Here is a 64844-nt window from a genome sequence, read left to right on the forward strand (position 1 = left end):
GCAGTGTGTCTCTGGCTCACCGCAGAATTTGAGCCAATGCACTTCTCAGGGATCAAATCAAAGCCAGGCTCTGGGTTTGGGGAGGTCAATAATTTACTGGCCTCTGGAACAAGACTGGGCCACCGAGCGAAATGATTCCCCATTCCCACCCTCTGCCACTCCCAACCCACTTTTTTTGCCACAGGGAGATCAAATTTGTCCTCTGCCATTACAGAGCTAACCCTACCAGGCTGCTCAGCTCGTGAGGCTCTTGAGGGGAGACCAAAGTGAAGTCTTGATGCACGTCCCTCCCCGCCCCTCCCTGCCCCTGTGTCCGCTCACATGGTGGAGTTTGGATACTGCACCCAGCCCACCTCCTTGTACGCGGCAGTCACGTGGGTGTAGATGAGGCTCTTCATCTTGGTCCAGGCTCTCTGCACCTCTGGGGTGAAGTCGTTGGCATATTCTTCAGCGATGACCTCCAGCATGACACCGGTGAAGAACTGGGGGAGAGGGAGACAGGAAAGGTTTCTTAGATTCTCCGGGAAACAAGGGGAGGTGGTCAGGGGCCACTGGGGCAGCCCCTTTTCCAAAGCAACACTGTGGCTGAGTTCAGGGGGCTTCTGCCATCTTGCTGAGCAGGTCCATAGGGATACTTTACTCTGCTTTGCATTACCCCCAGCCATTGCTCTGAGAGATTGACAGACGCTCATTAGGCTCCAGGAGATGTAAAGCCGTGTTATTAGCCCCACTGTACCGAGGGGAAACTGAACCCCAGGCAGGTTGTGAGCTACATTGTCTTGAGCCCGCTCATTTTAGGGGCCCCACTTTTTGGGTTCCCAACTAGAGACCAAGGCAGATCTTTCCAAAGAGCTCTGCACGGCAGGTATGGAGCTGGTTGGAAAATCAGGTCACAAGCGTCACGGTGGGAGTTGCTGGGTACTAGGCACTTTGAAATCTGTCCTATAGTGTCTGCTTTTCAGAGGTGTTAACCGCCCACAGCTCCCACTGCCTTCCTGAGTCAGCGCTACTGAAAATCAGTACTGAGGCCCCAGGTATCTCGCGCTGCCCGCCCACAGGTGCCCAGAAGGAGGGGCCACTTTTGAGAAGTTTGGCCTAAGTGTCTTGCCTGAGGTCACGCCACAAGTCGGCCAGGGACAGAACCCCGGTGTCCTGTCTCCCACACCTCTGCTCTAACGGCACAGCTGCGGAGCTCTGGACAGGTGCACTCTCTAGGCGCTCGGCAACTTCCTCTCCTTTCTGCTTCTCCAGGTGCGGCAGAGGAGAACGTTGGCCGGCTGCCCACGGACACAGTAGGAGTTGCCTGCCCTGAGTCGCCTCATCTTTGCTCTGCAGTGCTGCTTTCTGACACGCTTGGCCGTGCAGGGGCAGAGCGGCTTTCCCCTACTTCCCAGGGTCTTTATCCCATTCCCCCACTGGAGCGCTAGCAATTGGTAGTGGGAGGAAATCCTTTACCTCCATCAGAAGCTGTGGGAGAAGGAGTTCCCTGCGTCTTCCTTGTGGGGGAAAGGCAGGCTTCCATGGGCTGGGGCAGCTCGGTACCCCACTGCCATGGCAAATAAAACAGCTGTAGGTGACCTGGTCCAGAGCTAGCCCCTTGTCTGCTTTCTCTCTTCCACAATCCACCCCTCCCAGTTTCACAATGAAAACCCAACGTCTCTTCCACTGATGGGTTCTGATGCCCATGGCTGGGGGAGGTGGCCCATGGCGGCGAAGCTCCCAGGGCTGTAGGCCACAGCCCTTTTCAATCCGACCTCATGGGCTCAGAGGCGGGGGTTTTTCCCCTGAGGTTCATCTTAAAAACCATCCCGCGGACCCGTGCTGCCTGTGAGAGCAGAACTGGGTATTGGCGCCGTGTGGCACGGGGCGGGGGGATGGTGCCTGGAGGAAGCTGGAAAGCAATTCTCCCCCCATCTTGGCAAGAGCATGGCCGTTTTCTGCGAGCTGCATTTCAGCGGAGGATGCGGAGGTGCTCGGAGGCTGCACTGACACTAGCCAGCTGATTGCTCTGTCTGCTAACCCATTGGCCATTTCCATCTGAAGGCAGGTCAATTCCCAGCAAAGGAGATAACCCTCAAATGAGGATCCCAACTCTTTTCCCCTCTTCTTCATCTCATTGGCATGCAGCCCCATAGCCCCTTCCACTCACTTGACACACCCCCTGGCACTGTAACAGCCCTCCCCTGCACTCCCCCACCTCCAGAAGCACCAAAATAGGCCCCTACTTTTGGCAAGCACCTGCCTTACAATACAGTTTCTTGGGCATGGAGATGCTTCTGGGGTGCAGCCTGTGAAGTCCTCACCCCTTCTCTCGCTCTCTCGCTGCCTGTCAGTGCCACCTGCCCCTTGGCTACTAACGGGAGCGAAAGAAAACTCCCAGCTGAGTGAGTAAGGAGAGGAGGTGAGCAGGGAGGGAACTTGCTGACTTGTAGCACCGACTCCAGCCTCTCTTCCCAGTGCCAGCAGAGCACCTGGTATAGCACCCCCTTCAGGATACCCAGGAAGCTGACTACTCCTGATGTAAAAATCCATAGGACTGGCCAGCATCCTGGAGGCTAGAATAAACCAGTGCATCCCCACCATCTCTTGCCAGCACCCGTTTATCAGTGTGGGCCTTATGCCCTCCTTCCCTTTCCATCTAGTGTCCGAGACTTTCGCTCCAGTCCTTTACCTTGAAGTAGACAGGCTCCACTTTGTGCTTGAGGGCGTGGGCCTTGCCTACCAGGGCCAGAACAGACGAGACCTTTTCGGAGTCGTTGATGTTCTCCACTACGGTGTTAACAGCGCCCATGACCCGCCGGGCATGCTTGCGCAGCTGCGGGGTCCTCTCCATCTCCAGGGGGTCCTCCATGTGCTTGAACTGACTGAAGTACTGCTTGGCAGATGGGAATTTGACAAAAAACCTGCACAGTGCAGTTGGGAGAGAAGGAGAGGGAAAGAGAGAGAAGCCACGTGAATTTCAGTGAGAGTTGAAGTGGCCTAGGGCAGTGGTTCTCAACGGGGGGTACACATACCCCTGGGGGTATGCAGAGGTCTTCCAGGGGGCACATCAGCTCCTCTAGATATTTGCCTAGTTTTACAACAGGCTACATAAAGAACACTAGCAAAGTCAGTAAAAACTAAACTTCCATACAGACAATGCCTTGTTTATACTGCTCTATATACTATGCACTGAAATGTAAGTACAATATTTATATTCCCATTGATTTATTTTATAATTACATGGTAAAAATGAGAAAGTCAGCAATTTGTCAGTAATAGTGAGCTGTGACACTTTGGTATATTTATGTCTGATTTTATAAGCAAGTCATTTTTAAGTGAGGTGAAACTTGGGGGTACGCAAGACAAATAAGACTCCTGAAGGGGGTATGGTAGTCTGGAAAGGTTGAGAGCCCCTGACCATGGGGCTAGAGCAAAGCCCAATGAGGCAAGAGAGCTCGGATCTATTCCCAGTTGTGCCACATACTCTCTGTGTGACCTCCTGGCTTGCAATGGCGTGAGGTTTCGTTAGTCCTGAGCATCTGCATCTCCCAGTAATTCAGTGGGGGCAGGGGTGCGTGGCCCATCTGCCACCCATGTTCTGGGAGCTTTCCCAGCTATAACAGGGGCCTGTCAGTAAATACTCATCCGCCTAGCAGAGGTGCTGGGGGGCTGAATTTGTCATAGTCATTCTTACTGCTGTGGCTAATGGCCCCCTTGTGCTGGGCACTCGATGCACACAACGTGAAAGATTTTTCCTGCCCCACACAGCTTGCAATCTGATATTTGCAAAGCCCGTCTCCCGTCTGTACAAAGCCCCCAGCAGACAGGTTTTCCTTCCTCCAGAGCCCATTCAGTGGCAGCAGGTTTCCAATGGCTTTCATGAATGGAACAGCTGCACTCTGCCCCTGCACGTCCACACAAATTGAATAATTCTGCCCTTGGCCACCCCCGTGATTCCCCTGAGTTTTCACAGGGGGAATCAAGGGCAGCACTTGGCCCAGAGAATCCAGCTGGGCTTCACAATGAGAAATTAAATCAGTGCTCCCAACGTTCCTGCTGGGGGGCGGTGCTGAGCCCTAGGGCTTCTGGGTCTCCAATGTACCGATCCTAGGTTATTGTTTAATGCCGACAGACCCTGGTCGTCGGTGGGTGGGATCAAACATGGGGCCTCTGGAGCTTAGTGCATGAGCCTCTACCACGTGAGCTAAAAGCCAACTGGCTCTTAGCTAAGGCTGAAGAGCAGACTCATTTAACTCTCTCTAAGTGGATTTGGTGCCACTAGATGGGACAGAACACTACACCCAGAAGGTGTGTGGGTTACAGTTGCACCCTACAGGGATGTCTTCTTCATCCCCTGTTGGAGAGTGGAGTGGTTCTGGGGCCAACCCTCTTTCCTGGACCTCAGGAAAGGGGTACAGGAGACCCTCAAATCTGATGGGATTAAAGCCACGGGACAAATTAATCACAACTGAAATAAAAGGAGTTGTGGTTGAATTGGCCACCTGGAGCTAAAACCTCGACTCCCTCTCCATTCCCCAGTAGGAAAAGAGCTGGGGAGGGGGGAGTCCATGTGTCTTTGCTGTGGTTGTTTAAGAGTCTCACACACACTCCCCAAATTTGCTGAGGCTGCCCCAGCCCTGCACAGAAAGGGCAGCTTTGCTCTGTGCTGGGAACAGGTATCCTTTTGCCTGGGGCAGAACCCCCGGGGCATGGATCTGAAATGCTGTGAGTGAAAGGGAAGTTTTTGCTGAGCTCTGAGTCCACTTGCTGTGTGCACAGGGGGTCCCACTCCAAGCTGAGGAGGGGGCGAAGGCTCTGTTACGATAGGCTAGTGAACCCATACACCGCTTGGTAACAGAGGCAGAAGCCTGGGGCCGGAGGAGTGAGAGTGTGTGTGTGTGCAGGATCCTACATCCTAAAAATCTCTGCTGAGTTACTTAATCCCTGCATGAGAGGTGAGATTCTGCTGTCACTTGCAGCGGGGCACCTCCATCAGTCTGTAACTCCATTGATTTCAGTGAAATTGCTCCAGATTTACACGGGGGGGGGGGGGCGAGATCAGGATTCAGCCCATCCTCTCCACTCCGAACAGCCCAAGGTTTGAGCAGCTGGGCTCTCTCTGCGTCCTTATGTGTGTACATTAGACTGGCTGGGAGCCAGCGTAGGCTGCTCGGGAGCTGGTAGACTCAGCTCCCAGGGCTGTCCCCCGATGTCTTCTTTGTCCGCAGTTCCCGACAAACACCTCCCTCCCGCCATCTGCCTCCTCCCTCTTCCAGGTTGGTGCAACCCCTCGGAGGCACTGCACGGCCCCATGCCAATGCACACACTGCCTCCAGGGCCAGGTGGGTTCATCCTCTGTACCCGCCAGCCCGTGAGCAATTACAAATGAGAGCCTGCTCTTCGTAGTGCCGCCTCATTGTCCTCTCCCCCCACCCCTCCACTGGCTCCCGGAGGATCCGGGGGGCTGCCAAGAAAGCAGCGAATGGAACGTACATCGCTTCTGTTGCTTCCCTCAGGCATCTGGGATTCATCAGCGGGCCCAAAATAGGTTTCAATGTGTGAAGAGTGAGCAGCAGGGGGAAGGAGGGAAGGTGGGGGGGGAAGGCATCGGTTTGAAAATCAGAGAGGGAGCCGCGAACAAGCTCCTTGGATTATTTTTTAACCTCTCCTGGCAGAAGCTTAAAGCGGCTCCTCACGGCATGTCTGCTCCTTGCCAGAGGAAATCATTTTCCTGAACCCCAGGTCTCACCGTCCCGCCTCTTTTAGCCAATCTCCGTCCGTTCACAGCTGTCCGGGAGAGCCTGAGCCTGAGAAAGGGCTTTGAAGTGGAATACGCACGGTGCCAGGGCCCGGGAACTAGGCCTTGTGGTCCCGTGCATCCTTCTGACAGAGCATTAGGGAGATCTCTGAGTCTCATTCGGCCAGGGCAGCTCTGGCTGGGGAGAAGCAGCAGTCTGGGTTATTGTTATATATACATGGAAGCATCGCTATTAATGTTCCCCTTTTCCCTGAGTTCCCAGGATTCGGCCTAGAATGTCTCCCAGCAGGACAGACATTCCCCCTCCATAGCAATAGGGTTTCATTTGTTATCCTTGCTTCACCCTGAGCCCTGGTTTCTAAGCCTGGATACCTGCTGGCTCTATTATTCTGAAGTTCTTTCTCTTCCCCCATTCTCTCTTCCTTCCCCTGACCATGCTGTCACAGGAGATAAGAGAGGCTACAGCACTCAGCATAAAAAACGGAGCCAACAGGAAAGGATCAGTCCCAATGTCAATATCTAGAAGTCCTTCTCTGTGACCAAGCTGGTCTTCTCCATGCCCACGTTAGCAGATCTCTCCTCCTCGTGGGGCCAGGGGCACTTTGGCCAGTGTGAGTGCTAATGGCACCATCCTCTCGAGGATCCCGGGTGTTGGAGTCTCACCCATCATGGCAAGCTGTAATATCAGAGGATCGGCCTTTCTCCCATGCAGCCCAGCTAACAAAGAGATCTGGTCCCCTCAGCAGCGACCACCTCTGTACAGGGCTGAATGAGGGGAATTCAGGCTCGGAGAAGGGGCAGTGGGGAGCAGCAGCCGGAAGAATAGCTGACCTGGCACATAAGATGAAAACCATCTATCCTGAAATGTGTGTCCAACTCAAAGCACATAAGTTCTGATTCTCCTCTCACTCATGCCAATATAAATCAAGAGGAACCCCCTTGGAAATTGGTGATGTTCTTAGGTACTTGGGAAGCATTACTTGCTCCGAATGCAAAAATAGTGTCTGGGAAAGAGGCTAAGGGGGTAGAAAGAAACCGCCACTATGTGTATCATGACTAGGAAATCAGAACGTCCCCTCTCTCAAAGTAAAGGATAGAAAAAGATCAGCCTAACCCCCCACTGTAGATGCAGCTAAGTGGATGGAAGAATTTTTCTGTTGACCTAGCTACTGCCTCTCAGAAAGCTGGATTACCTACATACACGGGAAAACCCCTTCCGTCAATGTAGGACGCATCTACAATACAGCGCCACAGCTGTGCTATTGTAGTGTAGACATGACCTATGTGACTCATACAGGAAGTCTGTGACAAGACAGGGAATTGAAGTCAGGTCTCCTGAATTGCAAGCTAGTACCCTGAGCACTGGACCAAAATTGTTTCTGGGTGAATAAAGCTGGGCATTCAAAACTGAAACTTTTGGCCTATATCCAGAAGAAAAACACTAGTGTTAAATTCAAGAAAGGCATACTAAATAAAAATTCACTTGAATCTCAAGAAACTTTTTAAAAAAGCAGTTCATCAGTAGTTGTTAATTAACTTAGAAGTTTAATTTATCATTTTGATAAAGGACAAACAAAAGCAGGGGGTGGAGGAAGAGAAAAAAATAACACATTCTGATGAATAGGGATTTTTTTTCTATCTGTTGCATCTTTTCCTGTAGTTCAAACATCTCAGTGTCTGGAATATTGTTTTCTGATTCATCCAAGATCATTACAAATATAATATTTACCATTGCATAAGCAAAATGGCGATTGATACAAAACAGAGGCCTGCATGCCGATTTCATTAAATTCCTTGTAAGTGATTCGATTCTGCGCCCCCTAATTTGTATTGCATGAGACACATCTGGACAAAATGGACAGGATGTCCTAAGTGTCATTTTTTTCCTTCTTCCCGTTTAACCATTTTAGGTACATGACCTTTATCAGCAGCAGAACTAAAGGAAATAATTAAAGTGCAAGATGGCTGCAGGCACTGGGAATTGGCTCTTTGTTCTCATTTGTTTGGAATCTGAAATATGTTGGCGGAGGAGTGAATTTTCTATAAAATATTTGATCGAGGAAAGTATTTAGAAGGTGATTCCCCTTCCAGTAATTGCAATACTCACTTGTTTAGCAGCGGGAGAGTTGTTTTCTGAAATTTCAGTTCTTCTAGGGAAAGGTGTATTTTCTTGAATCCATGAATTTGTTACAGCTCTGAGCTATGTTCTGATATCCCTACTCACACCGAGTAGAAGGTACTCAACAAGTAGCCCTGCTGTAATCAATGGGGCAACTTGCAGGGGAAGATAGTGGAGAAAGATATTGCCCATATGCTCAGGGTTTAGCTGATCGCCATATTTGGGGTCGGGAAGGAATTTTCCTCCAGGGCAGATTGGAAGAGGCCCTGGAGGTTTTTCGCCTTCCTCTGTAGCATGGGGCACGGGTCACTTGCTGGAGGATTCTCTGCTCCTTGAGGTCTTTAAACTACAATTTGAGGACTTCAATAGCACAGATATAGGTGTGAGGTTTTTTTTGTAGGAGTGGTGGGTGAAATTCTGTGGCCTGCGTTGTGCAGGAGGTCAGACTAGATGATCATAATGGTCCCTTCTGACCTAAATATCTATGAATCTATCTATGAAAAGGATGGTCCAGTGATTGCGGCGATAGCCCGGGACTTTGGTGAGCCCGGTTCAAGTCCCTTGCTTTGTCACAGACCTTGGGCAGGGGCTGGATTTACTAAGGTATTTAGGAACCTAGTGGGGCTTACAAAAAGTGCCTATGTAAGTCAACAGGAGTTAGTTGTAAATCCCCACTTTCTTCCTTAGTGAGGTGCCTAAATGCTTTGTAAATCTGGCTTTCTGAGCCTCAGGTTCCCAACGGTATACTAGGCATAATGTTGCTGTCCCTCCCAGGGGTGCTGCAAGGATGAATACATGAAAGACTGTGACGTGGTCAGACACTATGGTGATGGGCGCTTGCCTCACCTGCTACTCAATGGGAGCAGTTATCAGAGCCTGGCCCTTTAGGACAACCTAGCTGAGGTTGGACAATGTGGTGATCTTTAGTTCATATCTATCATTGACCTTAAAAAATGACCTACAAACGCCTGACTGTGAATTTGAACGAGTATCTGATTTATCCACATTCAGTTCAACAGCCTGCAAAACACACACCTGAAGAAGCAGCACGTGTCATTTTATTGCTCTGAAGTCCCAACCCAGCAGGCACATAAGTGTGGGAGAGGTCTCAGAGCGAGGGCAGAGGGTTGGAGTGTAGGGGGATGAGGGCTCTGGCCAGGGGTCCGGGCTCTGGGGTGGGACCTGGGATGAGGGATTTGGGGTGCAGGCTGCCCTGGGGCTGTGACAGGGACAGAGGACTCCCCCAGCCCTCTCTCCCTGCAGCAGCCCGGGGCTGGAGCAGGGCACCTCCCCCCACCGCGACAGGTCCATCTGGGGCTGGGGTCGGGGAGAGACACCTCTCCCCGCCGTGCAAGGTTCAGGGCTGGGGGAGAGCATCTCTTTTTGCCTCTCCCTGCCACGGCAGGTTTGGGGCTGGGGCCAGGGGAGAGGCACCTCTCCCTGGCCACAGCAGCTCCCGGGCTGGGGGGGAGCGTCTCTCCTCACCTCTCCCCGCCACAGCCCTGAGCACCTGCGCGGCCCTTGATAGGCTGCTGCATGGCTGCACAGCTTAGAGGGAACTTAGGACCCTGCCCCCACCCTCACACCCACCCATCCCCCTCAAGACCCTGCCCCTGAGCCACCTTTTCCCCTGAGGCCTTGCTCCCATGCCACTTCTTCCCCCCAAGACCCCACCCCCCCCTTCGTTCCTCTCCACCCCTCCCCCATTGCTGGCCCTTATTGCCAGTAAAAAGCAGGAGGACCCTGGCCCCTGCCCCCCCTTTCCCCCCCATTCTGGTGCCCCTGCTTCAGTTTCCCTATTTATAAAATGTGGATAATAGTGATCCCCTCCTCTGTAAAGTGCTTTGAGATCTACAGATAAAAAGAGCCCCGTAAGCACTGAGCATTAGAAGCCATTTGTTAAAGTTTCCTACAGGCCCCACAGTGTTTTCTCCATCGCTGCCCCTAGCAATCATACCAGACACACCAAAAAATCTGTTATCTACAGCCTGGCATTCATACCACAGAATTTGCTCCAAAGAGAAAATGTGGGATACTCATCTAAACACACTTAAAACTGCCTTCATTAAACAAGGACGTTCCACCAGAGAAGTAGATTGCATCATAGAAAGGACCATCCAGATACCCCAGGAGAACCTGCTTCAGTACAGGGAAAAAAGCCCACTGACGACACACTCTTAGTTGTCACCTATCATCACACATTGGAACCCATGTGGGGTATCATCAAACAGTTACAACCCCTATTTGATGGGGACCACATCCTGAAAGAAAGCTTTCCTGAACCCCTTCTTCTGCCCTTCAGACAGCCCCCCAACCTCACCAGGCTCTCATCAGATCAGGATCCACCAACTCAAAGCAGCACCAGACCCTGCCAGAACAACAGACTCAAACCTGCAGAAATCTCACTGCTACAATGATCAACACTCCCACAATACACCTTTCAAGATCCAGGGGTCCCACATATGCCTATCGCAACATGTGACATACCTCATCCAGGGCATCAAATGTCCCAATAACAACTCTGTGCGTGAAACCAGACAATCCCTACACTCAGAAAATTCACACAGAAAAATGATAAAAAACCAAAAACACTCTGTCCCCCATGGGCAAACCCTTTTCACAAAGGGATCACTCCATGTGATCTTGCAATACTCATCCTCAAAGGAAGCCTGCACAACACCTTCAAAAGATGAGCCAGGGGCTTAAATTCATAATGCTACTAGACACTAGAAACCATGGAGTGAACAGGGACACTGATTCCATGGCTCATTACAATGAGCTGTAACACATGCCTGCCTGCTAACCCTTAATGGCCCACTTCAGACCTCTTTTTGCTCACCTCATTTCAAGTGACTTCTGACAACATGTCACCTCTTTATGCTCATCTATCTGTCCCAACTTCTATTTAGCCCGGACACTGATTTCTTTCCCCACATCTGAAAAACTCTCTGTAGTTTAAAACTTGTACCTTCCACTGGGGGAAGTTGCTCCAATAAAAGATATTACCTTAGCTTCCTTGTGTCTTTCATATCCTGGGACCAGCACAGCTATACCAACACTGCAAATGACTTATAATTGTCTCACTCTTTATCGGGTGCTCTCCCCTGTTGTCTTATTCTTAGACTGTAATCTGTTTGGGGCAGGGACTCTCTCTTTGTTGCATGTGTGTACATTGCCTAGCTAAATGAGGGTGGGGTCCCAGGCATTACAACAGTTAATTAGTAGCGGGAATACATAATAAAATACAACAGATTTCCTTCAGGCTGTGCTCTTTGTGAAGATACGCACAGGCTATCTTGTTTGGCGGTGCAAATATTTTTAACCGCTCATCCCTAGACGTCAAGCCCAACAAAACACAGGCTGGATGAGTCATAACACCACGAGTAGTGACAGCTGTGGGAAGGGGATGTGCTACGAGGCCCACAGAGTTGCTCCAAGGACAAAGCGGCTGCAAAAGTTGAAGCTAAAAGCTAACTTACAGTTAGTATGCTGCTCACCGTGAGGTACCAAAACTTCTCCCTCTGCCTTGCCAGTCTCAGGACCCAGGAGCAGCACTAGTATCAAAGTCACCCTATTTTGTGGCGTGCTGAGAACCCTCTACTCCCATTGCAGAGGACTCTCGTCAGCACTGGGGATCAGGCCCAGCAAGGGGACAATTTTAAAGATCTCCTCTCCCCTCCTGGTCCATTCTGATTGCAGGGGTGAGAAAAGGCTACTCTCAAGGTCCAGGAGCAGCTACAAGAGTCTCCCTTGAATGCAGGTGCAAAGTTGTATCTGCACCAGGAGCACTCATATGGCCATCTTGAAAGCACTTTGTGAGTCATCCGATCAAGGAGCGGAAACAATACCATGTGACTTAGGAGATGGCACATAGAGTAAATTACTGAACAGTTTCTGCTCAAAGCAATAGTTCACCATCCTCAATGCTTCACCTTTATACAGGGCAGAAAATTAGTCTGGCCTGGTCAGAAACTGCTGCTGCTGGGAGTCTCAGAGTAAGATGCCTCTTTGGAGACTGGCTTCACCCCACTAAACGTGTGTGCACAGAGATCTCAGCAAAGGGCCTTGTCTTGCTGGCTGCTACCATGAGGCGCTGAGCACCCTTCGCCCATTCCAGACTTTGCAGAAACGCACCATATGAGGAGAGGGACACATAACTGAACACGAGAAAGGACAAATCCTCAGAGGGAAGGCGAGGATGTTGTCAGAGAAAGTGACCCAAAGTGACAATATTCAAACTAAGATCCACTGGATGGTCTCAGGTGCCAAAGTGGAGCTTGCCGTAGCTCCCAGCAATTCTTCACGAAGCAACCCTGGGACTAGTCTCCCAAGGGAAGAGGTTGGGTATTTAGAAATGGACCATGGAAAGCCTGATAAAATATTCTGCCCTGACTGGAGAGGGGAAGGGAGTAGCTGGGATGACCTCATAGGTCTTCCCTGTTTCAAACGTCTCCGCTTCTGTAAAAAGCAAAATCCAATGGGGTGGATTTTCCCCCTCCCTCCCGCTTTGTCTTTTCATGGTTTCTGCCGTTCCCCCAAGGGCAGCAAAATAAGGAACACCTAGCAACTGACGAACTGCTTCCGTCCCTTCCTCAGCATTACACCGCACGGTTGACCTTCGGCAGACAGCCGCCTGTCCTTAGTAATGTTGTTGTCTAGATTTCAGCAGCTCTGGCTTTCCTTGCTCAGCGGCTTTCTAAGAGGCTCGCCTCAAAGAGCAGAGGCCACTGCTGTGCTCTGAAGTAATTACCAGCCTCACAATGTGAACCCTGGTCATGTATAGTCTTTTCGCCACCACAGGCAGCTCATCCTGCTACACTGCATAATGGGCCTCAGCTTCACTCTGTCTTCATTAAAGCTGTGGGTATTGCCAGAGACCCAAACATCCCCTTGATGCATAAATCTAGCTTTCCACTCAGTGCTCTGCAAGCTCTTAATTCTGACAGTATCTATTTTGGTTTTCTTGGAGGCACATGGCTCCTGCAGTGTCTTCTTGCAAAAGCCATTATAGCAATTACTTCAGTTCCGGGCATAAGTGATCTGGCCTCACGCTAAGAAACCCATATTCCTGTTTCCAAAAGTCTCACTGGAGCTGTGGTTTCAGCTGGCGCTGTTTAATATTATTACTTGTACATTTCCCGTTGTTCAGTCCTCTCTCTCTCTGTGAACAGAGCTTGTCTGCGCTGGTTTTCACAAGCCATCGACTAGCACCGCCATGCTGCCAGTGACACAGAGCTACGGCAACACAGCTCTGCAAATCGTCCGGCCAAAGGGTTGTCTTACTGCCTTTCCTCTTCTCAGCTCCCAGCCAAGCAGCTGGCCTGCGGAGGTGCTCCCTGCCCTGGGAGGGAGCAAGCGAGACTCTGCAGGGAGCTTCTAGCCCTGTCTCCCCAGCCCAGCTCCAGTGAGAAGCTCCCCAACCCAGAGGAGCAGGTATCGCCCTCAGAAGGCCTGATCCAAAGCCCACTGGCAGCAAGGCTAATGGCCTTTGGATCAGGCCCTGAGAGATTTCGAGGAGGAAGAGCAGTGGGTGAGGACCCACCTAAGGTCAGACCTTTGGCACTGATTCCCCACAATTCTCAGACAGCCATAGGTGGGAATTGTCAGTGAAGGGTGATTGCGCAGGAGAGTGGGGGCAGTGATCTCTGGGCCCCAGCTGAGATGGGGAGAGGCAAGGATGTCAGGGTTTAGACTGAAAGTGGGGAGACATTTGAGAAATGCTAATAATGGGATAACAAATCGGGTGGGTGGGGGCTGCAGAAGGAAATGGAAATGAATGAAAGTTTCAGGAGAAAGCCAGCAAGGGCAGCCATGACATTAACATAGTTAATACTGTTACAAAGCAGAAAAATAGAGATGATTTTTTATGACAGAGGCCCCCACCAAACTCAGGACTCTGTTGTGCTAGGTGCTGTACAAAACAGCCCCTGCCCCAGAAGCTTACAGTCTAAATAGACAAGGTAGAAGTAGTATTCTTCCTATTGTAAGAGGGATTAAGGGACTTGACTGAGGTAGCATAGGGAATCTGTGGCACAGCCAGGTTTTTGACCCCAGATTTCTTCAGGCTTAGTCTAAGGCCTGATCCACAAGGCTCTCCCATTTCCCTAAAGAAATGGTAAATGAAAAATAGACAATGGTTTTAAAATCTAAAATGAAAGAAAAAATTGGCTTGAACAAAAGAAAAGGAGGAATAGTGTAGATAAGAGTTAAGCATAAAATTAAGTTATTAATGATTAGCTGTAAAGATGAAATAAAGAAATAACTAGGGTTCATATCTTACAATTGAAATCCATTGGGGCTGCCTGCAGGGTTGGGCCCTGCATGCATATCTGACATCACATCAAGTATTTTGCTTGTTTGCTGTCTCTTAATTACTGTTTGTCTGCTTGGTCTATTGAAATTGTAAGCTTTTGGAGGTAGGGACAGTCTCTTATTATGTGCACGTTCCCCTCCTCACACAGGGTTGGACCCTGATCCTGAATGGAGCCTTGGGCAGTACTGCAGTATAATATTAAATAATAATTATCCTAAACAGAATGTAGTCTCCATGCTGCAGAGTGTAAGCTGCTCATTGGAGTGGTCAGGAAGGAATCTTGCCATCTGTGATAATTTGGGGAGTTTTTCTGTACAATTTATGGATTCTGGCTGATACTGGGAAGTTGTTCTTATGAAACCTGCTGTCTCATGGACTGCCTCTATGTCTGTGTTTATCTGCTCTGGGCTGACAGGGCCTGTAGCATGAACATCCCAGACTAGATACAATGGACAATAGTTAACCGTAACCACTGTACTCTGACCTGTGAATAGATATGCTAAGGAGGTTTACTGGAGCAGGGAGAAGCCACTCCTCCTGTTTGTCAGTAGGAGGTTGGGGTTTGAATAGTCAAAATTATCAGCAGCAGGCCAAAAAAACCAGGTCTTGGTGGTGGGATGTATAAACTTGAAGGAAAAACTCACAGGAAGCTTTTGGGCAGAAGATGTGGGAAGAGACTGGCAGGCTTGTGTAGCGGGGGACCCAGTTTAGCTGCAGGGCCGAGCAAAGTCAAAGCAGGCTGAGTGGGTGGGGCTGAGGGCTCCATGGTTGAGAAGCCAGGCACTGCAGCAGAAGGGCACTGGCTGCCCCCGGAAGACTCTGACCCCCGCCCAAAGAATGCTCTGGGGTGGTGAGAAGACTGAGGCAGGGGCATGTGTGTAGGTTTTATGATTTTTGTTTAGATCTGTTTAGAGCATTGGTGCCTTAGAATCCTGCGCGGAGTCTGTCTGCGTGTTACATGTGACACCTATCGCGTGCCCCTTGCAGAGCTAACTGTGGACCCAAGACACCCACACAGGTGGAGTTCTGGGAGACGGTGTGTTTAAGCTACGGAGGGAAGAGTGGGGAGTGGGTGCTGGCCCAGGGGCAGTGCCTGGACTCTCTTCAGGCTCTGGAGGTTTAAAACATGTGGGATGCAGCAGCTGGTTCCCCCACACCTGTCTGGTGAGTACCCAAGGAGGGGCCTTTGACTAGTTCTGTGACAGCCCCTCGCTAGCATCGCATGGGACAGCCGGCTAGGTGCAGTGGGCAGGCAGGCAGCTCGCCTTTCTCTGAAGCATGCTGGAAGTCTGCTGTAGTCTCTGAGCAGCATGGGGAGCGTTGCCGATACATCCCCTTTGCAGTGCAGCAGACATACATCATGCCTGTCACTCGCTTTGTGTTAATGTTGGTGGCATGCGTGCGAGGCTCCCTGTATAACTCTCCTCTCACACGCTGCTAGGCGTTTTTAGACCTGAGGCAATTGCTCATGAGGTTGATCTTACATCCTGCTTGTGCCTCTTAAGAGTGCGTATGCTGTAGTTGCCAGATGATGGTAATGCGTGTGGCATGCATCCTTGCTCAGACTTGCATTTCTCAAGAGGCACACAACCCCTGCAAGGGACTGAGGTTTGTCCTTTGACGATCACGATTTTCTCTGAGTTCTTGACATCCCCAAACCACATCCGCTGCAATATATGCTTAGTGGGTGCCTCACACTTCGCATCAGGTCCCAGATCATCAGGAGCACACAAGTACTAGATATACTTCAGGACTTTTCAAACCCTCAAGGATGGGCAACATACCATAGACAGCTCCACAGCTCAGAAGTCCTGTCTGATACCTTGGTGCCCAAGGACCCTGGACAGTTACCCACATTCCAAGGCTGCATGTTTCAGCCAAGGTAGATGATTCAGCCTAGGAAGAGTGTCTTTTTCAGTCAACCTGTACTTTGAAGGTTGAGAGATGTATGCTGTTTAATCAACATTGCCCATTGCTACCAAATGTATGAAACACTTAGCTTCTGCCAAATCCACAAGGAATGTCCTTACCTTTCAGTGATTTTAATGAGCATTGTAGCTCAACAGACAGGAGCACTTTGTAGCCCACAGCAAAGACGTTACATGCATTTATAGACGCCGAGAACCACATTCTGCTCTTCGCAGTGACAGCCCAGCATCCCCATTAAACAGAGCACTTTAATGGAGCAGAGAAGGTGGCCCACGTACCCTGTTCTAAATGAGGGATTCTCGTGGGCTGGTACAAATCAGTTCACCTAAGGACGCGTCACATGCTGATCAATAGTTATCTTTAACATTTAATTTCTTAACTCTGCTGCTGCTGAATTGTCCTTTTGTGGCAAACGTGTGAGTCTGAGAAATAGTCCCTGGGGGGTTCTCACAATTGTTCTGGTTCATCAGAATGTCTCTTAAAGAAGGAGATTTGCAGGAGGGGAAACTTTCATAGACAGCAGATCAGAGTTAAAAGTAATCATTATAACAAAGGTCTCAAAGGGGATGGGGAAGGAAGAAGAGAAGCATCCAACTTTAAAATGTCCTGTGTTCTTCTTCCCCAGTGGGCACTTGTTTTGAAATGAAGCTGATCGGTTGACAGTTACATGTAATATGAATTATTTGGATGCGTAATCTCGGGGTGGCAGCTTAAAACAGAAATGTTACATGTGACTGTGAGGGTAGGGGTCTACCGGATAGGACACTGGGCTGGGAGTCAGGTGACCTGTGCTCCGCTCCCTGCTGGGCCACTGCCCTGTTGTGTGATATCGGGAACACGACTACACCTCTCTACAACTTTGTTTCCCCTCCCAATCTTATGTCTTGTCTACTTAGCTAGTAAACACATGAGGCAGGAAATGTCTCTTATTCTGTGTGTGTCCAGCGCCTAACACAATGGGGACCAGATCTCAATTGCAGCCTCTGCCTAGGTACTGCTGTAATACAAATAAATAAACCAGATTGATAATAAAAGTGGGGGTCACAACTTAATAGAAAGAGTGTCTCATAGAGGCCTTCCCTCAGTCACTTTCTCACAAACCACTTCTTTTCCCATTGGCCATCACTAAGACCTCCTCCCTTAGCATTCCACATTATGCAGACACCTTCCCTCCCATTGGCCATCAAATTGACCTCCCGTCTCCTGTTTGCCACCGTATAACATCCTCAAAGTAGTCGCACACAAGGAAAAATGGCAGCTAAAAACACACTTAAGTATCTTCCAGAGCTGGTCAGCAGAGGAAAAGGAGGCCACTGGTAGCATGAGGCCAGCAGGTGTTCCACAAGCCACACTGTGCAAAGCGCTGGCGTAGTGAGACTCCCTGCTGCTGACTAACATCCACAGTGATCGTTTATGGGTGAACTGGGGCATTCGAGGTAAAACCGTACCATGTTTGTGTTTTGCTGTTTTCTGGCCTCTCCTGTTCTGAAGGGCCTTTCCCAAAGCTCAGACGAAAGATCCACTTCTTGTACACACTACTTAAACCAGGAGAAAACAACCACTTAACCTTTCTCGTGTTTTCATAAGCTTCCTTACCATGTCCGCTCATTAGTAAAGCTGCTTGGTGTTTAAACCCCAGACACCTAATAATGCGAACAAGTCTAACACTCATTGAGTGCTTTTCATGCTCAACGCCCTTTACAAGTGGGGGTGGGGAGGGCAAACCCTGATGGACTGGCTCAGACAGAACGCCTATTGAAAACAATGGGACCTGATTCTCCATGTGTACTAACTCCACTTTACACTGCTCTGGTTTGTGTGACAGAGCGGGGGTAGGAGAGAGAAGGGTGTGTAAACAGGGAGGAAGATGTTCCGAGGTTGAGAAGTTAAAACTAGAGCTGTGAACATGTGGGAGAAGTCTCCCTGCAAGGTCAGAGACGAGGCATTGAACTATGGAAAGTTAGTGAAGAAATGCCAGGGCCTTACACACACAACTACTACCTGGTTCAGTACCTCTTGCAATGGTTTTGACAGCTCTGTTGCTGGGTGTAACTGTCAAATTGGATGCGATCTTTGATTTACTCTTTTGCTGCACGGAGCTAATGAAAGAATCTGAGTTTTTCACCAAAGCGTTTGAAGGGGCATCCAGCGGGCTCCAGCCTTTGAGCCTTAGCCCTGCGAGCATGGAGCACCTGCGTGTGTATCTTCTACATGCATGGTGATGGCACATATGAACTGCATGTGGCATAGGTTTGAGTGTGTGTGTGTTCTATGTGAACTGAGTGCCTGTGTTTGCATTCCTTGTGATTGTTACATGCACTGAATGCGTGTGTTTGCATTCCTTGTGTGTGTTTCCATGAGAAGCGCATTGGTGTAGGATTTCCAAGGTCCCTAAGGGAGTTAGGCCTCCAGACGCATTCACTTGCAATGGAAGCGGGCACCTTATTTTCTTTGGTGTCTTTAAAACTCCCAGCCTAGCTGCACTGTGGTGGGTACTGCCTGTGTGCGTGTATTGTGAGGATATGTGTCATGTGCATGTGTTTCACTTTGCAAGGTTTCAGTTTGAATTATTAATAACCCTTAACAATATAGACCGATGCTTTACAGAAATAAGAATAAATTGTGATCTACAAATACACCATCAATGGAAACATCTACTAAGCAGGGCAAAATCTGTGCAGTTACATTGAGGCTTTTCATCTATAGCTCTGAGTGCTTTACAAAGAAAGGATATCAGCCAACCTATTTTACAGATGGGAAGACTGAGGCAGAGAGAGGGGACGTGATTGATCTACTGGGGCCACCCTACTTCCCCATACAGCTGTGAGCAATCCCACTAAAGTTCAGGTACTGGGATCTGTGGAACTGGTTGCCCCAATAAGGTGCTATTTAGTGCTGTCCCTGGGGTGCTGGAACAAGTTTTATAGTGGGGGTGCTAAGAGACATTGACCCAAACTGTAAACCCTGTCTATGATGGAAACCACTTCAAGCCAGGCAGTGTGGCAGCACCCCCAGCAACCCTAGTTCCAGCATCTATGGTTGTCCAAGGCACAGCTGGGTCCTAAGTTAGATTCCGCTCGTGCTCTGTTAAAAGTTAAGCATATGGTTAGATAATAATAATATTAAATGCAGAGACCTCTGGTTTCTCAGGGGAGGATGGTGCGTGAGATGAAGATATTGTGATTCCTCAGGCAGGAGGTTCCCCAGCAAAGGAAACTATCAATTATTTAAATACTTTTATCCACACAACTTTTATTCCCACAGTCTAGGGATAACTTAGCCAAATGGCATTATTATTGTTATATTCCAGTAGTGCCTGGGGACTTTCCTGGGGAAGGAAGATTCAGAGAGGAAAGACAGTCCAGTGATTAGGCCACCAGACTAGGACACAAGAGTCCCGTTCCTTGCTCCGCCACAGACTTCCTGTGTGTCCAGGGGCAAGTCACTTACCCTCTCTGTGCCTCGGGTCAAGAGGAATAACTGCCCTGCCCTACCTTGCAGGGATGTTGGGAGGGTAGATTCACTAAAGATTGTGAGGTGCTCAGCTACTACGAGGGTGCAGACTAGCTGAGTACCAGATGTGATGTTAGGCACTGCACACGTGCACAGTAAGAGAGAGCCCCTGCTCTGAAGAACTTACAGTCTAAAGAGACAAGACACAATGAGTGGGAGGGGAAACTGAGACACGGGGGTGACTTGCTCATGGCCACACAGCAGGCCAGCGCAGAGCCACAAACACATGCCCAATCTCTTGAGTTGCCACTGACCCACTGTCTCGTACCAGGGTGCTCTGTTCCATTCTCTCCCAGTACCTGAACAAGCCTGTGTACCAGCCCCTGCACCAGGCGGTTATGATCCAGGGAAAGTTTCTTTCATTTAAAGACGAGTAGGGTTTATATCCTGAAGCATGAGGTTTTTGTTTAAGTCTGACCATTATAAAATACAGGGTACGGGCAGGAGATAGGAGCAGACAGCGTGTGCTGGAATCAAAGGGACATAGACCAAGGAGGAGAGAGAGGAGGGAACTGTTCCTTGAAACAGGGCTGGATTTAGTGGTGCCTTAGCTGCGGTTTTGGCCCCTCTCTTCCAGATCAGCAGGACTTTTGTGCAAATGCGGTGCTCCAGAAAATACCCTGGCTCCCAGGAACCTCGTTGTCTTTCAATGGGAAACTAACTCACCCACAATCTGCTACTGCATGGCAAAGGGGCAGCTGTCTGGTGGTGACTGATCAGAATGCCTGCACAGTGGCATGCACTGTGCATTTCCCTGTGGGCTGTTTGAGTCTGGTTGCTGATACAGCATGCAGTTTCACTGCACAATGCAGCTGTACATATTCCCATTGCCATGTGTTTGTGTATCTTGCCTCTGTTTGTATATGATACGTGCTTATCCTTGCTGGGTGATCTTGGATTTCCTGTCCTGTAGGCCCGCTCCTGCTCTTGTTGAAATCAGCAGCAAAGCTCCTATTGACTTCATTGGGCACAGGATCAGGCCCTATATTTATCAGTATTATTTATTTCCAGGGGTGCAACGTGCTAAGCTCTTTCCAAATGGAAAAAATAAGGCACCCTGCCCTGCCTGCCCTGGCCAGCTCACAATCTACAGGCAGAGAACTGAATGGAAAGGGCAGGGGGAAAGGGTACAACATATACACAGGCATGTCAAGAAATGCATAAATACATACAGATAAACTTTAAATAGGCTATGAAGATGATTCCTGAGTTACTCCTCAAACCTGACATTGACAGGCAACAAGTATAGTTGCTCATTTGTGCAGGTTTGCTCTGACTTAGTGGTTCGAGCTTGTGGTTAAGAGACCTGAGTCAGCCTATTTTCCTTACTTCTGCCACCAACTCGCTGGATGACCTTGTGCAAGTCACGTTGCGCCTCGGTTTCATGATGACACTACCCCTCCTTTGCAACTCCCTTTGAGACCTGCAGGTGAAAGGGGCTGTATCACTGCAAAGCATATGATGCCTACAGGGGAGGGTTTTCTATACCCCAGTGTATACCGGTGGATTGTGGTTGCGGGTGATGGGCAGACGTGATTGTTTTCCCAGGCACACATAGCTCTAAGTGTGTCTGCATGCGGTCAGCAAACCGAACGAGAAAGTGACCTTTGTAGTTGCTGAGCTGCTGCATCATTTATAAGAAAGTAAAAGCAGCGTGTGAGTCCGTCTCCTTTTCCCTTCCTGTGCCTCCCCACAGCCTCTGCTCATGACCTAGTTCTCCTGGAGGGAGCTGTTGCTGATGCCAGCTGTGAAATGTAAAGGCATGCAGGAGCCAGCTGGGCAAGAGCTGTTCTCACAGGTACTGACAATTCAAACCAGGGCTGTCGTGTTTCTGCACTGCCCGCATGTCCCCAGAGAGCTCTGGCATGAACTTGGGGAGGATGGTGGGGAGCTATGCAGAGTGAATCCATTCCCAGCAAAGGAGGGTTTACATGCAATTTCAGAGCTTCTTGATCGGTCCTCACTATTCAGAGACAAGCCTGTGCTCTGCCGTTCCCCTGTGACCGGGGCTGCCTCTCTTCCCGCTCACTACTTGGCATTCACGGGGTGAGTGGCTTATGGCTGTGCTTCAGCACCCCTCCCTCCATGGTCTCAGTGGCAGAGGAGCAGTGAGTCACCTGCAGCGTGTCATGTCAGGGTGACAATGTGAGCTGCTGCTTTTGCACCAGGGGAAAGGATGGGTCACTTGTCTACTGCCTCATCCTTTCCTAAATGCCTCTTGCCTTCGCCTCTGCCTGCAGGACTCCTGGAGAGAAAAGCAATGATCTCAGCTGGAGTTTAAGAACGTACGAGCTGCCGTACTGGGTCAGACCAATGGTCCGTCTAGCCCAGCAGCCCGTCTCTGGCAGTGGCCTGTACTTGGGTAAATCCCAGGTGCTAAGCGTTAGCTAACAAATTCTTCCATCTCCACAGGAGTCCTCACTCCTGCCAGGGACTGGCGCTGGTTTTGCGAGGTGGTGCTTTCCTCTTGGCACAATGACAGGGAAATCCGAGAATGCAGTGGTCTTTAGAAACCACCCTGGAACAGAAACCACCCCAAGCTTTGAGGAAGTTCAGCTCCAGGTTGGAACTTTGCAGCCAGGGCCCCTCTGCCAGCTGTTTTCACACCCTCTCCTGTTCCCGTTTCTGTCTGGTTTTCGGTCTGTTGTGTAACACCCCAGACCACACATGCCAGATGGCCACTGCTTTTCCTGCTGGAATTGCTGCATCTACTTGGGAAATAACTTTGTTTTAGCACCTCTACTCCAAGAGAGATGAGCTTGGCTCCCTGGTGCATGTCTGCTATTGGCTTCTCCTTGCACCATCTTCCACCATCCTGTTATGAAGGCTACAGCCCTTTCCTGCCCCCTCAACATGTACATGACACACATTGTGCACACATGCTGCCCAGCATCGATACCAGCCATTCACTGCTGTGTTCTGGCTCATCCCCATCCCATGCGTCACTTACACCCTCCCTGCAACCACCGATGGACCGGATCCGTTCTGTCTTCATGTGGTTCATATCAGACAGGAATCCAGGGTGTTTACCATGCTAAACTGTCCAGGATAGGCTGTCGGGTGCCACTTCTACCACTCGTCCACAGCTGCTCCCCTCCCCCGTACCAAAGAACTGACCCCCCCCATCCCGCATGCACACAACACCACCAGCAGTTTTCCTAGAGGCGGGGGCAGATGTCCAAGGAGACAGCCCTACATCAGGAACATGGCAAGAGCCTGCTTTCAGCAGAGATGTGCCCAAGCAATTGGGCTCAGATTACCCCAGCGCCATCTCTAACAATCAGAAAAGTGGCACTAAATATCCAGTCTGGATTCCCCCTGTGACTGGCACAGCTGGACGGGCTGCGCACTAGTGAGCAAGCAGGTGGCAGCTGCCAGTCATGTCGGGCACGAGCGTAGGCCAGCAGAGCACTCTTTTGGTGTTTCGTTGCACATTGGGAGGAAGAATGATCAGCCGCAGGGAGGCCCTAGGGAAATTCCCAGCAGCAGGTTTGAGGCCCCTCTTCGCAGATCAGATCATTGGCAATTCCACTTGCCCCTACTTGTGGCTCAGAAGACTAACAGAAAATGGACCTAACAGTATCCAGATCTCAGGTCCTGTTTGGATTTGCGTGGGGCCTAGTGTTTTGTGGGGCTGGTGCTTGGCCCATTTTAGAAAGGGGGAGGGAGAGGCAGCTGGATGATTTAGATCTGGAGGTGATCTTCCGCAAGGAGAGGGAACAGGAAAGGTTTGGTTTAGACTGACACTTGGAAATCCTGGAGTGAAATTCTGGCCCCATTGAAGTCAATGGCAAAACTCCAATTGACTTCAATGGAGCCAAGCTCTCTCCCCTGATGTTTACCTAAACTCGCTAAACCTCTTGAGTTTATGAACTCAGGCAGGAGATCTTCTGAGCAGTGACTAAACCTAAATATTTCCGTCACAAACCATGTCCAGCTCTACAAGTAGGGAGAGGTTCAGGGAGGGCTGTGGGATGGGGCCGTCTTTGTATTTTATCCAAACCGGTTCCCCGCACAGGAATGCTGTGAGGAAATCCTGTAGTAATTCCTATAAGTCAGACAAGAGGAAAGCCAAGAAGGGTCATCTGCACATCTGAGGCAGTTTCTGCTACCTCTGCCGCTCCCCCAAACTTAAAGGAAACGTTGTAATTCTTACTAGTGAGAAATGCACCAATCCAAGTGTTTCTCATAACACAGATCAGTCCCAAGACCACAACCTGCTAATCTCAAGGAACAACATTTGCAGCCAGATTTCAAGCACCCCAGCTTTCTCCGTCTGGGGTTTCATCCTGGACCATTGTAAGGGAAGGAGGGCGTTGGCCAAATATGCATCTGGATTCAGCTTTCTCTCAGCAATCATGGGGGGTTGGAGCTGGAGGCTGAAGTTCAGGTCCATCCTTAAATCAAACATTTTTGCTCAAATCAAGTGGCAACTGGTCATTGCTTCTATCTGCAGGGGGTTAGTCTACTCTAGATGACCTTCAGCCCCATCTAACCCTATGATTCTACAGCCCCAGCTTCCCCTCCCCAGCTCCTTCTACTGTTCTTCCGCACGCTCCTTTACACCTAAGGCCTGATTCCCATCCCACCTACACCAGAGGTGCACTTGGGTAACTCCACTGACTTCAGCAGCGCTATTCCTGATTTACACTGGTGTGAGCGAGATGAGACTCGGTCCCGGAGTCTGTGCTGCTCATCCGGGCGTACCCAGGGGGTTCAGAAGCACAAAACAAGATAAACATTCAATAACAGTTCAAGTTTCTTCGAAAGAAAACAAGTCCTTCTACTTTAGAATGAGAAACCCAGGTAGCAACCTGCCCCTTTCTTACCCCTGGACAGACACGCATCATTCCTTTTACCTGAAGGTCTGTGCAACACACAGTATGGTGCTGTAAGGTAGTTTCCGTATCCTAATCCCAATGCAATAATGCCTCATTCCTCCAATGCTCATTAGCTATTGCCACATGCCCCCCTCCTGCCTCCTTATGACCTTCGTACCAGCCTTAGCAGGCAACTTCAGCATTATCCTTTATACTGACACTGTCGTCCGACAAACAGATGGTGCTGTCAGAGACAGATCTGTTTTGGTTTCATCCTGGCTTGTAAGTTGCATTATTTCACCCAGGAACCTAGTACATATAATTCCATCAGCAGGGATGTGAGTAGAAACCACTGAGCAGAAAACTGTGTACAGCTATTTCCTCCTTCTACACCCTCCCCACCCCCACCAACACTGCACACAGGGTATAAGGTGACCTTTCCAACTGAAATACCGATTCCCACAAACTACATTATAAGGCTCCCCCCCCAATATGTTGAAATCAGAGAAGTGCTGCGAAATTGTCCATGATCAGAGCCAATAGGGACTGAGAATGGTTCCTGTCTATTTGTCACTCATTTCATTTCATTTTCTTTCTTTTTCTTTTTTTTTTGTTTGTTTCTTTTCTTTTAAAATACCTGATCAGTATGGAGACCCCAACATCCTCGCAGTTCGTGTACACTCTGCTCCAGGTCTCTTGAATCACCTTTCTCTCGGCATCTGACAGCTCTTCGCTCCTTTCCCATCTCTCAATCTCCATTTCTCCCTGGACTTTCTCCATGAAAAACAGCCGGCACAATCCTCCAGGAAGCCAGGAGGAGATAAAGAGAGATGTGTGGGTATGTGTATCCTCTGAGAAAAGAAAAAGGTGTTTGTTTGGTGGTGGTGTGGATGATATTGTCTCTGTCTATATCTGTGTGTCTATATATATATGTGTGTGTGTGTGTGTGTGTGTGATTAAAAATATATCCAAGAGGTATAATGCATGTGATTAGATTTCAAATCTTCTAGTGCTGTCCATAGCTGTAGTTTGCTTCAGCTCAGTGTGTGCATGTGTGACTCTGACTCTGATGGGAAACTGACTAAAAGTAAAATATTCAAAGGCATTGCAAGACCAGCCTCTTTACCAATGTGTGAACGTGAGCTCACTTTCTCTCCCTCTCTCTCCTCCTCTCTCTCTCTCTCGCTCCTTGAACAGGGAGAGATGAAAAAGAGGTTCTGTGGAACATCAGGATCGTCTGCTTAGGGGATTTTATGACTACAGGTCTTTTTTCAGCCCTTGTAAACAACTCTGAGGAAATGCAGCATCCAAAGTGAGCAGTTAAACTTATCCCAACAGCTGGCTTAGCCTTTTCTCTTTCTTCTCTCTCTTGCGTTACCTAATGGTGCAGGAGATTGTGTTTTGAAGGGAAAATCCCTGCTTGCTTCTGATTTCTACTCTGTGTGTTTGAGGCCGCGGGTGGAAGGCAAAGGAGAGAAATACCTGTTAAATCAAAGTTTAACTTCAACATGAGCTAAATTATTTTCTGTCCCAAGGGGATATTTTTAATGATAAGATTTTGCTTTGTCTTCCTTTCTCCAAACACAGTGGTAGAGGAAGGTGGGCTTAGGGCACGCTGGGAGAAAGTGTATTGGTGTATTATTATTAATTAGTGTTAATAATTTTGTAATGAAGATTGCATTGTTCAGATATTCCCACCCCACCTCTCGGGTAGGGAAGGAGACTGAATTAGAAGAGAAGAGAAATACTTGTGTTGTGGGTTTGGGTTTTTTTTTAACCAAATGACATTTCAAACTAATTGAAAATCAGGAATATTGTACCTGCAGCACAGACATTTGCATAGATAGAGAGAAAATCCTACAGGGACGTGTAATAATAGACAATACCCAGATGGGGATCGGAGACAGAGAAATAGACAGACTGAAAAAGTGTGTAAACATATCAGTCTCTCTCTCTCTTCTCCTTCATCTGTTTGCCTGTCTGTGTGTTCTCTTGCAGGGAGAGAGATTGATCAGACAGACTGACGGACAGGCCAATGCTATAGAGGGAGAGGCAGATGCAGCAAGCAGGCAGATAGACAGACCGAACCAGTATGAAAGACAGGCCCACCGGTGCTACATGAGGATAGCCACACAGTGCGGTCTGATTTGTTTTCTGAAGCCAGGTCCATGCTGAGCACAGCGGGCTGCTGGAGCACACGTGCACCACAAAGCAGAGAGCGTGTATCATGTGCCTGTAACGCAGCTGTGCACAGGGGACATTGCTGGAGCAAGCATGTACCCGTGGAGTGCACTCTGGGAGTTGCTATCACCTACATAACTTAGGAGCGAAGAGCAGAACCTGGGCTAGCAGTTAGCACTCCAGCCTGAATCCAGAGTGAAGTGTGCGGTGCTATCTGTTGATCCCCATTGGATCTGAGTACCTGACAATCTTCACTGCATCCCTCTGAGGGAGGAAAGTGCTATTATCCCCATTCTAAAGGCAGGGGACTGGGCACAGAGACCAAGTGGCTCATGCAAGGTCACACACAGGAAGTCTGGGGTAGCACTGGAAATAGAACTCATGGCTAGGGACTCCTAGACTAGCACTCTCACTACTGGCCCATCCTCCAGAGCAGCAGATGCCCTCTAAAGCAATTTGCCTTGGCTGTACTATGGTGCTTTGTTGTCACTGTATGTCTTTCTTTCCCCCTTTGTTGCACTGGCAGTTCCCTGTTGCTTCCAGTGGGGTTTCATGTTCTTCCTTTTCTCTTTTGGGTCCTGATTTCTGTCTCTGTTGCTGACCCCTGCCCCTCCCGCCAGGGCTTTTCTGATCAGCAACAGGGAGAAGAGTGCAGGGGACTGGACTAGATGACCTCTCGAGGTCCCTTCCAGTTCTATGATTTTATGCTTCTATAAGATAGAAGAATGGGTGTGGTGGAGCAACTTTTCCCCCATTTTGGTGAGACAAAGTGTTTTCTTTCGCCAATCAGAAGGAGACTATAGGGGCATTTTATTTGCCCAGGAAGAGAGACTCCCGACTGCACATGATCTATATTGCCAACCCAAAAAAATTAAAAAATCAGGCCGGCCTCCAAAAATCACGAGATTGGCTTTAAAATAACGAGATTTCTAAAAAGAAAGGCGTAAACTGTGGTGGGGTTGATTTGCCTTCTGGTTTTTGAGCTTTTGGGGTTTGCATTTTCAAGCTTTGCTCCACAGCTACGAGGGCTAGAAACGTACTTTTCTTTTTTCTTCCCCCCGCCCCCCTTTCTGGGAATCTGAGATTTTCACAAAATCACAAGACTCTGGGAGCTGGGGCCTTAACCAAAATGAATCATGACAAAATCATGAGTTGGCAACACTGCATAAAAAGGCTTCAGAATTCAGTAAATTCATAATTTCAGTAATTACATCTTCCCATTGAAAATATAGGAAATCATGACCGAATCAATTTCCAAATTAGAGAGAGAAATAAACATTAGGGCAACCTTCAACTTATTGAAAAATGAGAAATTGCACTTACTGAAAATATGAAAGTGCATGCAAATAATCTAGGATGAATGTATAGTCTATTTCACTGTTTCCGAAGTATAGTCAGTTACATTGTTGCCAACTTTTGATTTGATCATAAATCTGGCAATATTGGCTGTTTTACTTAAAGCCCCAGCTTCTGGAGGCAAGGATGTGAGAATCTTACCTTTCATTAAAAAAAAAAAAAGTGTCTAGCCCCGTTGGTTGAGAGAAAAGCTTAACAATGAGACCTGACAGCATTCAAAGGCTCAAAAATATTTTTAAGGTCCCATGATTTTTAAGCCAATCTCACTATTAGTATTAATTTATTCATTTGTATTACTGTGGAGCAGGACTCCTCCATTGTACTAGGCGTTGTATAAACACAGAACAAAAAGACAGATCCCTGCCCTTAAGAATTTACAATCTAAATCCCATTATTTGGGGGAATCCGACTTGTTTTTTGAGCATTTGGGGTTGGCAATACTGCAGTAACCACTTTTCAATGAGCAAATCTCTCACACAGCAACAGGACAGAGGACACATTTTTAAAAACAAGAGCATGTGATTGTAACACTGTAATAAGGATGGGACACACAGATGGGCTGGTAAGGGCCTGAACTTTATTGCCTGGCCCTGGTCACATGACATGAGTCAGGGGGACAACATGTTGTACCTCTTGCCACATGGCAGTGGTCATTTTCCATGGTTTCCATTGGCTACTGTTACAACAACAGGCGGGGCACTCCGGGCAGGTACAGGGCACTCCTGGCAGGTTCAGTACATGAATCACTTTTAATTCATTTTAAAAAATTGAGTTCAAAATGACACTGTCTCTTTAAAATCCTGGACCTTGGTCATGCTACCATCCAATCAGCATTTTCATTTAATTGTCACGTGTCATTGCAATATTGTTTTGCAAGGTAGGTAAAGTTAGTATTGTGTGTGAAATATACGTACAGCACGGTACAGTACTTTCAGGGCCTTATTCGACCCCTTATGAGCCCAATCCAGCTCCCAGTGTAGCCAATGGGAGTCTTTCAATTCACTTCATTAGGAGTTAGATCAGCTCACGTGGTATCATATATATATATATATATATATATATATTTGCAAAGTAGGTACCAAATGAGGGGAAGGGTGGTTCACCAGTTAGCATGCTAGCTGGAGACCTGGCTTCAGTTCCTGTCTCTGCCATTGACTCTCTGTGTGACCTTGGGAGAGTCACTTGGCTGCTCTGTGCCTCAGTTTCCCATCTGCAAAATGGGGAGAAGAGCACTGCCCTCCCTGATAGGGCTGCAGAGAGGATCAATACACTACAGATTGTGAGATGCTCTGAAACTGCGGTGAAGGGGGCTAAATAAAAGTACCTTAGATAGGCAGAGATGCTATTGAATGTGTGGGGCTCTGCCTACATTAGTGAAAAAGGTGTGTTTGGATAGCTAATGCCTGACAGGTCTATTTATTCATATAATTCCCTTCCTATTATTTAGTATTTATATGATGGTAGGACCCAGAGGCCCCCAGCAGGATTGGATCCCTTTGTGTTAGGTGCTGTACAAACCATGAAGTTCCTCGGTGGCCTCATATTTATCGTTATGGATTGTTGCTGTGCCTAGCACTGTACGAAACACAAGATACACAGTCTCTGCCTGAAGGGCCTACGGTCTAAACCGGGCAGAGTAGACAGCTCACGACAGGAAGCCCAGAGGAGGGAATGGCCAGTCATCTGTGGACTCTTTTCTTGTGGGCATTGTAGGAGAAGTGAGTGAGAGAGTGGTGACGTGGTGGGCTGGACTAGGGAAAGGGCTCTTTGGGGTGGGAAAAGGGCAGCCTGGAGAAAGACATGAGAATGACCTGGAATGAAACAAACAGGTGAGGCCTCCAGGCTGGCACCACTGGCAGAGCAAAGAAAGTTGGAGGTGATCTGATGGCAGGCGAGGCCAGAGGTGGGCCAGTCGGATGGAAGAGTTGTTCCAAATATGTGTGCTTGTATTTGTGTGAGGGTTTGAAACTACTTGTGGGGGAGGGGTCCCCTCTGTTTTCTTTGCAGGCATTTCACTTCCCTTCTTTGCTTTTCCTTGTTCCATTTATGTTTGGTCACTTTCCCTCCTGCATCATTTATCTTCCTATTTGCCTTGTCTCATTCACTCTCTCCTCTGAATTTTTTAGGCAGGCCCAGTCTCTCTCTCTCTCTCTCTGTCCGCCCGTGCCATTCTCCATTTCAGTTACTCTAGTCCCCTCTCCTCGGCAGCCCCTCTTTTCTGCCTCTCTGCTCGGTCTCCCATCTTCACATCCTGCCCCCCCCTGAACCAGAGCATGCTCTGCCAGCCGTTCCACCACAGCTGCCTCTGTAGTGTCCTGGAAATGACAGGATGCTGACCTGCCACCAGTCAGAGAGCCAAGAGAGCAGAGTCTTGTCAGTTTCAAGCTGCTTTGGAGGCAGACAGTGCTGGCTCCTTGCTTAGTTTCAGCACAGCCCTACAAGATCAAGTGCTTGCTAGGACATCCTTCATGTTCCCCGCCGCAGGAGGTGCTGAAGTGATGCTACCATGCATTGTCCATTGCTCCTCCCCAGCCCATGTTCCCTTTCCAATTCCCCAGCTTTAATGTTCTAGCCTCTCTCCCTTCCCTTTTCTGCCCCAGTTCCATTGCCTCTTCCACTGCCTTTGCTCTCCTGTGTTGCCTCTCCTGTTCCATGGATATGCTGGGAGAGATGTGACATTTACTCAGCTCCTGGTCTCAGAGGGGGAAGGAAGCTCAAACCAAGACCTCCTCCAACTCCCAAAAGCTTTGAGTCTGCCCATTAGATATTCCTGTGCATTGCTGCCCAGTTTGATTTAACTCTAGTTCTCAGTTTAACCTTCTAGTTTAACCTTTAATTCTAGTTCTCAGGATGAAGCACTTCTTTTGTGGATGCTGCAGTCCTGACTTTGAGTGCTGTCAAGGTTCCTTCCCCACTCTGAACTCTAGGGTACAGATGTAGGGACCTGCATGAAAAACCCCCTAAGCTTATTTTTACCAGCTTAGGTTAAAACTTCCCTAAGGTACAAACTATTTTACCTTTTCTCCCTGGACTTTATTGCTGCCACCGCCAAGTGTCTAACAAATATAACCGGGAAAGAGCCCACTTGGAAACGTCCTTCCCCCCAAAATCCCCCCAAGCCCTACACCCCCTTTCCTGGGGAAGGCTTGATAAAAATCCTCACCAATTTGCATAGGTGAACACAGACCCAAACCCTTGGATCTTAAGAACAATGAAAAGCAATCAGGTTCTTAAAAGAAGAATTTTAATTGAAGAGAAAGTAAAAGAATCACCTCTGTAAAATCAGGATGGTAAATACACCTTAGAGGGTAATCAGATTCAAAACATAGAGAATCCCTCTAGGCGAAACCTTAAGTCACAAAAAGACACAAAAACAGGAATATACATTCCATTCAGCACAGCTTATTTTATCAGCCATTTAAACAAACCAGAATCTAACACATATCTAACTAGATTGCTTATTAACCCTTTACAGGAGTTCTGACCCTGCATTCCTGCTCTGGTCCTGGCAAAAGCAACACACAGACAGACAGAACCCTTTGTTTCCCACCCCCTCCAGCTTTGAAAGTATCTTGTCTCCTCATTGGTCATTTTGGTCAGGTGCCAGCGAGGTTATCTTAGCTTCTTAACCCTTTACAGGTGAAAGGGTTTTTCCTCTGGCCAGGAGGGATTTAAAGGTGTTTACCCTTCCCTTTATATTTATGACAAGTGCCAGCCCTTGCTTTTCCCTTGTAACTTCTTGCAACTGGCTGTCATGTCTCAGGTCCGTGAATGGAGGTGTAGGGCCATTCTCCTGACTCACCCTGACAGCCAGAACAGGGGAGTCTCATTAGTTCCATTAAAGGTAGAGAGTCTCTTTGATGTGACAGAGAATTCAAGGGGTGGGGGACAACTGGTCGTGCAGGGAGAAATCCTACCAGCCCTCTCCGGAAAGAGTTTTGGGGCTCGTGTCTGTATGTACAGCCCTGTCTTAGGCCTGTGTTACTGTAATTAAGAATCAAGGCAATCCCCAGGAAAGGGGGTGTGTGTTTGAGGACTCTCCACTGTGTGCATGGTGTGTTCGGCATGCTGTGTGAATGCAACCCCATATCGGAATCAGCGTGCCTGAAGAGTGTTTTGGGAAGAGGGGGCACCCTTTTGTGTGTACAGGGGTAGGCTTTCTAATCCCAGGGCCCATCTCGGTCCTGCTGCCCACCCTAGACAGTGCTTGTATTCTCTGGAGGGAAAAAATGCTGCTCAGTGTCGCTGCTCTTTTTGCTCTGGGATCTTTCAGCTTGTCTCCTCTAACGCTGCTGAGGCTAAGCCCTCTGGCTGCTAGAACGGATTGCACGCATTATCCATGGTGCTGTGTAGTGCAATTTCTCTCTCTCTTGAATATAACCCTGCTGTTGATTGGGAAGGCCTGGGGTGAAAAGAAATTAACAAGACTTTAGGAAATGAGAGAGGCTTTAAGGAGCTCTCACCACAGCCAGGCACCCTGCGAGGGAGAGATTTTGCCTAAAGCCCATTTAAATGCTGTGGACTCATTGTAGGTTTCTTTCCTCCGTCATTACTGAGCACCAAGAGATTTGTGTGTAAACTGTAGCTTAAGTTGTGCCCTCGCTTACACTGAGCTCTGTGGGGATTCGAGGGTATAACCAAAGGCAGAATGTGCCTATGTGTATGTGTGTTGTCTCTGACACCGCAGCACAAGCTTGAGCTTCAAAGAAAAGGTTAAAGCAACATGCAAAAGCCAATGCAAGCCCTGCAGAGCCTGCCAAATGCTGTGACATTAGCTGCTTCGCTCTCCCTTTCTTTGCAGAGATAACCTCGCTCTGCTGCAGCACTCTGGTATCTTTCTGTGCTGGCTTCCTCCTCTGCTCATGCCCACCCTAGTTTGCTCTTCCTGCAGCTTCCTAGCTGCTGGGCCAGCTCTGCAGAGCCCTGTGTGTGCTACACCTGTGGAGCAGGGAGCAGAACCCTCATCAGAGGTTGTCCTGCAGGAGGCAGCCCTGCCCCAGGGAGCAGCATGAAGAGTACGGGAGAGCGTGGAACATACACAGGTTATGCTGTGGCTTTGACGGGCTCCTCAGCCTGGCTAAGAAATAGGTGCCAGGTGGGTATAAATGTGGAAGGAGGCCCAGAAATCCTTCTCCATCCCAGCCCACCGAACCACCCTCCTCAGCTCCTTGAGGTCCCACCTGAAGACTTGCTCCTTCTGTGAGGCCCGCAAAAAGTTAAACATTTTAACTGGAAACAAACATCCTACTCACCCCCGTCCTGGGGGCTTCCCAGAGCATCCTACTTCTGTCTCTGTCTTGGGTAGCAAACAGGGCCTATCTGGTGCAGAGCTGAGCACGCTGCTTGCCTAGCAATTAGAAGAACTCCTTTCTGGGTGTGATTAGTGCAGGAGGGTGGGGAAATCACACACACACACCGCCATCAGAGAGAAGCTCGAAGCCTTCAGGTATCTGAATCCGTTCAACAACTGCGGGGGAGGGTTACCTTCTTCTGAGGCATGTGGGTGCAGGTCACTTGCCAGGATTATCTGGGTCACTTAATCATTTCCCAGCCATTGCTCAGGATGTCAGTGCACCTCTCTCCTTCCCGTTCTCTGCATTTGGCCTCCTGTGGGCTGTAATACTGGGGTCTTGTTTTGGTTGCTGGGTATAGTGGGCAAGTGCTCGCTGGTGGTGGGTGGCCTGGGATTTGCAGGAGGTCGGATGAGATGATGTGACACTCCCTTCTGGCCTTGAACTCCAGGACTCTATGTTGCTATAGCCCCAGGAGTGTGAGAGCCTTGTGGTGGTGATGAAGGGGCCACAAGGAGGAGTGGCTGACATGGAGTGTGACGGGATCCCAACTAATTTATTCAGCCGTCCGACTAGGTAATTTAGATACTAAATACAGAGTTTGCCAACACAGGCCAACTTCATATGGGCTCCCCCATTCCTGGGGGCAGGGGAGTCCCATCCCCCACAACTGCCTGCACATGAAAGAGCCTGGCACAACAGAAGAGCCAGAAGGGCAAGAACTTTAGGGCTTGTCTACATGACATGGCAGCCCTGGTTTAACCTAAGGGATGAATTTAAACTGATGTAATTAGAGGAGTACAAATCTCTGGGTGAACATTCTTACTGTGGTTTAAACCAGGCCTTTTGAAATCTGACTATAGTCAATTGGGAACAGGTTTAAACAAAAGCCTCTGTTAAACTGAAATAGAAATGTCCACCCAGAGGTTTGCACCAGTTTAACTAAACTGCTTTAAAAACCAATGTGACTTTCCCATGTAGACAAGGCTTGTGGCGCTGTTGGATCAACTGGGGCAGGAAATTCCAGAGCCAGCGCCCCTCCAGTGAGAACACTCAGCTCCCAGGCCCAGATGTTTAAGTCAAGTGCCATTAGTAAGAGTGACCAGCCTTTCCCGCAGCTCTGGGGAGAGCGCAGATCTCACAGACGGCAGGGATCTTGACCATGTAGGGTTCTAGAAATCCATAGTGAAATCCTGAACGGGAAGCCAGTGCCGCTTCAGAGAATACCCCAAGAGGCAGCAGTCACGTCCTGAGTTAGCTGCAGCTTCTGGTCTTGAGGCAGGTCCTTGCAAGGATCCATCTGGGAGATGACAACGGCCACACGTCTGCATCACAGAGAAACAGTGCAGAGACGGGGGAGTAGCCCGAGGGCCCTGGGAAGCCGGTAATGTACTGTCACACCCAGCGCCAGACCAGCAGCATAGGTACAGCTGGGAAGGATGGAAGAGAGTGACTGGGGAAGTACAGGTTTCAGAGTAAAAGCCGTGTTAGTCTGTATCTGCAAAAAGAAAAGGAGTACTTGTGGAACCTTAGAGACTAACAAATTTATTAGAACATAAGCTTTCATGGGCTACAGCTCACTCCATCCGATGCCCACGAAAGCTTATGTTCTAATAAATTTGTTAGTCTCTAAGGTGCCACAAGTACTCCTGTTCTTTTTGGGGAAGTACAGTATCCTGCTGACCTCTTTAAGTGTGAGCATCTGGGGAGCTGGTGACTCTTAAATAAAAAAAAATATCCCCCCCTGGAATGAGCTGCCATCCGATATTACGGAGACTAACAGCTTAGCCAGCTTGTAAAAAAAGAGTATTCAAGCCTCTATGGAAAGTCTTGTGGAGAAAAGAAAATGGATGGGGGCCTGAGGCCCTGCCACACTCTGTGTTGAAGCAGGCATGGTGGACTGGTCCCTGGGTGATGGAGAGCCAGGGTAAGTGGTTGCTTGCCCTCCCTATAGCAGGAAGAGCCCTGGATGCCTCTGGATTTGTGGCAGGTTAGATTTTCATAGACAGGGCAGAGAAGCTGAGAGGGGAACCAGGTGTGTGTTATTGTGACTGGTGCAAAACTCACCCGTTGGGAGAACTGAAGTGAAACCACCAACTTCCCAGATGGAGATCTGGAGAACTGAAACTTTGTGGTTAAGCACAGCAGGTGAGAGTAGGGGGTAACCAAGAGGGTGCTTTAAAAACACTCCACATTAGATAGATAGATTAGATAAGGCCATGTGGGACAGGATTGTGACCCCAGGCTGTGCTGCTAACCCTCCTTGGGCCCTGATCAGCCTCCTATTTCTCCTTCCTCACCTCAGGCTCCAGGCTGCCATGCAAAGCCTTTCCCTCAAATGTCCTTCCGCAGTTACTACTACCCTGCTGCATTCGCTTAGGTCTATGCACCGTGTTGGCTGGGCACCCCGTACTTTGTGAGGCCAGGTAATCTGCCCCCTCCTGGAGTCCTAGTGGAACAATGAAGGGAAGGTTCTGAGCTGATCCAAGCGCCAATGTTCAAGAACCTGATCCAAATGTTACTACCTGACCCCACCACGAGTCCAGAGCGGTCATAAATGCAACCCTTGTCAGGGGCAGGCAGCTCAGCCGCAGCGACAGGGCTATTGGGAAACAAGCCAACACTTTCAACAGAATTCTCTTTGTTGAAACTTTACTTTGTGAAGCTGGTCTGCTCGTGGCAGGGGGAGCGCCGGAAAGCCAGCCTGCTTGGAGATTCCTGTCGTCTTGCATTTGGCGCCAGCGCATGAAGCAAACACTGTCAAGGAACCTAGGTCAGGTTCAAAGACAAGCTCCATTTCTTATTCAGATCACATTACCCAGGCTCCCCAGAAAGATTCATTGATTCAAATCTTAAAAGGAAAAGCCTTCAGAACCCATTAAGTCTGCCTTTCCCTTCCATCCCTGCTCTCGAGGTCTAGGGCAGGAAGCATTAACTAGGCTGCTTACATCACCTTGCTTTTGAACTGGGTCTCTCGCCATGTCAGTCAAGCTCATTTAGAACTGATAGGCTACATCCCAGGACAAGATGTGTCCTAAAGTGAGTTCACTGAGCTCTCTGGGCTGAGTCCGGCTGCGGAAAAGTGCTGTTTCGTCATTCCAAAGAATGGCCAGAAATCCCCTCTGTTCAATTAACACAGATCTTCAGCTGGTGGAAACTGGTGCAAATCCATGAGCTACGGTAATTTATACCAGCCGAAGATCAAGACCCGGTAACTGGGGAAGCTATTCCAGCCACAGTTCAGGTCCTGCACTGGATTCTTTGGGAGGTGCGACTTCTTGCTCACGACACTGAGAACCGTGAGCCCCTGTGTGACCCCTCTCATCCTCAGCAAGTGAGAGCTTTGATGCTGCTAAGATATGTCTCACTCCCTGACACACCTGTTCATCAGCCTGGCCAGCAAACTCTTCAGCACTCTGCTCAGCCAAGCCTTGCCTGGCAGGTAACAATGAGTGCATCCCAATCCCTGAGTACCCCAGAGACGTCTCTCTGCCGTGCCCAGTTCCTCTCACTGGACACTTGCAGAAGTTACTGAGTTTGCTGCCTCCAAAGAGACAGACACACACCAGTCTCTTTGGCTAGCTGAGGACTCACCCTCCAGTTTAATACACAGCCCTCAGATGGTTGTGTAATAAAACAAGGATATGTTTATTAACAAAGAACAGAGCTTTAAGTGATGCTAAGCAAGAATAAAAGAGACAGACAGGTTAGAAACTAAACAAAACCTGCTCTCTGGTGAGTAAAACTTAATTTCAGACAGTTAAAGTCTGAGTCTGAGCAAGTTTTTCACTTGTGTTAAATTTCCAGCAACTCTTGCCTCCCAGACCCAGAGGATCCAGTTTTCATAGGGGCAATGGTGCTGTGCCCTGTTGTCCCCTCAGAGAAGGATAACTAAAATGTCTCTGCCCCCCCTTATGTTACCCAAAGCCTTTAGGCTCTGTTTCGAAAGCCAGGAAGGTTTCCTGAGGTGCAGACTGTCTGCTGGTGTGATCACTAAGCAGTCTCCCTGCTTGTTTAGCTTGATGGCTTTGTTAACTTTATAGAATCATACACTTATATAGTTGTACGATTGGAAGGGACCTCGAGAGGTCATCTAGTCCAGTTCCCTGCACTCATGGCAGGACCAAGCATTATCTAGACCATCCCTGACAGGGGTTTTTCTAACCTGCTCTTAAAAATCTCCAATGATGGAGATTCCACAACCTCTCAGGGCAATTTATTCCAGTGCTTAACTACCCTGACAGTTAGGAAGTTTTTCCTAATATCCAACCTAAACTGCCTTGGCAGTAATTTAAGCCATTGCTTCTTGTCCTTTCCTCAGAGGTAAAGGAGAATAATTTTTCCCCTCTTCCTTGTAACAACCTTTTATGTACTTGAAAACTGTTATCATGTCCCCGCTCAGTCTTCTCTTCTCCAGACTAAACAAACCCAGTTTTTAAAATCTTCCCTCTTAGGTCATGTTTTCTAGATCTTTAATAATTTTTGTTGCTCTTCTTTGGACTTTCTCCAATTTGTCCACATTTTTCCTGACATGTGGCCCCCAGAACTGTGCGGTGCATGTAGATATGGACATGAAAGCCGTGGGGTAAAGGCACTGTATGTGCAGTGCATGTAGATGTGCTTTTGAAAGGGGAAGCGGTCATTCTGCTTTGTGTAAGCTGGACCTTTAAACCCAGAGGAGTCCCTTTGGCCGCTGTGAGCTGCCATCAGTTCAGGATGCAGAATGGGGCAGGTTGAGTCACTGTGGTCTGTCGGTCGGTCCGTCGATCTGTGGCTACTGCCAAAAAGGCGAGTGGTTTTCAGCCAGATAAGTAACATGCAGCAGTTATCTCAGTGTAAAATCCTGGTGCAGACAAGGTACCTGGAGTGTTTCCTGCGAGGTAGCCAGAGGAGGCAGTGCTATCCCTCTGCCCGTGGCTGACCTCACAACTTTTCCTTCTGGTGAAAACGACTGTGCTTGTCTGCACCAGGATTTTACAGTGGGACAGCTCACGTGTGAGTCGGCCTGTGGTTAAAGGCGCCTTCTTTTAGCAGTGAGAATAAAGCCTAAACATGTGTGTCCTGGACCCTGCCTTTGTCTTTCTCATGGAGACGTCTTTCTTGGTTGCTCTCCTGACCCTGAACTAAAAGTCACCTTGCCTAGGATATACATGGTTTGCATGGGAAAGTGAAATGGGATGGTGCATAAGCTAAGCACACTCTCAGAAGGCCAACAGTGGAAAAAAAGAATGAAGAGGTATGGGGAAGAGAGAAGACGTTGCTGCAGGTTTTCAGATGAGATTTGAAAAGGGACAAAGGACTGATGAGGAGACGGCTCCTTCGGAGGACAGGAGCTGCAGAGGGGAAGGCACCTGCATCACTTTCGAGCCTGCATGAGGGGACAGAGAAAAGAGGAGGGGAGTGGAGATGGACAAGGGTTAACAGATCGGCTGCAGGAGCAAATCCATGGGGAATTATATGTAGTCTGCAGCTTGTCAGATTAGCAGCGAGGGAGGGAGATGTGGGGAGAGGGCCGGCTATGGAGAGAGGGGTGAAACCAGGCTTCAGAGCCTTGTAAGCACGGGAATGGGGGGTGGCAAGGGATGGAAAAGGAGTCTGGAGCCATGTACCCAGAGAGAGGGAGAAAGCAGGGGTGGAGTACCTGCAGATGGCTGTGATGAGCACTGTAGGGCATTCAGACAGATCAGAAGGATAGGAGATAAGTAGGTAGAAGGCAGAAGGCAGCATATGGAAACCTTATGGCCAGAGACAGCAAGTCGGGGAGGGGAGGTCCATGTGATGGGGGAAGGGTGCATGCAGGACAGGATCACTACACAGAGGGGACACTTGCCTCCGGCCTAACATATCTGGGGTTGGCCCATTACATGAGAATGGGGTGAAAAGCCTAAACCAATTAAGAGCCAAAGGGTTCATGGCCCGGCTGCCCAGCCCCTTCCTACCCAAAGATCAGAGGAGTGTGTCCTCATTTGTTGCCCATTAATTACATCTGATCCTGCTCTAATCCCCTCTAAAACCGGTCATGAGAACCTGCAGGTGACTGAGTGACTGGGAAACAACCTGCTGGGCTCGCACGCTAGCCGTGGGAGCCGACGGGACCAGGCTGAGGGCAGCAGAGCTGCTCTGCCACGGCCCCCTCGGTAGTGCCAGGGATGTGGCCGGCCTCCTGCTTTCTGTGGTGATGGAGGAAGAGCCATGTGCACCACCCTCCTGGTCATCAGCACCCTGGCCATCCTGCTGCGGCGCCACTTCTTCAACAGGGTCGAACCGTACGTCCTTCCTCGCCTCTCTTTGCCTTGTGGTGGGCAGTGGGGAGGGGAGGGGGCACGGGAGCTGGTTCTTTCTAAGAAGCCCGGCTGCACCGGCACTATCTAGTGTGCTTGAAATGTATGGGTCTGCAGCCACAGGGGACAGTGGTTATTGCTACTGCTCAGCACCTGATCTAAGGTTATGGGTAGTTTCCATTTATTGTACCAGACACAGGGGGACTGCACCTCTCTGGCACCTGATACAGAGGTAGGCTTGATTTCACTTATATCAGTGACTCCACCAAGAGTCACACCGCTGTATAACTGGTGTGAGATCAGGATCAGGTCCCATACATGCCCTGGCAGATCCATGGCCTCTGTTATCCAACAAGCTTTTTCCTTCTCTGACTCTTATAATCCCATTTCGGGATCCTTGAATCTCTTTTATGGGCCTTGTTAGCACAACTTTGGGCTTGGTGGGGCAGGGCTGTGTTCTCGTCACTCCTGAACCCTTTTCAGACCTTAGGGAAATGTCTGCGGATCAAGAGTGTAAGGCTGTTTCCTTTCCGTAATGTGTATGCCCAATGCCATGACTCAGTGTATCTGATAACGCAGATGGTTTTGCATGGACATTAACCCGCATTTGCCCTTGTTTACTGTGATTGGGAAAGCTGCGACTAGCATTGCCGTGTATATAAATTCTGTGTCTCGGTTTGGAGAAATCTACACAGCCCGACTCTGTGTGTGCATTGGGAATGACATTCTTCTGCCGCTAATTACATACCAGCAGAACCGCATTTCCAAAGGAGCCTTCATCTGTGTTCTCCGTGTGTGGTCCAGAAGTGCTGAGTGTGCACCCTCAAAGCCCCCTGACGTTAACGAGAGCTGAGAGCTCTCAGGGATCTCACAGGAGCAAGCCCTGTGGAGTGCAGACCTGCAACCCTGCAGGTGCAAGATCCTGCTGCCAGTTTTAGTGCTGCTCTGTAACATTTTCTGGCAATATGTAAATGTCCCTTCTGTGCAGGGAGGGTTATGATTTAGGGCAGTCTCTACAAGGGGCTGAATTTGGCAATGAGCATTTAATAGCTAAGCCTGAGATGCTGCCACACTTTCTTACGTATTCATGAGTAGCCCCACTCAAGTAAATGTGAGGGTCACTATGTACTTCTCCGGACACATGCAGCAGGGGTTTGTTTTGTACAGCGGGACCTGCCTATGCAGCACTGAGCACGTGTAAAGCCTATTGATTTCAGTAATATTGCTATTTGTATTATAGTCACGTCTAGAGGCCCCACCTGCAATCGCTGTGTCAGGTGCTGTACAAACACACACTAAGAGACAGTCCCCACCCCAAAGAGTATGCCCAAGGTCACCCAGCAGCAGGTTTCTGAACTCACAGCAGACTGCCCTGTCTGCTGGACTCCATCGCCTCTCACAGAGGAGGGCTTAGTGGGTGGCTGAGGTTTTCAGCTCTCGGTCAGCACCTGCCCCAGTTTGGCTCAGATAGAAACAACTCAGCGCTAATGGCACCGTGCTCGCAGCGGAGAGGGATGAAAGCCCCCAAATGGCTTCGCTGCAATCTAGCAGGCCGAGCTGGAGTGGGGGAGCCTCTGCAGAGAGCGCAGCTGTTCTCTTCAAAGAGAGACTCAGCTTGAAGAGGTTTCTCTTGTAGACACTGAAATCTATTTACCGCCGGAGACTGGAGACATCTGAAAGCAGGTCGGTGAAATTGGCATTTAAAGAGCCAGCTTCCGTCAGGGCAGAGACGAGAAAGTGTCTGATTCTAAGCAGGGTCTGGATGGTCCAAGCTGCCTCCTGGACTGCCGGTAGCAGACACAGAATTAAAGACTAATTGGTTGCCCGAGAAAACATGTTATAAATAAAAGCCCACATGCTGGCTCTGTGCTATCCGGTCAGGAAGGGAAATGCCCTTGCACGGAGGGAGACAGGGCTGAGGAACTTGCACAGCTGACATTCTGCAGGCCCTCCACATGCTGAGTTGCAAAGGGCAGGACACTGCCTGGTAACAACAGCAGTGAAGCTGTGGCAGCATGGTACAGTGGCCACTTGAGTATGTACCCAGGGTCCCAAGCCAGCATGGCTACTCCTTGTAGCCAACTGCAGCGGCTTCACAGCTATTGTTACTCAAGCTAGTGTTCATCTAGCTCAGCAGTTTTCAAACTGTGGATCGGGACCCCAAAGTGGGTCGTGACCCCATTTTAGTGGAGTCACCAGGGCTGGCTTAGACTTCTGGGGCTCGGGGCCCAAGCCAAAGCCCGAGGGATTCAGTCCTGGGTGGCGGGGTCAGTTTCAGGCCCCCGGGCTGGGGCTGAAGCCCTTGGGCTTTGGTTTTGACCCCTTCCCCACCTGGGGCGGTGGGACTTGGGTGGGCTCAGGCTTTGGTCCCCGCTCTTGGGGTCATGTAGTAATTTTGGTTGTCAGAAGGGGGTCGCAGTGCAATAAAGTTTGAGAACCCCAGATCTAGCTAGATCACAGCTAGCTGGGACATGTCTACACGTGCAGCAATCACACCTCCCAGTTGCACTGTAGATGGTTGTCAAAGGGTGTGTTCCACCATGGTGATGTCACTACAGTAGCCTGTAGGTTTGAGTGTCAACCGCCCTGATACTCTGCTTGGAGAACTCCCACTCTCGGCACAAGTATTCTTTGTGGGTAGCCAGAACACAGCTCGTTTCACAGCCCAGGGGGACAAAGCAAAGAGAGAGTCTGGCTTGCAGTTATAATTTATTACTCCCTGCAGCTGTAAGTGTACATGGGGTGTTACAAAAAATAAAAGAAGACCCGGTCCCTGCTCTCAGCTCATGGCCTAAATCAACACATGAATCGTAACACTAGGCATGGGGAGGGAAATAGGTAGAGATCAGGGTTGGAATGTAGGTCGAAGATGTCTGGGGTGAGAGTGTGAAGTTTGAACTTGCTTCAGTAGGAGCCAGTGAGGAGGTGAAAAGACTCCAAAGTGTGTGTGATGTTGTCATAGGAGCAGGAGCAGAAGATTTGAAGGCCAGAAGAGGGCATTGTGATCATCGAGTCTAACCTCCTGCACAACTGAGCCCAGAGGACTTCACCCGATAATTTCTGCATCCAGCCCATAACGTCTTTGGAATGAAACCCACATCTCCCTGAGTCTTACTCCAGGTTTGAGCTACTAAGCCCCAGTGAGTCAGTCACGGGGCTAGCCCAGAGTAGAGGAAGGATTCACATTCAGGGGTTCCAATTCCATACAAAGGCACAAGACCATGCTTTCCATCTGTAACCCACTTGCAAAGTGCTGGCCACAATGCTTGTGGTGGTTAGTCATTATACGTCTCATGATGAAGACGTTCCCATCTGAAAACCAATCCCATAGTCAAGCAAAGCTCTCATCAACCTAATACGACATGGAAAAAAGCCACTCTGCTACATAAAAACAACGAGGAGTCTGGTGGCACTTTAGAGGCTAACTGATTTATTTGGGCATAAGCTTTCGTGGGTAAAAAAACCACTTCTTCAGATGCATGGAGTGAAAATTACAGATACAGGCATAAATATATATTGGCACATGACAAGAAGGGAGTTACCTTACAAGTGGAGAACCAATGCTGAAGGCCAATTTAGTCAGGGCGGATGTAGTCCACTCCCAGCAATTGATGAAGAGGTGTCAATACCAAGAGAGGGGAAATTACTTTTGTAGTGAGCCAGCCACTCCCAGGCCCTATTCAAGCCCAGATTGATGGTGTTTAATTTGCAAATGAATTGTAGCTCAGCAGTTTCTCTTGGAAGTCTGTTTTTGAAGTTTTTTTGTCGAAGTAGGGCTACTTTTAAATCTGTTATTGAGTGTCCAGGCAGTGTCACTCCATGCATCTGAAGAAGTGGGTTTTTTACCCATGAAAGCTTATGCCCAAATAAATCTGTTAGTCTTTAAGATGCCACCGAACTCCTTGTTGTTTTTGTGGATATAGACTAACACGGCTACCCCTCTGATATCTGCTACATAGGGGCCTTCCTCTTTCTCTGCCCATGCACCAAAAATCAGAGCGTGTGTTATGAGAAAGGATGAGTGCAGACACAAACGAGCAGCAGAGTGAAGATTAACTTATGTAAGATTCTCTGTACACTATCTGCGGTTTATGCAACTTGATGGTTGCAGGGGTCAGCCCTTGAGCTTCTGGTGTCCTCAGCTTAAAGTCTCATGAGTGGAGTGGATACTGTTCTTCTGCCTTGGCGTGGCCCTGCCTCTGCTCCTTGCTGAGTCTCTCCTGCCTCCAGGTCTCAGCTGCCAGAGGGGTGAGGGTCCCAGGTGTGTTTGCCAGGATGGATCAAATGTACACATGAGATTTCTGTCCATGGGAAAATAAAAGCCAATTGAAATTCTAAGCTGAACTAGTCTTTCCCTGGAAGGAAAGGGGATCAGGAATGTGACTTCCTGGGCTTTAAAGCTTTTGTTTTCTATATAAGTTATGATGTATTCTTAGTTTTAGCCAATAGTTGATGGGAAGATGATAGAGATTAGGCTGTATGTCAGAGGGTATTTCTGCTTTGTCTTTGTTTCTCGCACCCCCTCCTTGGTTCTCATTAGATGGCGCTGCCTTTCAGTAATATCTGTTTATCTGTTAATTATTAATAATACATTGTTTTATGTAGACGGATATGTGGCTGAAGGAAAGCTATAGGATGGTATGCTAGCCCTTTAAGGCTGGCTACCTGTCCAACAAGGTCCTAGTCCCAGTTTGGAACAGGGGAATTCTGGGAATTGTAGTTCCCAGGCTGCATGGGAACTGTAGGCCTGCTAGAAAGAAACGTGGGAAGTAGCATGAGAAGGAGGCTTCCAACCGAACAGGGGAGATTTGGGAAGGAGAAAAGACTTTGGACCTGTTGGATGGGTGCTTGGATGGTAGCAGAGCAAAGGACATAGCTTTGGGGGAGGAGGAGTGAGATTTGGTGTTACATAAACATAGCAGTGTAGATGTTCCCACTTGGGCTGGATCTCAGACCCTGGGCTTCAGCCCAAGTGGGAATGTGTATGCCGCTTTTTGAGCCCTGTCATGCGAGCCCCGTGAGCCTGAGTCTGCTGCCCTGGGCTTGGAGACTCGCTGCTGCCAGGTTTGGGGTTTTTTCTGCAGCGTAGACGTCCCCTCGGAGGCTGCCTGTTCTTTATCTCAGTTGCCAAGGTTGGCGCTTGGGGAGGAAGGGGGACATGAGCTCCCCTTTGATGGAGTGGGTCCAGCAGGATGTATAGGGCTCTCATACCCTGACTGTGGGGGTGACGGGGGAAGGCTTGGACTCTCATTTGGATGTCTGTTATCCCAGAAGGACAGAAGTTCTCCTAGTCTTGCCGGTGGGCTAATGAGGGGGAACCTGAGAAGTCGCTTGCAAGCATGAGAGCTAAACTGCTGCTAAAGAAGGGGTCTTCAGAACCCCAGGTCAGTGAAAATGGACTCAATAGCTTTACATCTCTTGGCTTTAACAGTTGTGCAGCTCAGTCCCATATGGAAATGGAGGTATGACCTCAGATAATTTCCACCATTGAAGCATGGCTGGCTGAGCTGCAGACAGGAGCAGCAGCTTCTTTCAACCGTGCTATGGAGCTTGTAGCTACAAACAGTGCAATCAGCATTAGCAGAAAGGCACAGACAACAATTGTATTGTTCATTTCTGAATGACTTTAAATATTCTCAAATTATCAAGGCCAAAAATACATTTCAAAACAACTATGCATGCAAATGGCACAACTAAGCGAAAAGCCTCCTTCTCCTAGAATGTCTGTCAAGCAATGACATCCTCCCACCCCTCCCCACCCCTGGGGTTGTTTCTTGTATCCATTTAGGTTGCTAGATACCCACTTTCCACTATTGTCATGTTTTAGTGCAGCATCAGCAGGGCCAGTTCCATGTCAGTCTGTGGATTAATTATAACAATTCTTGTATAAATGTCTGTGAACAAACAGAAGTTGGTGATGATACACTGGTTGCAACTAATGTTTTGTCACGCGCCTGTTTTTAATTAGTCTCGAGAAAAATCTGTGCAGAAGGCCATTTCGAGAGCTGCTGGTTAGGAGGGTGCTGTCCCTCAAACTGGATAGATGTTTGTTTAGCCCTCTCTTTGTTGGATTATTTTCTGTTTTATAGGTTTTTAAAAGAATTTATTTTACAGTTAATACCAGCCAATGCTTACTAATAGCCTGGCAAGTGAATACAGAATATATCAACAAAGAAGTAAGCCCCGCTTGTGAGTAAATATTAAGAATTCTCAGTGTACCTTGTACTAGAAAAGAAGAGGTTTTCTGATGATTAAACCACAGTGACAAGAAGACTAAACTCTTACATCTATCATAACACTGTTTACTAGCATACCATGGACTGGAATAAAAATCCGCTTTCTTTACCTTCAATGCAGATAAAACTTCTGTTTGTAGAATGTAATTAATCCCTCATTCACAGTCAAGAAGCTTAGCATTTCCTAGTAATAATTCCCTGATCATCTACGACTTTTTCTTTTCTTTTCATTTTGATTGAGTTACCAGAACACTAACAACCATTAAAAGCAGTGAATAACCCTAACCATTCCCTTCTCTGGTTCCCAATGCCTCTTGTTTGCTGTATCTGATCGATTGCCAACTCGCCAGGGCAAGGACTATTGTATAGTGTGTGTCTTGTATGGGGCTCAATCCTCCATCAACACTTAACTAATAAAGCTCAGATTTTCAAAAGTGCTTAGTTTCTCATTTAACAGGCAGCCAGATTTTTCTGAAGAATAGGTTGGCTGCTGAGCACTACAGAAAATCTGGCCATGTTTAGGTGCCTAAATGAAAGCTGATCCCCTGAAAAATTTGTTCCCAATTATGGGTGTTCAGCAGCTGAAAATCTGGACCATAACAGATAAGTATTTATTCCTCTCCACTATCAGATGTAACTTGGCAGAGAATGATGCTGAACCCACTACACCCAAAGGAACTCTGTTTTCAAAGCCATTCTTTATTCATTCATTGATTATATTACAATAGCACCTAAAAGCCCCGACCAAGATCAGGGCCCCAATTGTACTAAGCATTGTACACGTGCACAGTGGGTGATGGTCCTTGCCCTAGAGAATTTACAATCCAGGTACACAAACATTTTTTTAAAAGATGTGACTTAAAACCACAGACTTTGGTGAGGGGACTCAAGGGCACGTGTGGCCCTTTTGTCTCCCTTTCAGTGTGCTGGTGTCGCTTTAACAAATATCTGGCATGTTGCAAAATGAAATCCTTAACTTTGTAGCGGATTTGGTTTTTGCAGCATATTGACTGCTGTCTGTGTCAGGACCGGGCAGAGCAAAAATAAAAATAAAGGGGACAAACAAAGGTTAAGTGAACTGTTTCAAGTTCTGAAAGGTTTGAGTTGGGGGCAGAAGGTAAGGGGACCCTGTATTTGCCCAGGCTGGTTCACCCTCTCCACAGGAGGCAGTGCTCTTGATCATAACACAGGTGAAAAAGTCTGTACCACATGAGAAAGGAAATTTTTAAAAAAACCATTTAATTCCTGAACTTGCCTTCCTCACAGGCAATTTTGCTCTAATGCTCTGAACTCAGGAGCTCCTGAGTTCTAATTCTGGCTCTCACACTGGCTCGCGCTAGAATTGAAGGCAACTTGCTTATGCCTCCATTTTCAAATGTGGCCACTGAGTCTGCGCACCTCACTTCTTAGGCACCCAACCTGAAACATCTTAGTCTCTGTGCCTCAGTTTTCCCATCTCAATAATGAAGGTAACACTACTGGCCTGCTTCTCCAGGGATGGACTGGGATTAATTAGCAAGTGCCTGTAAAGCATTCTGAAGAGAGTAAGTGCTAAGTATTTTTACATGCCTGCCCACAATGTACTGCAGGATGTCGCAGGATTGCTTTTCTCTTGGATTATGCAAGAGCTAAATTAAGACCTGCTTAGGCAGTGCCTACTACCCTGCTCCATCATTAGTCTCTATGCACTCTGCAATGTAAAGGCGTGAGGAATGGGCCCTATTCAAAGAGGAAAGCCCTAACCCCACTGTACTGTTAAATATGCCCGCTGAGGTTTTCAAACACACCTAAAGGAGTAAGGTGCCCAACTCCCATTGAATTTCAGTGGAAGCCCAACTCCTTTGGGCTTCCTTTAAAAATTCTAGCCCGAAAGCCCCAGTGAAGGGCTGAGTGAGATAAGGGTGAGAAGGTGAACTGGTTGGAAAACGATGGGGGGGATGCGGATTGGGTGAAAAAAAATGTCTTTTTTTCACCCCAAAACTCGTATTTTGATTCAGAAATGATGCTGCAGCACTTCATAGGACCATGTCCCCATTCTCTATGAGATTGCCTTCCTGGCGGGACCACCTGCGCTGCACCCCGGCCTCCTCTCTTGCCAAGCCACTGCAGTGAATCGTGGGAGTCCCTGGCCACAGGTCACCAGCGGACACATTGTCCAGGCAGGGAACTCAGCCCACAGAGAACAAAGGGGCATGAGTTCCCCAAATCACAGCTCCCAGGAGGCACTGCAGTGGCATTTCCAGTCTGAAATTCGGGAGCTGGGTTTTTTCACTGAGAAGCCGAAATGTCCCGTGGAAAGCAGACACTTTTCACACACAAAATGAGTTCAGTCCATTTTCTGTCAAAAAGTTTCAGCAGAAAGCTTTTGGCCAGCTGGAGGGGAAAGAGGGAATGCTGGGTGCCTGGCTGTTCCCTGGCACTGCCCCAGGAGGTGAGTACATGCTGGTTCACCCTGTTCTTTTCCCTCTTTCAGACACCCTGGGGGAGCTGAGGAGCCCAGGCAGGAGGTTGGCTCGGACTCCCTCACAAGGTAACATTGCTTCAAAATAAAAGCAGGACATGGTGGCTGGGTGTAGGAAGGCCGTGTGGGCGTGAGAGACTTCCGAGCCCGGAGTTGGGAAAATCTTGGAAGCAAAACTCTAGCCTGGCATAGAGTATGATCATTATATTTCTGTTCCTCGCTGTCTTTTCAGGGACAGATCTGAGTGTTTATACCAGGGCTGTGCAAAATGGTGACAGGGCTTTTTTTCTCCCATGGAAATTTTCACAACAATTTCGGGCCCATAAAATGGCACTTTTTGAGGTAGCTTCATGACATGGGCCTTTCACGGGGGGAAAAGACACACTGGAGATTGAGTAACCCTGTCCTGAACCTGTTGTTGCTGTTTCAAGTAACCATTGAGGAAAAGCAGCAGGTTTCCTTCAGTTCCCAGCAAAAGTCCTTTCTCTGTGGATACCTAGTCGTAATTTGGGTCCTCCAGGAGAATCAGCCCACTTCTGCCATTTGACTGTGAGTGTGCCCAGGCTTCCAAGAGGCCATAGGGAGCAACTCAACCTGGCAGCAGGACACATCCCGCCCAGCCAGGAGGGTGCTGTGTGCATGATTCACAGCAGGTGTGTATGTAGGAGGAAGATTTGTATTGGACATTGGGGACGACCCATGGTTTTGTGCTTTGTGCAGGGAAACCAGAAAGTGAGCTCCCATCCCTGCAGGAGGCTGTCCCCCCACGGCTCTGATCCAAGGATCAGGAAAGGAACAGTAAGCACCTCATTGCATGCTACTAGCCACTGGCAGAAAACTCAGACCCTCTCACATGGGAGGGGAGTGGACGGGATAACCCAGGGACACCAGGGTTGTATGTAGGGGATGGACACTCAGTATGTGCACTCAGATCCACAGCAAAATTTCACAGCTGGCTTGATCACAACAATGGACTCTCTGTAAACCCTGGCAGCGTACAGGGACCTCCCACCTGTTCAGTGTATATAGGGGGGACGTTGGTCTCCAAGCTTCTTGCCTATCTCAGGACATGCTGCTATTTAATAAATAAAATCTTGTTGTGTTTTGTTTCTCAGTATCTCTGGATCTTCCCCCCACTCTGACTGCAGGTGCTGATCGTGTCATCACCTCAGCTTGTTCGGAAGCAGCCCTTCACTTCACACCAGCCGTGGTACAAGCAGCAGTGGCTGGAAGATATTGGCCAAGGCAACTAGCTACACTTCTGACAAACCCCATGCAACCAAGGGCTCTTATTGTGGCAGCTGGAGCTGAGGGGAAGAGGTTACCATGCCTTTAATATACAGCAACTACAAGATGGCCGACAGCCCCATGGAGACAGCAATGCCATCCAAAAGCCATGATGCAACCTCAGGGTCTGCGGTAACCAGGAAGTGATCACAATTCACCTGGGAGAAAGTCCTGCTCCCAGTGATCAGGGATACATGCCCTGGAGAGGGTTTCCTTTTATATGTTAATAAAAGATCACTTTGAAGACCAGCTCACTCTAGCCTATAGCATTAAAGGCGCATTTGCTTCTGTTAAATGTCAATCTCTTGGTGGTTTTATTTTGTCTATTAGCAGCAGTGACCATCACGTTCAGCGTTCAAGACCCTTGTTACTGCAGTGGGGAATATTTTGCATCAAAACTTAGGGCCTGAAAACAGCCCAAAACTGGGAAATAGTTGGGTTTTGGACAAAATGGCTCAGGCTCTTGGTTTTCCAATGAAAAATCTATTTGTTTTTGAGGATAACAGATACTTTCCATGACATCTTTTGTTTAATTAAAAACCCAGTTTTCCACTGAAAAAAAGTTTTGATGGAAAAATTTTGACCTGCCCAATTGAAGTTATTTATGGAACTTTCACTTAGAACTTCTAGACTTTCAAACACTTACTTGTTCTTAATTCTACCTTAGGCCTAGTCTACACTCAAAAGTATCAGTTTAATTAGGGGTGTGGCTTTTTTTTACTGAAATAGCTATACCGATCCAACCCCTGGTGTGGACACAATTATACCAGTGTAAAGGTGTCTTATCCCAGTTTAGCTTATTCCCCTGACTATACAGAAGCGCTATACTAATATAACTGCACCCACACTAAGGGGTTGTAGTGCTTTAACTAAACTTTCTAATGTAGACAATAATTTCCTAGTTTCCATAGTTAGACTTCTGTTAATGTCCGCAAAATGTTTTCTAATGGATTTTTTTTCCCCCTGAAGCATTTAATTAAGTCTTTATAACCTCAGCTCAATCGTAATGATGGTTTTTTGTCTGGAAATAACAATGGCCTTGGGGCAAAGAAAGTCATTGCTTAGCTGGAGCTGTTTCCATTTTTACAGCAGATTAGGAATAAAGAGGAGGACATGGAAGGTGCAGATAATTAGATATAAGAAGGATCAGGTGAAAGGAAGAGGCAGCACCGTGCATTCAGTGAGGGCAAAGCTGATGAAACGAAGGACTGTTCTGCTGAAGCTAGAATACACTAGAGCTTCCCAAGTAGAGCCCAGAGGGTCTGTTCATGTAAATTGGCTTGACTCCACTGATTTCAATAGAGCTAGGCAGATTTACATCAGCTGAGGACCTAGCTCTATGAGGCCTTACATTTTTTGTTGTATTGGCTTTTTTATTTTTAATCAGCTCAGGGCTTAAACCCATGGCCAGTATCGGGGTTACCTCGTTGATGATCACATTTAGCTCTAGTGCAATAAGAGCGTGGTTCACACAGACTTTACAGGATACGTTACAGAGCCCCTTTTAGCTGAGCATCTCAAAGTACATTAAAAAAGAAATCCTCACCTACTTTTGTAAACAACTGGGGAAACTGAGGCACAAAGAGGCGTCGGCCCACATGTTTGAAGGTATTTAGGTGCTGTTGTGCCTCTCATTTTCCAAAGGGATTTTAGCACTTAGGAATCAATGGGATTTTAGAAAATTAGACTTAAAAGGCCTGGTTTACACTACAGAGTCAGGCCGATGTAAGGCAGTTTATGTCGGCCTAACACTGTGTGTCTACACTACCATGTTGGGTCCGCCTATGAACATTGCCCATTACACAAACCTAATCACTCCAGCTCCCCGATAGGCATAGTGCATAGGTCCACGTAGCTGGGACAATGCAGCGTCTGCATCAACAGTGCATTACTTACATTGCCTGTTAGCTGTCAGCCCTGCACTGGGCTCACAGCCCAGAGCCCTGTAGCTGCCTCCCAATGATGGTTTGTGGCGGGAGGAGAGCCCAAGCCCAGCCACTTCCCAGGCTTGAGCTGCTCCCCCCACATTCCTCACTAGGAGGCTGCTGGACTTGGACTCGCCTTCTCCCAGCCCCCCCAGTCCCTCATCAAGGGATGGCAATGGGGCACTTGGCTGTCAGCCTCAGGGGTCCAGCTGTCAATGCCCCACAATGCCTCATGTCAATCGGTGGAAGCACTCCTGGTGAGGACGCACGCCGCTGACAAAAGAAGCAAGTGTGGACATGAACCACCACTTTAATTACTGTGGTGGCTGTATGTTGACCTAACTTAGGTGGACTTATTTTTGTAGCATAAGCTTAGGCTCCTAAATCATTTAGGCATTGAGCGCAGCAGTGACTGAGTATCTTTAAAAATCTGGGCCTAAGCAACTTGCACAAGGACAAATGTTGAGATAGTGGCAGGTCTCCCAAGGCACAGCTCTGAATTCACAGCCCCTTGCTCCAACCACTCTCTCCTTCCAGTAAAAAGAGAGGCAAAGAAGAAGCTAAGAGCTAGACCAAGAAATATATATTTTCAGTTAAGAGCTGTAAAAAAGCTGGTGAGCCAGCGAGGCAGAGACGGGGGTGCCCCAAATGTTAAGAGCTGCAGAGGAGGATGCTCTCGGACCAGTGCTATTACAGAGTTACAGTATCAGTGTGGAGGGGAGATACATTTCAGGTAACCACAACCATATTAGCAGTAGACCCTAGATGAGTTGGAACTGGAATCCCTACTCCCCACGTGCAGAACTTTGGGAAAGTCTGGATTCAGATCTGGAGCTGAACGTTGCAGCTCCAGTCCATCTCTACATTCAGTCTTCAGGGCTGTAATGAAAGTGTCTAGCAAGCAGTATTGTGGGATAAGCTGGAGTTAAAGAGAGCAGTGGGCACTGACAGGTGAGAAGAGAGGAGTACATGGGCAGCTGTGGCACCAAGCATATGAGAGATCGGGCTTGCTGAACTACTGAATGGGGATATGGGTTTGTAAACAAACACTGGCTGTGTGTGGGGCATAGTGGATTTTGGAGATGACGTTTCCCTGAGTCTTGGGAAAGGCCAGTTCCCTGCCTAGGAGTCTCCAAGGAGGTGCATTCCGTGAGAAGCCCTTTAGTTACTTGATTAGTTGCAGCCAGAAGCTGAGCTAATAATGGGTGGAGCCGCTTTCAGTGAATGGCTGACTGAAGATTTCTGGCCCACAATGAGGCATTTGCTGTCTGTGCTAAGAGTTGTGTGGATCCCAGAAGGCCCCTGATGGTTTGGAGGGAAATTTGCGTAATTTTATTATCCACATCCTCACTACCGGCCAAACCCACACTCCACTTAGCAAGAAAAACAAAACTGGAACTGCCAATCCTCTGGGAGCCTTCCTGGCCTGACACAGCTGCGCTGGCATTCTGCATTCTGGCATTTAACAACGACCAAGCTTCTTTGGAACTGAGATGCTGCCTGGAAAGGCTCAGCTGGGGCATGGCCCCAGTCACATGCGTTCCAGCCCGCAGCTCAGAGGTGGCCTGAGGTGGATGGAACAAAGTCCTGAGCCAGGCCGCAGCCTTGTCAAGGTATCCATGTTACACGGCCGTCGCCTTTAGTGAAGAAGATAGTTCCTTTCCCGGCCATAGCGCTGTCCTCCATCCTGGCCCCTCCCCTTGCTGGCTGCTCCTGGCTGACCCTTGTGAGTGCTGGGAGGAAAGAAGGGTTGTGACTCACTTTCTCTTCTTCTTTCCTCTCACCACCTCTTTAAAATAGACGTGCCCGGGGCCAAAGGGAAATGAAACCAGTATGCAGCAAAGACGACTCCATCTTGTTCTGAGTGGATGCGGGATGAGGCAATGGGGTCGGCTGGGAAGAACTTGCTTGTGCAGCTGGCAATGATGGTGGGAAGGCAGATCTTGGCACCTGCTCCCAGGAAAGAATTTTTGGCTTACTTCAGAACTGGTGGATGTGCCGCTGCTTTATCATCTCTCCCAGTGTGCCTGTGAAGAGATAAAGGGACCATACAGCAGTACAAAGTCCAGGAAATCAGCAGGGAAGGCACCTATCTCCATGCACGACTGGTCCACCTCTCCCCTGAATGCTCTCCAAGTCTCATCTCCTCCTCAGTCCTTAGGCTTCTCCCTCAACGTGCACCTGACCTCAGCCCCTTGCCATGCTCATCATTGTTCTGCCAGTTGACTGAAACCAAGTGTGTGTGGGGCAGGGGTTTTTCTACAGAAACTTCTTGCCCTTCAGAACCTCTCCTTAGACGTGAAAGGTCCCTGTCTCTTTGGGGCCAGCTGGGCTTTTCCCTTTATAATTCCTTCCCTCTCTTCACCACATGGGGAGAAGAGCTGTGCAGAAGCTCAGCCAATGTGTTCCTCTGGGAAAAAGTATAAGAGCCATCTCCAATATGCAGCAGATCTCATTAAAGAGAGCTGTGATACTTTGGCCTGGAGGCCTCTGCCCAAGGCATTAAAGGAAGAGCAGAAATAGCAGAGCAGGAAAGAAGTGTTCATAATGAGATCTGGAACTGCACAAAACTTGCCTGCTTTGGGGTTTGAAACGCCAACCAGTTTCCCACGGCTTCAGGCCTATTTGCCTCCCTCTTTGAATCTGAACTGCCTCAGATCCCAGGGGCATGTGGATCCAGAGTTCAGCCCAGTCTAGATATGGGAATCCAGATTCCAGGGGGTTTTGGATAAGGCTCATTAGCAAGAGGGGCTGGCGGCAAACCTCGGGTTGGAGCCCAGAGTTCTAGGATGCTTAAGGTTGGATAGGCAGTGAGTTATATGGGCCTGAGGTGCCCGTGCTTCACCAACATTCAGGAACATGGGCTGGGCTCCATCAGTGTTTGGGCTTATATTTAATCAGAGCCATCCCGTCCATAGGACGGACTGGGGCAACTACCCTGGGCCCCGCGCTTCAGGGAGACTCAGGGTTCAGGGCAGCCTGGGAGATGGGGGGGGGCCTGGTACTGGCAGCAGTGAGCAACCCAGCCCGAGCCCGCCCTGCCTCTTTCTGCCCCTGCTCTTTCCCCACCCCCATTCCACCCTTTCCCCCAAGCCCCTGCCCCAGCCCCACCTCTTTCCAGCTTCCACACCCCTGCCCTGAGCGACGCTGGGAGCCAGCAAAGCAGAGCGGGGCAGGCTGGGGCCAGGTCGCTCGCTGCTGCTGGTGCCACACCCCCCCATTAGCCCCCCAGGCCACCCTGGACCCTGTGTCCCCCTGAAGCACGGGGCTCCCCAAAGTGCAGGGCCCAGGGTGGTTGCCCCGGTCCGTCCTATGGACAGGATGGCTCTGCTTGGACCCGTTCTGGGCACCACCAAAAATTATACAAACCTGGCACCCATGTTGGAGGGCTAGTTTAGATCCATCTCTCTACTCTAGGGTCGCTGGGCCTAGTGTGCCTGGGGACCTTCACCTTAAAGCAGTTGCCGTCACAGTGAGCTTCACAAAAGCAGGTGAAACTCTATGGCTGGAGTTCTCAGAGTTCTTTCAACCCCCAAAGAGGGAATGAAAGTGGTGAGGTGCAAACCCCACACAAACTGAGCCTGAAGAAACCCCCTAGGCGCTGTCCTGGGAAAAGCTGAGCTTCCTGCAGCCCTGAGAGGTGCTATTACAAGGCCTTTTCTTAGCTTGCCAGCTATTTTGGACACTATTAAGGCTGAATGCTGCTCTGCTACCTCATGACACCCTTCCCCACCTCCATCCCGCCGGTCAATGTAGGTTAAACAGGTGCAAGTGAGAGTCGAACTGGGCCCTTAGTCTTCCTGGTTTCTTTCCCAGATGTTCTGATGCAGACTTTGGAGGGAGAGGGGGTTGATCTTAGCAAAGAGGCTCCATCAATTTAAGTCCTGATTAGTGGCAGCTTTTCCTGCTCTAGCCAAGGGGGAAGTGCCAGTCCAGCCCACACACACTGAATGGCTCCTACTACAGTGTTGCCTATGTCTTGCTCTCTGTGGCAAAGCTGGTCCTACTCAGAGAACCTCCATCCAGACTAACGTACCCTAGGTGCTACCTCCCCCTGCTCCAATTAGAAGACTGCAGCCTGTGTTCTAGGCCCAGTGTTCTGAAGGTAACTTGCCTCCTATATGTTTCCTTAGGGCCGAAAAGCTAAAGCGGGTGCGGGGAAAGGGATTGACTGCAAGTTTCCCAGTATTTCATGGAACAAAGCATGCCCTTTCAGGCTGCTTTGGGGAGAGAGGGGGTTGCATACCACTAATTAATGCTGATTTATTAAGAGGGCCAGGCAGTAAGATCGGGAGATGCTCCAGCTGCCTGTCTCAGTAAATCTGGAGCCAGGATTCTGATTCACGCACATAGGTGAGGGACTATTCACCTCCTGTCTGTTTGCATTTGAGATGTCAGAGTCTGTAGCCAGAAGGGACAGTTTTGCACAGGATTTAGCGAGTCTAAAAAGTAGGGGCTATATCATGATTATAATGAAGTAGGTTAGATCTGAAATTTGACCTATGTTACTATTGTAATAAACGGGATTGTGGGGAAGATCTTCTGGATTTTTTTAACCAAAGCAAATAACTAGCTCACAATTTGGGTTGGACCGACTCAAAAAGAGCTCAATTCTCCCTGACTTGTATCCCATGGACAGACTTTGGCTCAAGTTGTCTCATATCCTTTCATTTCCTCTGATGGCTTATAGCAGCAGTTACGTTAAAAACTTGGCACCTGATTCTCAGTTCTGCTAAGGCCCCTTTATGCCATTCTGGTACTAAAAAGGATGTGTAAACTGCACCCTGAAAATACCCCTGTTCAGGTGCCTCCTTGCCCAGCACAGAGATGGCATAAGGGCTCTACACCAGCCCTGCTCACAGACTGTGCTGGGTTTGAGCCACGTTGGAGGCACTCTGCACCCCAGATCCTTTCTGCTTCCTGGGCTATAAGAAGCAAAGTGTAAATCAGAGCAACCCTGAGGCTGTGAAAACTCATACTGGGAGTTGCATAGGCCCCTGCACAGCTTAGAATATGCTCTACTGCCAACCCCAAACATTTAAAGTAAAAATCATGAGATTGGCTTAAAAAATCACAAAGGTTTTTTTAAAAAAAAAAACATTTTGGGGTATTTTTATTTGCCTTCTGGTTTCTAAGCCTTTTGGGGAGCACCTAGGCCATGTATCCCAACTTTTCCTCTACAACCACGAGTGCTAGAAACTGATTTTTCTTAAAATCTGGAAAAAGAAAAAAGAACTCAACCATAGAGGAATGGTTCAAAAAAAAAAACAAAACCATAGGAGGTTGTGGTTATAGAAAAATTAACATACCAGTTATGCACCCAGCAAAATAGACAAAGGACAGATAGATATTTCTTTATCTTTTATTCAGTACTCAAGACACAGCCCATTCTCTGGCAAAAAAACCCAGCATACCTGTCCAATTTTTTTTGAATATTAACATTTGACAGACACACCTGGTCTATTAAATATGTATATAGAGATTTCACTCCATTTAATAAAATCATTAGAAATGACATAGGTGTTGTAAGGACACTCACTCAATAATATAGCATCAACCTGTTAAATAGAAAGATCTGATGACTAGATTGCTGTACAATGTCTCTTTAAACAAAAGCTAACTGTTGTGGTGATTGTTTTGTTTCTGATATTTACTTGGCAAGGATTTGTAAAGTTGTTAAAACTTCCGAAATAAATAGTTTTTTTAACAAAAAGGAAATCTGAGATTCTCTATTAATCACCTGTCTCCAAAGGCTGTGGCTTTGATAAACCCAGAGTATCACCCGACTCGTCATAAAATTGCAAGAGGTAGCAAAGGGGACTATGGGGAGTGCAAAGATGACTGAAAGCCATCCCTGCTCCAAACGCAGGAAAGGCACACCTGAAAACCAGGCTCTTTGCACCTGATTCATCAGCGGCCCACACCTTGCCGGTAACATCTACACAGCTTGGGTAGGTTTCCCCACGTGAGTTTTAATCTAGCTAGCACAGTGGAAGATAGCAGTGAAGCCGCAGTAGAGCAGAGTATACAAGCCCACCTGGCACCCTGGATATGTACTCATGTTGCACAGGGGGGCCTGCTGCCATGTCTTCCCTGCTATTTGTAGTGGGACTAGCTAAATTCAAGCGAACATGAGTGTGCCTACCTGCGCTGCTGTCACACCTCTGAAGGCAGCGTAGAGGTACTCGGTGTCATCATTTACACAAGTGCACAGTACTTTGGTGGGGGGCATGGAGCAGTGTTCACATCGCACTCTCCGTCAGTGCCCGGTCCAAGCCGGGAAAGCTGATGATCCAACCAGCGGACCAAATTTCGTGATGAATCCTGTCTGGTCCTGTGCCACCTGTGGCATGTTGCACATACGTTAAGAACAACAACTTTGGTTGCATTTTACGCTCTCTGTGCACTGGTATAAATGACAACACAAGGGCCCTGATGCCTCAATATCCTTGAGTATCTGGGCCAAGTAGCATAGCAACGTGGAACCAGGCCCCTCACTTAGAGTTCTGTGCTCTTGCTTGCGCCAGCAACAATGATGGTCCATAGACAAGGATGTTTACAAAAGGACGCTGCATTGAGCGTAAACAGATTAGAAACAGGTCAGGAGCCAAGTTCTACTCTCAGTTAAACGCACACTGCCCCATGAGATGCTGCTGGGACCAGAATTCTGTGAAGGCTCCTCAAGGCAGGCAGCATGGGCACGCCCTAGCCTGTTTTGAAATAAATACCTTCTGATCTTCACCTTCTGCTGTAAACTGGTGTTGGGTTAACCTTTTCTGCCTCACTTTCACCCACGTGCTTTCAAATATCACCGGTCTCCGCTGGCAAAATCTCTCCTTAAGAGCGGAGGGCAAAATGGATGGGGGAAGAAATGGTCTTTTCTTCATGATAACTGCAGTATTTCTAAGCGTGAAGGAGAGAAAAGCAAGGGGAAAAAATCCCAAAGATTATATTGGAATATATGGATGCTTCAGATCTGCACTGTATAACAGTGATAATTGGGGTCAGTATCAGCCAAGTGACAGAGATCAATAATATCTCTCAGCTCCAGAACAGCAAAGTGCTTTGCAAACAATAGTGTATATATAGGATCAGTGCAGCCGCCCCTGGGGTGGAAGGTAGGAGTGGTCTGATAGTACACAGGAACCCTATGCAGGAAATAGGCTAGGAAATGAACAATAATATTTCACCAGATCTTGAGCTGGTGTAAATCAACATAGCTCATATGTGAGTTACACTGAATTACACCAGCTGAGGTTCTGGTCCATGGTATCCAATTAAAAGGGCAGGAATTTACAGAGACAGAACATAATGTACCCGCACTGGAATCCTAGTTTAGGAAGGGAGGTAGAGCTCAACGGATCAAATTCGTCCCTGGTGTAACTCTACTGGAGTTACCCCTGGGCTATATTTGGCCTGAAACATTTAAACTGTCTCATTTACTGTTGTTCATGCTCTACTGGAGATGAAAATGTTTATACTAAATGAGAGTCTCTAATACTCCATGGAAATAATCGAGTGTGAGGTTTATATCGGCTCTCATTTGCGAGGGTAGCTAGGGAGGCCAACTTGTCACAGATGCTGTGGCAGCCACAGATTCCATGGTTCTTTAAGCATGGTCCCTGCGAGGGGAGGCAGCTGCCTTTTCTCCTTTCTCCTCCTTCCTCCTCCAGCCTTTCCACTTCTTGCAAGTGGTTCCAAGCCCAGCTCTGGACCAGCAGGCTTGGACTCAGATCCACACCAGTACTTTGTTCCCCAGGTGGTATTTGGAAGATCTGGGCCAAAGATATGGTGGGGAGCTGGTATTTTGAAATTGCTGGGAGTTAGTTTAGCAGCTCTTGCAATGACTGACGGGCATGTGTGCAAAACCCAGGGTGGGGGAAGGGAGGGAGATTAGAAGCTGGCAGCTAGGAAGCAGAAGTAGGTGATATAGGAGCCCGGGAGAGAGGAATGGAAACTGCTGAAGGGCAGCGTTGCCTCATGATGACTGTGGCTTTTTTCCATAAAGGCCCATAAATCACCAGTGATCATAAGGCAAAAATCCATGTGACAAATTTGCCATCCTAGTTATAACAAAAGAGGAAGAGGGAATTTGCACCCGTGCTTATCCCTACGGAGAAGCTGCCTAGTTTTCCTCCATCTGTGAGACGAGCAGGAACAGCACATAAGAGAATTCAGAAGTGTGGGATCAGTGCCTAAGGAGGGAGCACTGCATTTAACTTGGTACACGTGCGCACTCCAGACAGCGCCAAGATGCAGCCTGGGTGTCCTCCTCGCTCAATACTCCCAACAGTCAGCCGGAGGCTGTTTCACTTGCTTACAGACTCCATCTCAAGGTCAACCCCACGTGCCACCCAGGTGAGATTCGCGTAATGGCTCCAGCTTGATAGTGACCAGAGAGCACCACACCCCTCCACAGACAGCTGGGTAGAGTTTGTACAGCCAGACTTTGGGGACCCATCTTCATTCCTCCCAGTTCAGTTGGGCCACCTTTGCCAGGTCTGGAAAAATGTGTATTCTGCAGTTCTCAAAAGCAAAACCAATGGGCTAAATGCTTCCCTAACGCATTGCCACTGCGGCCAAAGGCACGATGCCAATGATGAGTTTAGCCCTGTAAATCCTTTGTAAGTCCAACAGCCTTCAAAATCCACTCCTAGAATTAACAGGTATTTCTTCTCTACGCAGGCATGCGGCCACATTGTTGCAGACCTTGCCATGCCCTTCACTGGATTCTTGGAGGGCTGGCACTGCAGTTCCATTCACTTTGTGTGCGTTTCCATTCCAGAGGGGAATTTCCAAGCAGCTTTGTGGTCTTTCCCTTGACTCCCTTCCCACTGGGAGCCCCAGCCTGTGCAGTCTTGTTTACTCAAATGCAATTTCTAATGTCTCATGGCTTAATGGGAAATGAGATGTTCTCATCAATTCTGACGGTCACTCGCTCCTTGGGGGATTTCAGCTTCTCCCTGGCCCTCTCGTGATACTTCCCCACTCGCTGTAGCTGTTTCTCTCATTTTCATTTCCAGACTTTTCCAAATGCTTCTTAACAGAATCGGTCTTTGAAGCTACTTGCTTCAAACTTTCTCCGGCTACGTTTTTCCCAAGCCTGAATAAGCTGCAGCGTTGCCAGACATCTCCTATTGGCTTAAACCTGGAGAAAGCGTGTCAGGTAATGGTTGGAACAGGAGACTCCTGGGCTCTAGTTCCTGGCTTCACCACGAATGCCTGTGTCAAATGGACCTGGTACTTAGCTCACAGCTGTGATGCCATTGACAGCAATAAGGCTGCGTCAGCGTAGATGAGAGGAGTACAGTCGGTTGGACTTGGTCCTATCGTTGTGCACCAGCCTTGTTCTGTAAAGGTGCCCTGATAAGAGAGTAGTTCATTCTCTACAGCCACTTGATCTTTGGCCTTTCTGCTGATATTGCCCGTGAAGGTGGCATTCTTTTTTGCAGTATTTCCACTGGGAACCAAACAGAGAGCGCTGGCTTATTTCACAGAGGCCACCAGATGGTAAGAATGGTCGCTCATTACCAACCTGAGCTGGATCCCAGCCAGTAGCCTTGAAGTGAAAGGCTCTGTATTCGTCTGCCCACCCGCTGAGCTAGGCTACCCAGCCCCCAGCCAACAGAAGCAGTGGCCATGCTCAGGGGATGCTGTACTTTGATCCAGGCCTGCCTGTGGTGTTTGTGTCTGTGTGTCACAGGATAGACAGAGACGCAGGAGTCTGGGGAGCAAGAACCATTATGTATAATTTGCTGAATTCCTGCTAAACCTCGGCTGCCTCTCCTGACCCCCAGCTGCCCTGTTATTCCCATACGCAAGCCATTGGGTTGCTATACACAGACGAAAACATATCCCCACTTCTGCTAGCAGAGACCCAGGCTACAGCCCAGTTGGCAGTAGCTCCTGTTCGTCTCTGTCAGCCATTAATCTTCCCAGGAACACCCCAAATTCCCCATCCCACCCTCCTCTCCATGTCTCCTGCTGCCTCCCTCCACCCCCGGGCCCCCGCCTGTGCATGGAATCCTTTCACTTCCACTTAACATTCTTGTATTTCGTATGCACAAAGATTGAGGAGTATCTCCGGGCAGCAGCGTGTAAATCAAACAGCTGCCACTTCTGATCGGGGGAGAGGGGCGTGAAATACAGTGGGAAAGGGGAAAGGTAAGGCAGCAGAGGCGGTGCTAGCCCATCGGTGCCCAAAGCAGGTACATTCCCCTCCCCCCCCCACAAAAACCCCCCACAACACATACTAAAACAGCAAATAAGGGGGCCCCTTGCGCTGCTCGGGGCCCGAAGCAATTGCTCAGTCTGCTTATGCCCAGCTCTGGCTCTGCGAGGAAGAGAGCTTACAAGGGAGAGAAAGTAAAATAAAAGGAGGAAGAGAGAAAGTGGTCAGAAAAGGTTCAGTTCTAAAGGGATGAACTGAGACGAGGGGAGAATTTGCCACCCGGTGGCAGGGGCTGGGAGCGTAGCAGAGGACCTCAGGGCCCAGTGCTCCTTTGCTGCTGGGCTGAATCAGGAGTGAGGTTAATGGAGTGACACCGGTGTAAATGAGAGCCAAATCAGGGGCACATTCCTGTGAGGGGACAAGAGTAACCCATGTGACTCTGCAGAGCATCGTAGGCCAGTTTCTCTCTTGCTCTCTCCCACTGCCCTCTTGCCTGTCCTTCCCTTGCTCCCACCAGTGAGCTTTCACATGGTGCAGTCTTTTAAGGTCCCCCATCAGAGAAGGAAGGAAATGCTGAAGGAAGTCATCTTGGGGGCTTTGCGTCTGCTGACACAGAGCGCTGAGACCCACTCCCTGCCCCACTGTGTTGCCTGTGGATCCTGGGACCATTTCCACTTTTATTGTCTCTAACTAAACCGATGTCATTGCACATCATCAGTATTTGCATATGGCTCAGGAAGGAGCTGCAGGACTGAGTGGGGGGGCATGCAAAGAGCTAAGCCCTAGAAAGGTGATGGTCAAATTTACCCTCCCCATACACAGTGTCCTCTCCCTTTGGCTGGGACGTTTAGCAACCCTGACACCCAGTCCCAGAAATAAATGGCCACAATCGAGCACTGACCCAACGCTTATCAAGCCAGCCCTATTGAAGAGGAATATGATAGTGGGAAGGGAAGGGTCTGTGCCCAGAGTCGACTGGGGGAATGGAGAGAAGACTGTGGGGGAAACCAGAATGCTAAGCCGTAAGCGAGAAATGCCAGCGCACGGAGAGCACAACCAATTTTCTTTCAATAGAGTTTATGCCATTCCAGCAGTGCCTAGAATAACAAACTCTTTCCACCATCCAAGCCTGAATGCTGGAGGAAGCTGCTGAGGAACTTAATTGATCAGCCGGATGCATGCGTGAATAGATTGCCCAGCATCAATGAAGTTACTGTCCTGATAGCTAATGCGCAGGTCAGGATGATGCTGGAGGAACCAGCTGTATCTTTGTGTTGCACAACACCTTCTTTCAGTTCAGAAACAACGCAAGGTTTGTTTTTTATTAGGTGGCTTTTTTTGCGGCCTCCCTAATTGCTGTAATGCAGAGGGATTTGAATCCAGGAGCAAATAGCCCGATCCTGGCATCGCACCAGCATTTAAACAGGAAGGTGACAGCCGGTCAGCTGGACCCCAGAGCATGGGAGGGCACGCAGGTGAACAGACCAGTCAGTCACAGAGCCACGCAAAGCAGTGGGGGAATAGCGGGAGCACTGCCAGACCAGTCTGAATTAGCAATGTGTGCACGCGAACATCCGTCAGTATGCATTGCACTTGCTACGCTGTCAACACGTACTAGAGACTATGCTTTAATGGTGGAGCTAGTACACTTTTAAGGGTTTACAGCTTGTGTATGCAGGTCATTTCAGTGAGCACAAACCCAAATCAGTGCATAGTAAACCCGCCTGTAAACAAGCTGTTAGGCAATAACAAAATAGCAAAAGCCTGGTCCCTCTCTGCACTACAGCCTCCACCATTGCTACCAGTGGCGGACCTGCACCCCGGTGAATTGTGTGTCTCATTGCTAATGTAGCCAAGGCCTGGTTCTGTTCTGTCTCCTCCCCCAGAGCCCTTTCCTGCATTCCTGGCTCACCCCAAACCCTCATCGAAGCCAGTGAGCATTTTAGGTGCATCGGGAATGCAGGATTTGGGTCCCAGTGTCTCTGCCTCACTTGCCCACACTGTTGGGGCCCCACTGGCCCTTCCCGTGCATGTCACAGCAGAGGGAAAGAGCTCACTGTGCACCAGAGGGTGTTGGCTAGGCAGCAGTGAGCGCTTAGCTGATTGCACCGTGCTAATGAGACACTCATGCAACAAGTGCCATCGCACAACGGGGGCATGATCTCAGGCTAGGTGGAAGCTATGCCACATTCTCCACCGCCCAGCACTAGAGTGGGCCTGGGTGGCAAAGTGTGAGTGCCCGACTTGAGACACATCCCAGTGCCCTGATTTTCAGAGCCCAGGTGCTTGGCCCTTTTGGAACATCAGGCCCCTTTTAGTTGTCTTAGGTTGAGTATCCAAAAATTGAGGCCCCGAAAATGATGAGCCACTTTTGAAAATGTTAGGCCCCTGCCTCCATCCATGCTCCCCCACCCACTGAGCGGGTGTCTGAGCGGGACCGCTGCATTATTCACTTGGTGTCTCTAGCTTGGTCATCAGAGATGACTTCTTTCCTAGATCAGCAGAAGGAAACAAGAAGCCAAAGGCCTGGTGGGGCTGTGAACCTGCCTGTCATGTTTCCTGACAGCCTCAGTATGTTTCTTCAGTTTTGTTTTTCCCAAACTGTCACCGCATGTCACAGCCCCGGCTCAGGCCATTGGTCTAAAAACTTCTCAAGCCAAGAGAAGAAAGTGTGTGGTTTTTTTCTTGCTTGCTGAGCGCAGTGCCAGTGAGAGGGGCCATCCCCGAGAATGAGCCCTCTGCCCACACAACAGGAACAGGCAGAACAACTGTAACCTACTGGTCAGGGTGTGCTCCAGTACTGCCAACCCCAAATGTTCAGAAATCATGAGTCGGGCTCACCCTGGTTTGATCCTGGGGGTTGACTAGGATGGTGACTGTCATACAAGCTTCCCCGGTGTTTCCCTCATTGATATTCGACCGGGAGGATGAGAAGGGAGTTTAGTCTCAGAGTCTTCCTGGGACAGGGTCTGTTTTCTGGAGGAAATGGGAACAGAATCTCAACAGGGTCAGCTGGCAAAATATAAATCCTCCCCCAAGGCCTGGGGCTTCCTGAGGTTCTTGTGGGCAGAGCCAGCGCTAGGCATAAGCAGACTAAGCAATTTCTTCAGGCCCCAAGCAGCTCAAGGGGCCCTCCTATTAATTACTAGTATGTGTTGTGTCTGGTGTGTGTGTGTGTGGGGTCAAATATTCCTGCTTAAGGCCCCCAATAGGTGACCAGA

The 64844-nt window shown here is 48.8% G+C and overlaps 1 protein-coding gene and 1 long non-coding RNA gene across 3 annotated transcripts; one reads left to right on the top strand and one right to left on the bottom strand.

Moving 5' to 3' along the window:
• Positions 1–317: 317 nt before the first annotated feature.
• On the bottom strand, positions 318–25214 carry CYGB (cytoglobin). Its single transcript, XM_077833840.1, has 3 exons — positions 25072–25214; positions 2672–2903; positions 318–482 (listed from the first exon to the last, which is right to left on the bottom strand). The coding sequence occupies exons 1-3, from the start codon at positions 25212–25214 to the stop codon at positions 318–320; spliced, it is 540 nt and encodes a 179-aa protein (XP_077689966.1).
• Positions 24965–49631, top strand: LOC144274761 (uncharacterized). Of its 2 annotated transcripts, none has more exons than XR_013347951.1 (4): positions 24965–25272; positions 48253–48309; positions 48961–49038; positions 49389–49631. It is a non-coding gene; the product is annotated as an uncharacterized LOC144274761 (long non-coding RNA). The 2 variants fall into 2 exon arrangements; XR_013347952.1 differs by lacking the exon at positions 24965–25272 and adding an exon at positions 44878–44927.
• The last annotated feature ends 15213 nt before the right edge of the window (positions 49632–64844 follow it).

This window comes from Eretmochelys imbricata, chromosome 14 (assembly GCF_965152235.1).
Source record: "Eretmochelys imbricata isolate rEreImb1 chromosome 14, rEreImb1.hap1, whole genome shotgun sequence".
In the NCBI taxonomy this organism is placed as follows: domain Eukaryota; kingdom Metazoa; phylum Chordata; order Testudines; family Cheloniidae; genus Eretmochelys; species Eretmochelys imbricata.

What these genes read in the sequence shown, in the direction of transcription:
- CYGB (XM_077833840.1), bottom strand. Translation starts at nt 25,214, where the DNA reads ATGGAGAAAGTCCAGGGAGAAATGGAGATTGAGAGATGGGAAAGGAGC. An exon ending in GGGGTCTCCATACTGATCAG is followed by an intron (nt 2,904 to 25,071) that starts GTATTTTAAAAG and finishes TGCACTGTGCAG; the next exon opens with GTTTTTTGTCAAATTCCCAT. An exon ending in TGGAGCCTGTCTACTTCAAG is followed by an intron (nt 483 to 2,671) that starts GTAAAGGACTGG and finishes CCTCTCCCCCAG; the next exon opens with TTCTTCACCGGTGTCATGCT.